Source organism: Anoplophora glabripennis, unplaced genomic scaffold, assembly GCF_000390285.2.
Source record: "Anoplophora glabripennis isolate ALB-LARVAE unplaced genomic scaffold, Agla_2.0 scaffold893, whole genome shotgun sequence".
Lineage (NCBI taxonomy): Eukaryota > Metazoa > Arthropoda > Insecta > Coleoptera > Cerambycidae > Anoplophora > Anoplophora glabripennis.
In genome coordinates, this window is record NW_019417053.1 from 34,135 (window position 1) to 106,223 (window position 72,089).

The 72,089-nt window shown below is 33.0% G+C and overlaps 3 protein-coding genes across 3 annotated transcripts; 1 reads left to right on the forward strand and 2 right to left on the reverse strand.

Moving 5' to 3' along the window:
* Positions 1-8,771: 8,771 nt before the first annotated feature.
* On the reverse strand, positions 8,772-10,940 carry LOC108914172. Its single transcript, XM_018719906.1, has 3 exons — positions 10,806-10,940; positions 9,843-10,113; positions 8,772-9,787 (listed from the first exon to the last, which is right to left on the reverse strand). The coding sequence occupies exons 1-3, from the start codon at positions 10,815-10,817 to the stop codon at positions 8,772-8,774; spliced, it is 1,299 nt and encodes a 432-aa protein (XP_018575422.1). The 5' UTR covers positions 10,818-10,940.
* Positions 10,941-25,140: 14,200 nt separating this feature from the next.
* On the forward strand, positions 25,141-37,274 carry LOC108914173 (D-glucuronyl C5-epimerase). Its single transcript, XM_018719907.1, has 5 exons — positions 25,141-25,373; positions 25,430-25,846; positions 26,021-26,461; positions 30,715-31,039; positions 34,207-37,274. The coding sequence occupies exons 1-5, from the start codon at positions 25,311-25,313 to the stop codon at positions 34,743-34,745; spliced, it is 1,785 nt and encodes a 594-aa protein (XP_018575423.1). The 5' UTR covers positions 25,141-25,310; the 3' UTR covers positions 34,746-37,274.
* Positions 37,275-62,057: 24,783 nt separating this feature from the next.
* LOC108914169 (post-GPI attachment to proteins factor 3) lies at positions 62,058-70,799 on the reverse strand. The gene is made up of 7 exons (XM_018719903.2): positions 70,634-70,799; positions 70,427-70,578; positions 70,193-70,345; positions 70,010-70,134; positions 64,937-65,076; positions 64,676-64,880; positions 62,058-62,339 (listed from the first exon to the last, which is right to left on the reverse strand). The coding sequence occupies exons 1-7, from the start codon at positions 70,758-70,760 to the stop codon at positions 62,267-62,269; spliced, it is 975 nt and encodes a 324-aa protein (XP_018575419.1). The 5' UTR covers positions 70,761-70,799; the 3' UTR covers positions 62,058-62,266.
* Between the last annotated feature and the right edge of the window lie 1,290 nt (positions 70,800-72,089).

The following is a 72,089-nucleotide window of genomic DNA, read 5'->3' on the forward strand; positions in this document are numbered from 1 at the left end:
AGTTGGTAAATAGAATTATTGAAACATATTACTGCCATAGCAAATTACTGTACTCAGTGATTCAAATATCTGCCACAAGTAAACATGTTGCTGTGATAAGCGAACTCTCTCTTTTTCTCCGCCTAATTGCGTCACGAACAAAGGCGAAGTGTTCCGATGTCATACATCGTAAACATAATTTTATGTCCGCGTCATAAATCATTCTGCTGATGTAGGGTGTATAGTCCATGATTTCCTTTGTGAATTAGTAGTTTTCTGTATTATGAAAAACAATGCTAATGCTGTGTATTCCTTACTAAGATATAATTATTAATCTTCTCTTTGTTGCATCGTCTATTTTTAGTAAAAAAAAATGATTGCAGTGTATTACCTAGCTTATTGGAATTCATTAATTAGGTAGTACATGATTTTTCATTTATCATAGTTGTGGTTTTATTTATTTATTTATTTATTTATTTATTTATTTATTTATTTATTTATTTATTTATTTAAGGACAAGGGACAAACACAGGCTTTATAGCCCAAAACAATGTCCACAAATTACTTAAAGCTAATTGAATATAAAAGTACAGAAAAGATTATTATATAATAGAAAATGTTAATTTACAATAATAGTTCCCTTTAAAAATCTTTTAAAACTAATTAGCGAAATATGAAAAATATCTAGAGTACTACAGTATAAGTTAAAATGTCTGCATATTCTGTTTATAGGAGAATTTTGACCAGAATTAGTTCGATAAAAAGTCTCATGAAACAGTGCATTTACTCTAAAATCATGTTGTGGTACATGTAAACTGATCAAAGCTAATAAATCTGGGGAATCGATAAAATCATTAAGAAGCTTATACAAAAATACTGTTTCGGCAATAATTCTTCGATTCTCCAATGATATAATATGATAATGATTTCGTAACATCGTGCTACAATGAAAAGAATACTCTCTCTCTACACTCTCCTTGTAGTGTAAATATCGCATAAATCTGTTCTGTATGGCCTCAAGTCGAGACTTATATATGGTATATTGAGGACTCCATACGATAGATGCAAAATTAATTATGCTGTGCACGTATGCAAAATATACAGACTTAATAGCAAAAATCGACCTAAAATTTTTGCAAACTCTGACGATGAAACCAAGCATTTTGTTGCTTTTTAAGGTTATATAATTAATATGTGAAGAAAAACTCAATTTCCTGTCAAATACAACCCCAAGATCTTTTATTTCTTCAACTTGATTTAAAATATTCTTATTAAAGTTATAATTATTAGAGTATATATTATGGTTACGGGTAAAACAAATATAGAAGCATTTACTTAAATTTAATTGAAGCTTGTTCGATTCACAGTATTCAAAGAAAGAGTTTAAATCTTCCTGGTAGGCAATACAATTATCGGAATTATTTATTTGAGAGTAAATTTTCAAATCGTCTGCGTAGAGTAAAAATTTACAAAATTTGAAACAATGACGGATATCGTTGATATATATTAAAAATAGTAAAGGTCCCAAATGTGACCCCTGAGGAACACCTGACATTGCAACGTAGGGGGGAGATTTGTAACCACTAATAGTTACCAATTGCGACCTGTTGAAAACATAAGAGGTAAGCCATCTCAGTAGGTTACCATGCACACCAATTTCAGACAATTTAGATATTATATTATGATTAATTTTATCGAATGCTTTGCTAAAATCGGTATACACGGCATCCACCTGAGTCTGGCTATCCATAGCACTTGTAATATATTGGGAGTATATTACTAAATTGGATTCGATAGATCTATGTGGAAAGAATCCATGTTGCTCAATAATTATAGACGATTTAACCGCGCTAAGTAAATGCTTATAACATATACGTTCAAAAATTTTACTAAGAATATTTAATTTACTAATTGGCCGATAGTTGGAAACTTCGTTTTTATCACCTTTTTTGTAAATAGGAATCACAAATCTCCTTCTTCAAGAGACTTGTTAAATAACAAAGTGAGAGGGTTACAAAGGGAATTTGCACATTTTTTACAAAAAATTGAGGGAATACCGTCAGGTCCGGCCCCTTTGTTTTCGTCCAGTTCAATTAAAGTATTTAATATTTCGTCTCTCGTTACAATTACATTGTTAATATTGTTGATATTATTGAAATTACTGATTTTAATAGGACACTGGTCATACGGTTCATAGACACTTTGAAAAAAATTGGCAAAATGCGTGCAAATGTCAACACACATTGGTTATAACAGATATATTTTAAACTTGTCCCAATAGTAAAATTTACCCTTGAAAATTCACTATTTGGCTGAAAACTGGCCCAAATATGAATCAAAACAGATTTTTTCCTAAATTTTATCAAAATATATAATTTTTGTAAGTAGTATTTTGAGGTGCTGAACACGATGCCATTAGTTAAATGATGCGCGGGTGGGCAGCCGCGCAGTAGTTTTTCGAAAGTTGCTCAACCGTTTTTGTATTCTGCGCACAATGGACTTGTTCCCCATTTTTTTTCATTTCATTTTATAAAATAATTGCATCTAAAAATGGCAAAAATCTAGATTTCACAAATCTTTTAAAAGATAATTTCTTCACTTCAAACATAGGCACAGGACCCCCTCCCACTTGCACACTTTTACATACATTTTTGCTTCCATATATACTTTTGTACCGCGCAGTCAGCAAAAAATTAGAGGGAACGTTACCCATATAGGTAACTCTATATTTCTCAGAAAACTGGTCAAAATATGGGTTAAACCTGATGTTTCCTAAGTTTAGGCAAAACATATTATTTTTGTAGTATTTTGAGGCACTGAATACAATTCCAATAGTAAAATTTACCCATGACCTCAATATTTCTCAGAAAACCCATTATTTGTGTGAAAATGGCCAAAATTCTACGAAAATTATACATTTGGCCAAGGAAGAAATCAATTTTGATCCATATTTGCGCCCAAATAGTAGAGAAATATCCAAGTCATGGATAAATTTTACTAATGGCATCGTGTTTTGCGCCTTAAAATACTACGAAAATGATATATTTGGAACAAAATAAGAAAAAAAATCAGTTTTTATACCAATATTTGGGCCAGTTTTCTGAGAAATATAGAGGTCATGGATAAATTTTACTAATGGCATAGTATTCAACGCCTCAAAATATTACTTAAATATTATATTTTGCCAAAAGGAGCCCGCACAAACCTTATGGGAAATGGTTCGCAGTTAAATTGATAGAATTTTTTATGTGCGCAAAGCCCAAAACTTCATGGGTTCCGAGATAAACCCACCTAACCCCTAGAAACCACCCTTCCAAACCACATAACCCTGGGAACAGCGAGTTTATCGCTTATTTTTCTTGAAATAATTAAATTCCACACCGCAACCGGCCTACTCCCTATCCCACCTAACCCCTAGAAACCATCCTTACCAAACCACAAGGCTAACCCACCTGCTCTCCTTTGCCCAAAAAATGCAAATATTCGACTAAACTCGCTGTTCTAGAGGTTAGGTGGGATTATCTTGGAACCCCTGGAGTTTTGGGCTTTGCGCCCACGAAGACATTTGTTCAGGACGCCAACAAATAAAAAATTTAGCCAATTTAACCAGGAGACATTTCCCATAAGATTTGTGTGGGGTCCTTTAGGAAAAAATCGGGTTTAACACATATTTGAGCCAGTTTTCACCCAGTTTTCTGAGAAGTATAGAAGTCATGGGTAAATTTTACTAATGGCATCGTGTTCAGCGCCTCAAAATATTACGAAAATGATTTAAATAATAATATTTGGGCCAGTTTTCAGTCAATTATAGTGAATTTTCTGAGAAATATGAAGGTCAGTGGTAAATTTTACTAATGGGATTTTTTTCAGCGATTCAAAATACTACGAAAATGATGTTATGTTTGGATATAATTTAGGAAAAAATTAATTTTGTTTTGACCCATGTTGGGACCAGTTTCACCCAAAAATTTCACTTTTCTCCGAAATTTGTCGGGAAGTCATTAATGTTAACTACAGGATCGTATTCAGCACATCGAATTACTTCGGAAACGATATGTGAATGTGACTCTCTTGGGTTTGATTTTTTTTGTGTGATTGTGTAATCAGTCATATGGTTAAAAAAAATGTATGGTGCTACTTTCAGAGCCAGAGTGAACTAGGTTTTAATGTGAGATTGTTTATTTTCTTCCTCCTCCTTCCTGATCTTTCGAGTGATGCAATATTCTACTCATATACTTTGCAACCATCATCAGCAGATCTGACTCAGACCGCTATAAGTAGGAAATAATTGATTTTCGGACCCAAGTACTGTAGATGCTTTTGGTCAGTAACACAAAAACCAACTTATCACAATTTCAGCCTTAAAGGCCTTGCGGGGTCTTTTAACAGCGAAAAACATACCCACGCAGGATCAGTAAATGAACCAAAATATTGCGCAAATTAACCAAAGCAAACATATGACATGTTTATATAATTAATTGTAAACAGAAAAAAGAGAGGAATCCATAAAATGACAAATATCAAGACTTTCCATTAAAGAAAATAACAAAATATTGATTTAAGCTTCCGAAATACAACATTCGATTGTTTGTTTATGTATACTTATTTCTTTGAGAAAATTTTCTAAAATTTTGGTCTGTATTTTTCCTATACTTATAGAAAGGCAACAAAAGACGATAAGGCGGCGGTTGAATATTATGTGAATAATATCTCAAATGAATTAAAAGAAATTCATTAAAATAAAATAGAGGCTAAGCAATAACTTTTATATTACAGCAATGTTATGAATGAATCTCTTATTGATTTGATTTTTACACGCAAAATATTGATTAAATACCTATGTAAATTACAAGAAATCCAATTAACGTACAAATTTCGACTAGTAGCAATTGTACTCTCTCATTAGTCTCAAATCAGCCAAGCCTGTATATACTACGAGAGTGAATTTGGTGTGATTAAGAAATATTAAGACAAGCATTATACTTGTTTAATAATTTATCGCCTTCGCATAATAGTAAAACACCCAAAAGTGCATTATCTCACGGGACGACGACATGAATTATAATGTTATCCACGAGCAGAGCACCCACGCCACAGCCCCGCCCACACGCCCACACTTTCATTCATGTAGCCCGGGCAAGGCACACTATATCTTCTACTGTCCTGGACGCCACGCCACAATCCTGCTGCCTGTGATCCTGCAGAGGCTGAGACACCCACGCGAGCGCACCGGTGATGTTCAAATATCGCTTTTATTTACAACGCCAAGAGTTCTGATATGCCTGTAGGTAGGCTTCCTACACGCTGTTATCATATCAAGTGGCATTAATTAATTAAAAACACTACAATACTTACTAAAAGCTAAATAATTTACCATACCTGGTATGAAATGAATTAAAAAAATAATACCAGAAAATTAAGAAATTCAGCATTTACTAAAAACGCAGAAATATGTATCTATACTTATGTCAAGAGGTTTGCATGTGATGATTCTATACTTACTGTAATTTTGAGTCTAATCACTTTTCTTCTCGTCATTTACTTCTCAGAAGACCTCAAACTGATAAAGCGAATCAAAATATCTATTTTGATTCGCTTTCATTTTTAAATAGGTACATTTGACTTGAACGTAAATTTATATCGTGGAAACTAAGACATAACAGTAAAAATAATCATTAAATCGAGTCAAAATATTTACTGTGATATCACTTTCTATGCTATATACTTTTTCTTTTCGTTAATTCATTTACAATACAATATTGTCTGTAGTTATTTATCTATTAGTTTTTTTTTTGTTTGAATATTTTGTCACCTGTGAAAAAAAATTGATGAAACAAACCTTTGCTCTAAATAGATCAAACAAGAGTTGTATTTATGAAACTATTTTTATCTAACTTAAAATATCACACTAAAAAAACTCTAGTAAAAAATAGGAAATATCTATCATTACATCAAAGCATTTACTTTTTGGAAAGGGTTTGCTTAATCAATCTTGAATTGTCTTTTCACATAGGAAAATGTTCAAAAAAACAGTAAGTAGGTAAGATCTTTAGTTATTATATTTCGGAGTAAAGTTGAAACTTACCTTTGTCAGCTTATCTACCACGATTCTCCAAGTCTGTTGCAGGAGGTACTTGTCCGATTTTAAGTATTTTTTTAAGGTAATTTGGTTTAGGTATTATTATCGAACAAACTGACTATGCTTCTTTTCTTCTTTTTTTTTAAGTTTAAATTTGATGGATATCTCTAACGATGTATGTAAGTACTAGATAGAAAAACTCAAAAGTAAATTTTGTTTTTTTAATATAATTTTATACTCACTTTTAACAGTAGTTTAACTGATTTCTATAAAACATGTTTTTTTATAATAATAATATACAATAAATTTTCATTTAAATTATTGTTATTAACATTATTTTCGTGTTTCTAACATTGTGAGACTCGGTGCCAATCAATAATGTTACGAGTTTTTAAATATTATTTTAATGTTTTTACTCATTTTCGATACAGTATTTACAGAGTATTGAAATGTACAATTAACATGAAATCCACAAAGATTTAGTTAAAAATATTTTGGAGTGACATTATGAACATTATGTATTTCCCAATTTCTCGCTTACAATTGTTTTAAGAATTTGTCATGTTATGACTTACAATATATGTATTATTATTAAATAATGTAAAAAAGTGTATTTTTTTAATACAATTTTTCATACAAATTTCCAATAGGATGTGTTTCATAATGAATTTGTTTACTCTATAAAATCAAATCAAAAAGTGTTGATTGTAATTTAGCGCTTTATTGTTAAAATTGAAACATACTAAATATATTTTTGTACCTTTATATTTTTCGACTTATAAATTTATATGTATATATAAATTACAGTTCGTTTTATAAATTGAAATTAAGAACATTATAAAATTGAATAATTCATTTCCTACTTTTTTATCACCGATTAATATATAAATTTATATAGGTGTATACAAAACGATAAATAAATAGATAATCTAGTAACATTGAATTTACTAATGAAAACAATGGAATATCTGGAAACAATGGGGGAAATGATTAAATATGTAATAATTCTGATTGAAAAAATTGCAGATGCAAAAAGAACATGTGTCTAGTGAGGGCTGGGGCCATGCTGCCAGCCACCTGTCCTAGCAGACCAGCATTCCCGAGTCTAATAACGATGAAATGATGTCGTATTGCATAATATCAGAGATTGAGTGATAGGGTCGCCCCTCCTGGTGGAACGCGCCGTGAAAATAGGGCAGTGTGTCGTAACAGGAGCAGAGCGCCTCTCCTCTCCCGCTGGAGTCAACGACCTCGGTCGCCGCCCCCCTCGCCCCGTGCCCGATCCTAATTTCGCAGTGCAGTTTCGGTGCATTTTCCAGTGTTTGTTGTCCGGTGGCGTCCCGGCACGTGGCGAGCGGGCCGGGCGGCCCGGCCCGACCCGGATGAGAGGCACGAAGGTGGCAGTAGTTATGTGTAGTAGTACGACAGCGTCAGGGGCGTAGTAGTACAACTTATAGGGCACTCGGTGTCTTCGCCCTCGCGGAAATGGGTCACTCGGACGGCCGGGCGACGGCCCCGCCCCGTCAGCTGATGAAAACAACACTTACACGAACACTTCATTTATACCCAATGTTTAAAACTGAATACTGGCAGTGGTTGTAGAGTTTAGAACATACGTGACGGGATGGAACATGCACCCATTTTTATGTTCTTCACCCCATTTGAAATCTCCTCCTCATCCTCTTTCTAAACTAAGTTCCGTTCTGCGGCACATCCTCGTCTCACTATGTCTCGCCCTCCGGTGCCGCTCTACAGTCGATTTAGGAAATGCTGCTCTGTACCTGAACAAATTCACAAAGCGGTGCAGGGAGTTTCTTAAAGCGATCGTAGACAAATGTCGCACCCGGTTATTTAATTAAATTGTATATAAATTATCTAATATAGACCTACAGTTCTTTCCATTCTCATGAAAAATTAGCTATAACCAGAATGATTTCATCCGTTCATTAAATATATCTATCATATCACAACATATCGGTCAAGAGAAATATATCAAACAAATTTAATTGAGCAATGTACAATCGTAACTCAATTGTAAATATTTTAATACCCTAAACAACTTTTTTTTATAAATATTTCGTGTCTATGAACTTGCTAGGAATGTCTTAAAAATAATTAATCTTATATCGGCTAAGTACTCGAGTACAATCCACATAATAATTATAAAAAGTACAAAGCAATTATAAACTAGTTGCCCCTCGTTCAGGGGGTAGATATTTGAAAATGTCCTGCGGCGACGAAGAGCGCGTTTTTATACAGTCGTCGTCGGGTATGAGATATCCCGCGCTGTTGCTGTTCGCCGGCGAAACCCGCACACAACAAACAACCATGAAGCGTTTAGTTACTTTTATTTATTATTATTTATAAATGATTTACATGATTTTTAACAGGATCAATACCTATACAAAACATTGTTTTCTGCCGTTATTTTCACCGACGATTAAAATCGAACGATCGTTGCGATTGTCTGTCTGTCCATTAGCTAGTTTAGTTATGAAGTTGATAAAAATTTTTTTATGGACAACACGGTCACGGTTTCGAACGTGGAAGTCGAGAAATCGCCCTGCACCTCCCCCGCAGCGCGCGATTCACCTTTTTAGACAGTCAGTACAGATACGAAGATTTCACATCCGATATGTGATATTGCACCTGCTTATTTTATTACTAGTCTGCTTTGTGCTTTTTGACGAGTGGCAGTCGGTAGCTTGTCGATTCACAGCCGATCTTCTTCTTCCTCCTCTTCTTCCGCCTCCTCCACGATACCTTCGTTCTCCTCCTTGTAGCCGGGATGCTCGGAGATGGCATAGTAGTTTCCGTTATAAATAACTCCCAGCTCACGTAGAACGTCTCCTCTGATCGTTGCTTTGATGGTCCAGTTGTAGCAGTCGTCGCTTTCGCTCTCTCGGTCTAGCCGCTCCACGTCCAAAATCTTGGAGCTGAGTCTCTCCAAGATGATGCCTATATCTTTGATGCTTAAATGACGCTTCTGATCTACGCTTAATTGATCGATCAGCAGCAGGAACTTCTCAGAGGTGACGGCCTCGTCCTCCATCACGGTATTCTCCGTTTCGCTTTCGGAGCTTTCGTGTTCGGACTGCCCGCCTCGGCCGCCACCTTCAATATCTAAAAAACGTACATGTCTGGATGAGGGAGGTTGAGGAGAAGTTTGCTGCGTGTCTTGGATGGGCGACGTCGCCACACTCTTGTGCACGGCAATCTTCCTACCCTCTTCGTGCAGAGCGCAGCAGTGGAAGTCGCACTCGATGGCTCCGTTGCTCTGCGGGCTGCCCGCACGCGGCATGTGGGCATGATGGGCGCATTCGGGTGTATGAATGTGAATGGTAGCACTCTCCAAGGAACTGCTGCCCTGCTTGGACAGTCGGTGAACAGGTTTCACGTCGTCATGATTTATCACAGTGATCTGGGGGCTGGAGTATCGCGGTTGGGGCTGAGCTGGAGCAGGAACGTACACGTCGTTAATTATCGTTTCCTTCTTGCCCCCGGGTCCGGTCTGAATCACGAGAGACGGTCGTTTGCTGGGCGAAAACTTGCCCGGGGCGGGTGATGGCGTTTCGGATGAAGCCCTGGAAGGACCCGAACGCTGGTCCCAGTGCAAGACGACGGTAACACGTCCCTTGTTATCCATAATTTTCCATGAGGGTGTCTCATCGTGCAGCTCCAGCGCATGAATTGTCTCGCATACGATTTTCGGAATGGCAGAGATTGCTACTAAAAGAAAATAATATAAGAGATATGAATTAGCGGTGAGGACGGGAGTACCTACCTGCTCGAATGACGTCCACACCCGCCGGTAACCATCTCTCTCCTGGTCTGAGCAGCAGAAGAATGGTATTGGCAGGTAGTGTACGAAAGTACTCGGCGTCTTCGACTTGGGTGCCGTCGCTTTCGAGGACGAGCCGCACCGGCTCCCCGACGGATACGCCAAGTTTATCCCTGCCGCGTTGCACCAGCTCCTCGAGACTCCCCACCACCAACCCCTTGCGCACGCTACGCCGCCCGTCCCATAACTTGAAGGGTCTCTTTCCGCGGGATTCCTGTAACACACCCATTATGTCTTAGTCTCAAATATTATCGCCACCGCCTACTCACAAGTCTACACCCGACCGCATCTCGCGGTGACCTGACCTACTCCACACCTACCACCCTGTCTGATGCCTGCACCTAGTTGCCGCTGTAGCCGCTTGACGCGCACCGCGCGCCACGCTGTGTGTAAACACTACCGATCGAGACTTACCGACTAGTAGTCATTTTGACTGTGCCGGTGCTTAAACCCCCGGTCCACAGTTAATCACATATAAGTCTCTCTGTCAATCACAAGTCATAAATATACGATTATTTCTATCATAATTATTAACTTCCCACTCATTATCAACCTATTATTTAATTAGTTTCCGTCTATACGAGCAATTTAATAAAATAATTTTTTGGTTTCTGAATATAACAGTGTTTGTAATAAATTTGTAACGACTTGTTTACATCTAGGGGTGCTTAATACCGCGCTATCAATTTAAATTAAGGTTATGATTTCAGGCCATTTTTCGACATAGATGGCGAGCAGTGCTGTCGGTAATTGATTGTCAATGTAGGTTGAAATCGGCACTGACAGAACAGACAGGGCAGCTTAACCGGAGTACGACAACACATTAACACAAAAGCTCAACACAGATGTAGCGACATAAAAAAAGTACCACCGTTCCATGCAAATTAGAAACGAATTTCCGTATACCTCTCTTGCCATCACGGCATTTCTTATAGGCGGCTGTCGTCCCGCCGCTGGCTCACACCTCCTTCCGTGGCACAAACACAACCACTAGACCACTGCACCGCATATCCCTTGGCCGGCCCGCCGCTTTTTCTCCATTCTGAGCCAAATTACTATCGGACTATCTGTGACCCTTACAAGCAGCAACCCTGCGAACTGCCCCGACAAACGCGCCCCCTAACGCCCGATCGATTACGTTGAAGGCGGCGGCCGTCGCGGCGCACCTTCAAGCGCGTTGTGGGTCGTTCTTCAGATCGAGCGCCTGCGTCCACCGCCACGTATCGCCACACGAAACTTTTAATATTTTGGAACATGTGGGTGTTCTTCACTTAACCGAAAGTTATGCTCTGTTGCGGAATCTATTTTTTTTTAAACTTTTATCTGTAAATATGGAACAGGTCTCATAATTTACAAATATAAATACTGATAAAAACATTTTTAAATGTTCAATAAGAACAAATTATAATAATTTTTATATTATATATCCATCAGTGTCGCGATATCCTCTTTATTTTTGTAGGTATTGCGTTTCCTTTAGTTATCCACCTATTATTATTAGAGCGTAACTGAAATACTTGGATAAAATTTTATGACGGATTTTATGCTAAAAATTAACAAAAAAAATATAAACATTTGCCCCAAAATACTTCATTTTCTAAATTAAAAACAATTAATTAAAAAAGTTAAGAGATTTCGTTCAAATTTCAGCTTTTCAGGTATGCAATTTTAACCTTTGATTATCCACAAACATGTCACATCTACATACATGAATTATTTCACTAGTGGACTTGGTAATTTTTGCTCGTAATTTTTTTTTCACAGACTGACTATTATGATGGAACATGTGTTCTTATTTCATTTCACTGGAATGTACCATTTTCCAAAATGTTATACCTACAATTTATAATCACATATTGATAAAAGTGTCATGACATCAAGTTATTTTTGAAATATGGATATTAATGATTCAAGTAGTAACATTATGATTGAAGTAAAATATTTACATCGCACCCTTTCATTATTTTGATCACTTTATCACTTTGTATTGTGAACACGAAACGTTTGCGTTCGCAAATTTCTAGAAACGTTGGTTACCTGTAAAACTTATCTACTTTATACTTTTACCTTATTTTATTGTATTATTATTTTTATATTTTTAACTTATTAGACATTTAAAAAATATATTTTTAAAGATATAAATAATGTTGTGACTTCTTCAGATCATATTACTTCGATGTTAATACAATATTACGCCCGATAAAATTATAAGAAATTCATAGTTAATAGAATAAACTCTAATTTGCCATATTGTTCTTAAATCAAAAACAATTTAATCAATATGACTATTCACTTACTTACTCATTTATGATTGCTTTTCCAATGTCCTTATACAGGGTGTTCTGAAATAAGAGCGTTCGTTGAAAAAGATGATAGAGGGTACAAAAATGAGCATTATTAAGCAACAGATTACGTCTTAAATTGAAAAAAAATCATATGAAGGTTTCCCTGATACCAGCTGTACCTTCGATATAGAAGATATCGATGTTGCTGCGCGTCGCAGTGCGCTGATGGATGGCGGTTTTGGCGGTTTAAATTTTGTGTAAAAAATGCTTAAATTTATTAAAATAGCGTTTAAAAGTAACACAAAAATTAAACGAATAAACAAATTATTTACCAATAGACGATATGCTCCACAAAAAATTGTTTAAAGTTGTTTCCATGTGTGTAAAGGGACGTCTTCCAACAAATCCGGTAAGGCGTTTGTTAAAAACTCTGTACCACCATTTAAACTTGCGGATAGCACGGACAATCGGACCGAGTAATCTGTCACCAAAAACATCACATCTCACATTCAGTGAAAACCGTAGCTGGAATTGAAATCTTTGTACAACGTAAGGATTTGCCGTCTCTAGTAAAACAACATTCATCCATGAAAAGCACCTTTTGCTTGTAAAATCCGGATCTTGTGCTATTTGATGTCGAAACCACTGAGAAAATTCCACATGGGGCTGAAAATAATTATTATTTAATGCCTGAACCCCATGATAGGGGTGTAATAATTGTTCCTGTAGTACACACCACACGGTACTATTAAAAACACAAACTTCTCGGCAATGTACTGCGCCTCGAATCTTCCTCAACGAGATTTAGGTGTGATGTTTTCTTCATTGTCGAAAACATGTTGCGGCCTTTCTTGTCCACGACTTTCATATGTCAGGTAGACATTCCCGGTATCCGTTAACCTTCGAACTGCCTTTTGCACTGTTCTACTGTTAAGTTGTCGTCTGTTACGGTAAAACGAACCGCATAGAAACGACAAGTCTCATTTAAATTGTACTGACATTCTCCGTACATTAACACCATATCTGTTAGTTCTTGATCAGAAAACATTTTATACGCCGGCTAAGTAATACTGCAACATACAAGTAAAGAACACAAGACATACCGACCTACCATAAGATTTGCTTGATTGTGGAAGTCACGTGGAATATCAGCCAATTAGAGAAGCGCTTCACGCATGTAGCGAGTCCGAAGTATTCTGGCCGTGCACATGCACAAGATGCACAGGGTTGATTAGTTGATTAATAAAAGTTGCTCAGTTTCGTGCCCTCTTCACCCATTTAAAGGAACACACTTATTTCAGAAACACCCTGTATACATATATTAATTTAAATACAAATCATTCTATAAAAAATTAAATTTATGTAGATACTGCCAAAATTGCGCTTTTTTCCTCTCGTCAGCACATAATTCTCTGTTATAAATTTTAATTTTTATAGAGAATAGAGCACCACAATTCACTCTTCTATTTCTTTTTTTATAGGATGTATATAAGTAAATGGGCCATATTTTAAGTGTAGTCGTGAAAATGAAAATAAAAAAAAAATAGGTCAAATTATCTTACAATTAGTAGGTACAATTTTGTTTTCTTACCTATTACATTAGTTAAAGGGAAGTTGTGAGTGTTTCCAAATATGAATATTTTTTACGCAAAACATAGGGATCGTTAAGAACATTAAACAGTTTTGTATTTTGTGACATGTCTTTTGTTGGTCGCAATTTCGTTTTCTCGAAATTACAGATGGTTTTTGAAACATTACTTCATTTTCCTTAAAAAATGTAAATTATTGTATATGTTGCTATTATGCATCATTCTAGAGAAAAATACCCATAATTCCATTAAACTTTAATTTTTGTTACTAAATTTGCTATCTATTTTTTTAAGTTTTAGACTAACCTACTTCAATTAAAAGGTCAGTGTCTACTGAAATCTCAGAAAATGGCCACATTATTCTAATTTACCTTTCTCACATTTCAACGGTAATAATCTTACAAGATAAATAATGCGTCAGTCAAATTTTGTGTGGCTCTTGTTATTTACATCTTGACCTAATGAAATCAGAAGATATCATGTGTTATTATTATATATTGCCATCTTTCTTTAATTATCTTGTTATTTTTTATGTATTTAACTTATACATATAAATATGTATATACGAGGGTGGTCTGAAAAGTTTCTGACCTCAACATGAAGATGGCAGCACTCGTAAATAAAAGCTAGTGAATTTCGTTGTCCATCTGTTGACAGTTACTCACCAAAGTTTCAGCCATTTTGGACGCGCAGTTGTTATGTAACAGTCGTTTGAGTGAGTTGATGTGAGTGTTTTTATGAAAATGGACAGAATCGAGTATCGAGCTGTCATTAAATATTTGTTTTTGAAAGCAATACGCCTACGCAAATCAAAGATGAGTTGGATTCTGTGTATGGGGACTCTGCACCATCATTTACCATAGTGAAATTTTGGGCAGCTGAATTTAAACATGGCCGTAAGAGCTTGGGAGACGATAAACGTTCAGGACGTCCAAAAACTGCAACTACCGACGAAAACATCCCAAAAGTTCACCAAATGGTGCTAGACGACCGCCGAATTAAAGTGAGAGAGATAGCAGAGGTTATGAACATGTCAAAAGAACGTGTTTGTCACATATTAAATCAACATTTAAACACAAGAAAGCTGTCCGCGCGTTGGGTGCCGCGTTTGCTCACGTTAGACAAAAACATGTTCGAATGAACATTTCCAACGCTCTGTTGGCGCAGTTTAGGCGCAATAAATCCGAGTTTTGGCGCCGATTAATTACTGTAGATGAAACTTGGATACACCATTATACGCCCGAAACAAAAGTACAGTCCAAACAGTGGACTGCAAAGGGGGAACCGGCTCCAAAATAAGCAAAAACTGTTTTTTCGGTTGGGAAAGTGATGGCGACTGTTTTTTGGAATAGTCATGGAGTTATTTTAATCGATTATCTTCAAAAAGGAAAAACCATTACAGGAGCATACTACGCATCATTACTTGACAAGCTGAAGGCAGAACTTGAGGAAAAACGGTCACATTTGCATAAATAGAAAATCCTGTTTCATCAAGACAACTCACCGTCTCACACCTCAGCGGTTGCCATGGCGAAAATCCATGAATTACGGTTTAAACTGCTTGACCATCCGCCTTACTCACCAGATCTAGCCCCAAGCGACTTCTTTTTGTTCCCTCATCTAAAAATTGCGCTCGGAGGACAGAGATTTTCGTCAAATGAAGAGGCAATCACCTTCGTGAACAATTATTTTGCAGAGAAAAACGCCGAGTACTATTTGGACGGGTTACAAAGATGGAAGCATCGCTGGGAGAAGTGTATAGAGTTACAAGGAGACTATGATGAAAAATAAAACAAAAAATCTGAAAAAATGTCTTGTATCTTTGTTTGATCGGAAACTTTTCAGACCACCCTCGTACATTTGGTTTTAATAAATAAATTAAACCAAATCGAAAATAGGGGACTCCAAATAATTTAATCTTTTGGTGGCAAGTGGCAAAAAACTTCTGCTAGTTTTCTATAGGAAATTATAACCAATCAGTGATGCATTATCCATTGTGCAATGTAGACATTTATGTGAGATCCCCGCCAGTAAAAAAAAAGTCAGTAGAAAAAGATTTACTTGTAATCCCTTTGGAGGGCATTTTCCGAGATACGTAAAGAAGATCAACTTCAAAAATATTTGTAATTTTGTTTGTCATAATTTACTGTGAAAACCATTTTTTTGTCGCGGCTAGGTTTAAAAAAGAACAGGAGATCTAAAGTGAAAAAAATTCTGATCGTGCCAGAACTTGACTTTATCTAGTTGGCCCGCCACTCCATTTAAAAATAAACTTTTTATCATTCTGGTTTGCCAGGTGAAAATAATTTATCCACCATGCGTTACTAAGAAAATAGAAATGGCTCGCTAACTGTGTAACTATACAGGGTGTCTTAAGTAAATATCTCGAAAGATATTTTGTCGTTGATTAATGACGTTTGGATAGTGAAACCGTTTAGTGAGATATCGTACTATTTCTCACTCAACGCTTAAACTAAAGTGAGAACCTGGTTTGTCACAAAGGGCAGTGATCTTTGCTCCTTGCAATTTTCCGATTTTCTTCCAAGAGAGAGAGAGAGAGGGCAACTGCCCGCTCTTGTGACAAATGTGACAAAAGGTCACAATTTCATAAATTTAATTGTGAGCGACCTTTAGAAAAATATATTTTTTATTTGGCTTTTGCTAAAATAATTTTGTGTAGCATAAAAAATAAATCGAAAATTCGTGTAGAAAAAACTGTTTCTATAGTCTTCTAGCGTGAGCGTGTCGACACACAATATGATATTTTAAGTGGTCGACACACAATATGATATTTTAAGTGGTACTTTCTTTAAAAAATTTGGTATTTGTTTCAAACTAATATCAAGACATTCAAATAATAGGGGAATAAGGGTGTAATTGCAATAAAGAAGGTACTCGATTCATCTATTGTTCTGATTAAGAGATACTGTTACTAAGATAAGGTTAAACTTAAGAGGTCAATAATATAGTTCCAACAAAAAAGTGTCTTACTATAGCCACAGACAAAATAGCTGGCGATAAGTTATATTGTCTGTGTTATAGCGTTGGATTTGCAGGTAGGTCTGATCGTGGTCTCTTCATCTTATCCGGTTAAATTTTTTTCTTTGGGAATATCTGAAAAGCGTCTACTGCCCAGTACCAGGAAGTAGTTGTATCATATCGCGCACATATCAGCGTTGCCAATTTTCACCATTTTTAAATTAACTGTTAGAGGGGGAAACTACAATGAAAAATAATTTAGTAAAATCAAACCGCTTCACCATATTTCAATATAAAATAGTTACTAATATGGTCGATATGAAATGTTTTTTTAAAATCGTTGAAGTTTTTAAAAAAAATAGACAGCGGCGCATTTATGAGAGTTAAAAAAGGTAGTATTAAAAAAGTATAAAATGCTAAACAAAATACGGTATGTTTTTATTCTTTTTTCTTATCAGTTTCATTTCATCCGTTGAATCGATGCCAGATATCTTAAATTAATCCAAACAAGTAAAATAACAACAAACTTGAAGCGTGAGTAATACGCACAAAATGAGAGTGCGACCAATAGTTTCGCAGTTACGTACTTGATCATTGTTTACACGATTGAAATGTGCCAATTATACGGGAGGATAGGCTAGTAAAAGACAAACTGCCAACGTTAATTTGGTTAAACAAGAGTGTCCAAATATGTCGTCACCGTTTCAATTTATTGCATTTATTTTAGTTGTCAGTTTATCTGTTTACGAGAAGGAGTTTGTAGGACGGTAAGCAATTTCGCTACTTTCTATGTAAATAAGTATTAGTTTGGAATCTAAATAGAATTTGTGTAGCACATTGTTGTGTTTTATTTTAATATAAAATTATATTGCAATTTAAACCATAGTACTACTTAGACAAGTGTTTTTGTGCAATTTAAGTGTATAATCACATAAAGATATTTATTTCAATGTTTAGTGACGCTGCCGTGTTTGTCTTCATTTTTATGTATGATATCAAGGAGAAGATATGTAAATAAATCAAGAAAGAGTCCATATAAAGCTTTTCCAAAAATATTCTGTACTATATATCCGTCCAAAGTCCTTAGATTTAGGAAACATTTAAGTACGCCAGAATTTTATGAAAGAGAATTTGTAATATAAACTTTGCAGAAAAAAACATACTGAGGCTGATACGAATTTTGATTTTTTGACTGTCCTAACTCCGAAACAAATAAAAAAAAATGTCTAGCCTAAAAATGACTCTCAAAAAAAGGCACCAATGTACGCAAAAACCGCAAAATGCCATTGAAAATATGTACACCAACTAAAGACATAAATTAATGATACAAAATATTGCTGGACTATTTATATTTTTGTCTACCAATTGCCCACATAACTGATTAACTTTTTGATTACTTCGGTCTCTAACTTTTTGCCCTCCACTTTTGAAATACTCTGATATATTCGTGAACTTGACTCATAGACCTTATCTTAGGACGGCCAATCGATCTGCTAGTCACTGAGACCTGCCTCATTATGGTCTTTATTGGCTCTAACAATAAGTCTATACGAAATCCATCCAGCGCAATAACTTTAACTAAGCCGTAGGTACTTTTTATTTATAGCTTGAAAGTTTCGCAATGTGCAACCGATTTTAAAATTATACGAGGTTTCCGATTTTTTTAGTCAATGATGAATAACATTAGAGAAAATCATCAGCAGTGGGGACGTGTTTAAAAAAATAGATTTGTTTGGTCAGTGCGTATACCTACAGACAAACATGTTGGAAATTGAAAGAATCGAAATAAGAAAGAGCCTTTAGGTCTAAAGCTTCTTCGTCACTGTTATTTCAAATATAAATTTACCGCCATAGTCTTTTGTGTCTTCAGTTTTTACAGAATTTAGTATTTAAATAAGTACTACCATAATGTCAGAGAAGGATTGCACCGTATTCATCAGTTTACATAAGGCATTTATGAAATTTTTCTGATTTATACTAAGGTTACAGTAAAATACATGAAGAAGTTTTATTCGCATACCTAGCATAAAAGTGATGGAAACTATTTGCAGTAACTTAAATTTGTTCACATTTTTGAAAAATGAGATTTCTGTAGATTACTAGTATAAAAAATATACACTGTCCGTTTGGTGCAAAAACCAAACTATTAGGATGGATTCTATTCTTGCACCACATATCTGTGTGCCATTTGTGTATCTTAAATATTATTTTTGTATAAAATAAGTATATATCTATAATTTTGTACATGCACACATTCTGTATACACATTTTCCACCTGGCGTAAATTTAAAAATAAAAAATAAATAACAATGAATATTTCACTCTAACTTAGATCCAAATGATGCATTTATTTAGTCAAATTATATGACAACAAAGAATAGGTATGTAGAGCAGTTTCAAAATCTCATGAGCTGCGAAATGCGCGAAAGGCGTGGCGTATCCACATAATTCTTCTAATAAGCACGTTGCGAAAACATTGACTCAGAATTAGACCACGTGCCTCATTACAAGTCAACTGGCGAACATTCGTTATATATTTTTTTATTGCTTAAATTAAAATAATAAAGAATAGGGCATTTTATTATGATGTTTGTAATCGGAGCAAAGGCTTGTTTACGCTACGAGAGCTCAAGATAGACTGTGAATAATGGATGTAATGTTTTTAGGACGTAGAATAATTTAGGCGACGGTCGGAATTATGTTTCTGCGCATATGAAGGTCAAAGCTCATAAGATTTTGAAACAACTCTACCTATTAACGTAAAACACTTCTTTTGCCTCTCCTGAACAATTTACGTATTTATTTAATTAATTAATTAATTTATTTATTTGAAAAACTAATTTGACTTTATTATATCCATTTCTAAAATCTGTTTTCGCAGCACTGCGAAACAAAAAGGTAAAATATATTTTTTTCGAAATGTTTTCTCATAGCGCAAATAGAGGCAAAAATTCAAATTGTCTGTAATTATTTAATACCTATTAACTATAAACTTATAAAATCAGTTTTTGTGTTAAATATGTAGCAAGAAATAAATCGAACATACAAAACAAATAAACAGTACCCACTGCCAACCCGTCGACAATGAACGTCGTTACATTTTCTTTAAGACGTTCATTACTAACAAGTTTTTTTCTGTAGGCGATGAAACATTTATTTGTGTTTTAATTATGTTATCATTTTCAATATAAAACTTTAAGGCAAAGGACGACGCTTGGCGTCACGACAACATACAGATAATAACTGCTTTCTTTCGGTTGCCGTTTTCGGATCTAAACGCGTTATGATCCCAAAATCATGTTCGTAGTCGTTTTCTTGTTTCCGGATCTTGTCAAATTATATGATCAGGATCGGTAATCCCCTTTCCCCTATGAATCAAACTTTTTCTGTGATTCGAACTTTTGATCACGATCACATATTTAATATAACCTTAAAATTGTAGTGGTTTCTTTTTTCTGTAAGAAGGCAGTTACTATTTTTATTTTAATTATGTACAGAAAAATAGGTATACCTAAACGATATTTAAAATCAAATCAAATGTCAACAGTAAACAAAATCCTGTTCTCTTCGAAATTGGATTCATGGATCTAGTTCGTGTTTGTCTGATCCTGATTCAGTAATCATGATTCAAAGCTGAGAGCGAAAGAAAACGGCTAATAGTTGCTTTCTTTCGGTTGCCGCTTTCGGATCTAAACGCGTTATGATCCCAAAATTATGTTCGTAGTTGTTTTCTTGTTTCTGGAACATATCAGATTTTATATGAGAGGATCGGTAATCCCCTTTCCCCTATGAATCAAATTTTTTTTGTGATACGAACTTTTGATCACGATCACATATTTAATATAACCTTAAAATTCTTTTTTCCTCGAAGGGAGTTACTATTTTTATTTTAATTGTACACAGAAGAATAGGGTATACCAAAACGATATGAAAATCAAATCGAATGTCGACAGTAAATAAAATCCCGTTCTCTTCGAAATTGGATTCATGGATCTAGTTCGTGTTTGTCTGATCCGGATTCAGTGATCATGATTCAAAGCTGTGAGCAAAAGAAAACGACTATTATATACAAGGCGGCAGGAAAGATCATTTTATTTGTTTAGAGGTTTACAGACGGCAAATAAAATTCAAAAAAATCATTTGTTATTTTATTAGAACTCTTATATACTTAATTTTTAATTACGATAGATATTTGACGGGGGTTAAGATTATGGTAGGTCTTACTGGGTGATTAGCTTATGAGTAAACATTATACGATATGGATATTTACAAATATATACAGGGTGTTTGCAAATAAGTGCGAAATATTTTAGGGGTGGTTGCCGAAGTTATTTTGTCATAATAAGTTCATATAAACGTAGGTCGAAATATGCTTCGTTTCCGAGATACAGTGTTTAAATTTTAATTTTTAATTTTTTTTATTAATTATTTCAAAGAGTTTTAAAGATATTGACTCAAAAATTGATGGTTGTATTTTATTTAGAAATATTGACAGCAACCTACTAGATAATGTATCAATATACAGAGATGGCCAGAAGTACGGAATAAAATTAATATCTTTTGAATGAGTTAATTTTTTTAAAACGCCGAAACACGTTAACTGATTTTGATTTTTTCCCATCTTTCGGTTATATAATAATTAATTTTTCTTCAACCCCCTAACCCCCAGCTACCCCTACTTTTTTTTCAAATGGAAACATAAGGCATGAGGGGGCTCGTTGAAAAGCTTATAGAAAACCGAATCCAGCCATACCAAATAAACAAGTTTTATTTTTTCAATAGCAAGGTTTTTAGGGTTGTATAAAACACCTACTTAACAAGTGAAATAAAATTTAATTATCTTCAGTGTTATCCTCCATGAATTTGCACAGAATAAAATAAAGAATTTGAAACTGTACCTATCACTGCTAACGCAAAAAAGATATATTTTTTATGTTGCGTTTTTTTGGCACCACTTACTTGCCAGGCTTTCTGGTTAATTTTTCGCTTTAGTTGTAAATTGGAGTTCGAAACGTTACTATTGTGTCAAAATCAAGTTATTTACTGAATTGCAATGGTATTGTCGGAAAGGCAACGCATCGAAATCTTGATATTGCTTGGATGTGGAGACAAAATAAGAAGTCAGGCTGAAGTGCGCGATTTATTTAATGCGAAATATCCCGAAAACCAAATCTCGCAAGGGACAGTTAGTAAAATATTTCACAAATTTGAGGAACACGGTACAGTACAGACTTTGCCCAAAACTGGACGGGCACGTGCTTTGAATGAAGAAAAGAAATTAGACATTGCATTAGAACTTGTTGAAAATCCTCATACTTCAACTGTTTCATTGGCCCGCAATCACGATGCTTCTCGAACTGCAATTCGAATGTTTCTGAAACAAGAGAAATACCACCCCTATAAGGTATGTCTTGTCCAAGAGCTTTTGGAAGACGATTATGATAGGCGATTACAATTTTGTGAGGAAATGATGAGACGGTGTGACGACAATAATGGTTTTCAACGAGACGTACTTTTTTCGGATGAAGCTACGTTTTATTTAAATGGAGTGGTTAACAGGCACAACTATCGCTTTTGGTCCCAGGAAAATCCACACTGGACATGCGAATCGCATACGCAGCATCCACAAAAAGTTAATGTATGGGCAGGTATCATCAACAACAGAATCTTGGGCCCATTCTTTTTTGAAGAAAATCTTACTGCCGCACGCTACCTGGATTTCCTAACATTTGACCTGATACCTGCTCTAGCTGTGATTTTCCCTCATGAAATTGATCCAGATATACCGAATGAAAGAATTTGGTTCCAACAAGATGGCGCTCCCCCACATTTTGGTATTGATGTTCGAAGATACTTAGATGAAATGTTTCCAAATCGCTGGATTGGTAGACGGGGTACAGTTGAATGGCCGCCAAGATCCCCCGACTTAACACCCCTGGATTATTTTCTTTGGGGATATTTGAAAGAAAGAGTCTACCAGGACAGACCGGATAATATTGAGAATTTAAAGAACAAGATTAGGGCGGAGATGCATAATTTACCAGCTGAAGTCATTCAGAATGCTGTGGACAGCTTTTACTATCGTCTTGGAGAATGCCAAATAGTGAATGGAGGACATTTTCAGCATTTGCGACATTGAGTTTATTTTTGTAAATTATCTAGTTGTTTCAATTTCTAAATGAAAAAAAACTTGTTATTGAAAAAATAAAACTTGTTTATTTGGTATGGCTGGATTCGGTTTTCTATAAGCTTTTCAACGAGCCCCCTCATGCCTTATGTTTCCATTTGAAAAAAAAAGTAGGGGTAGCTGGGGGTTAGGGGGTTGAAAAAAAAAATTATTATATAACCGAAAGATGGGAAAAAATCAAAATCAGTTAACGTGTTTCGGCGTTTTAAAAAAGAATAACTCATTCAAAAGATATGAATTTTATTCCGTACTTCTGGCCATCCCTGTAGAAATTAAAAATATACAACTTGCAATAAAATACGATTTATTTTTTTCCTCAAAAACGGTGCATCCTACGAAAAAAATTGAAGAGAGCAATTTCATTCAGAATTGATGGCGGATTTCTATAAAAATATCCAAACGGGAAAAAGTCAGTAGCGTATCATTTTCTTTTATTAAAAAAGTTATGGCAATCCTGCACGGACGCCACTGGTGCAAGTAGTAATATTCGGATCACATCAAAAAATGTACATTTATCCCTCCAAAGCGATTTTCAAATTTCGAGTCAATATCTTTAAAACTCTCTTGAAATAATTAATAAAAATAAATCAAAAATTAAAATTTAAACACTCTGTATCTCGGAAACGAAGCATATTTCGACCTACGTTTATATGAACTTTTTTCACAAAATAACTTCGGCAACCACCCACTTAAAATATTTCGCACTTATTTACAAACACCCTGTATAAGTAAGTACACAATATTTTTGTTCTTAGAGCAGTGCCGAATTTAGGCATAGGCAGACTAGGCACTGCCTATAGGCCCCCACCAATATGAAAACATTTTTCTGCTGATTTTGCTGACAAGAAAGCTCGAAAAGCATTATTGTAAATTATGTAATAATAAAGTGTTAAATAATTTGTAACCAAAATTTTACCAACTTATATAGATTAATTATAATTTAAATATAAATATAAAAACTTTTTTTAAGTATCAATTAATTAATCAAAAGTATTATTATTATTTTAGTACTAAAATTCATTATTATGCACTACACTTTATAATTGAATTAGTGGGAAAAATATTCACTAATCTTTGTTAATTTGTAAATTTTTATTCCTAGAGAAAATAATATTTTATTTTCTTTGCAATGTTTAAATTATTCCTTTGAAAACTAAACAGATTATTTATTTAACAAATTCGAGAGAAAATCTTGAAATAGACGCATAAAAAATAATGTTTTTTTCAATCCCTTAACTAAGCCCCCACCAAATTTCTGCCTATAGGCATCACAAGCGTAAATCCGGCGCTGTCCTAGAGCAATCCAAAACAATTTCCGACAGTCACAGGCATAAGCAATCTGATAAAATGCTTATATAAGGTTCTAAATCCACTGTTTCGAATCAAATATGCTATTGTGTTTGACTGTCGGAAACGTTTTTGGATTGCTCTAGGAACAATGCTAGGTACCTAATATTCACAGTCACACAGTCTAATATATCTGTGAATTTTGAGCTGATTTTCTAAGAAAATTTGAAACATTAGTAATTTTTTTGGGGATCTACAGCGGTCTTCAGCGATTGCTCTGCTAAAAGCGTCCTTCATGCGATACTACCTTAAAAACTGTTTTCTACGGTGGTAATGCATCGTTCGCTCCGAGCTCCCAACTCTGTTAAAATTTCTTGAAGAATATGAAACAAATTTTGGATATCTACATTTTTCGTATGTAATGCCTAGTTGTTGATAAAAGAAATTAATTTATATTGAAAAATATAAGTAAATAAATCTGTAAAACTTCCTGTTTATGGCACAATTAATAAAATATGTTATATTAGCATTTTATAGAATATGATAGTTTTGATTGTGCATAGTACACAGATCAAAGAACTCTTTAAACATACGCAGCGATATTCAGGCTAAAAATATATTGGTAATGCAGGGAATGAAAAAGGTATTAATTAATAAACTATTACAAGATAAACCATCAACGTTTCATTTCACAAATCGTATTTTCCGATATCTTCAGAAATAACAAAGTAATAATCGAATCCTTCAAAATTTCAGTTTGGCTTGATCACCCCGTACATTTTAGAGCAATAGTACATGCTCTAATCTGTACAAGGACCACTGACATGAACAAAGAACTGTGAACGCAGCTATTTTCAGAATTATTAGATAATTCGATAATTTGACAGTTCACTTCACTTGTTAGATATGTCATGTTTGATGTTTGTATTTGTGGTGTATTGACATTGTTGACCGACTGAAGACTGAAGTATTGCAAAATAGAATGTTTATATATGTCACGACAAATATCTAAATATAATCAATAATGTAAAGATCTTAATAAGGTTTCTTATAAAAAGAAGGTAAAAGAAAATGTGATAAACTAATGAATACTTTGCAAAAAAGGGCTGGCTCTTTACAAGGCCAAAAAATATACCACACTTATAAGGTAGGTGCAATGTAAGCATATTTCTGTACATCTTAACTGAAATATGTGTATTGCAGGGTCCCCCATTATTTTTTATAATGATGAGGTTAAACGTTAAAGTAGCATTACTGTTTTTACTCTCTATAGGGATATTAACTATAATAATTCTATATTCTTTTTGTGGTGATACAAATAAAGAATGGCAGAGACTTAATTACAACAACTTAAACAAAAAGGCTTTTGGTTTGCAAGTAGCTGAAGAAATAGAGTGTGATATTAATGGCGAAGATGTGATAGGATGTAGGAAAGAGGGCGATGAAGTATACATACCATTTTCATTTTTACATAGATATTTTGAAGTCTATGGTAAATTGGCAACTTATGATGGTCTAGAAAGATTTGAATGGTCACATAGTTACAGTAAAATATACCACCCAAAAGCAAAATATGATCCGAGAGGAGTTTTTATGTATTTCGAGAATTATAATGTTGAGGTAAGTCTCATCAAAAATTAAGATTTTTTTTAACTTTGCAGATGCCTCTTAACACCTCTAATTTAATATATTTCCTGTTATTAGTGAAAATAAACATTGCGAATTTGCAGCTATAAAAAAACGTTTGCATAAAAAATTAATAAAAATAAGTTTTACAGTACAATTACTTTTTAGGTAAGAGAAAGAGTGAAATGTATTAGTGCCACTGAAGGAGTGCCAATTTCAACCCAGTGGGAAAGTCAGGGTTATTACTACCCAACTCAAATTGCCCAGTTCGGTTTGTCGCATTATAGTAAAAATTTAACAGGACCGGAACCTCAAAGAAGAATGGTTGAAGATAGTGACAAAGAATTTGCGAACTGGATAGTGCCTAAAACTGCAAACCTGGAAAGACTATCTGATAGTCCACTAGGAAACAGAGTATTAAAATTTTACACAAGTGAAAATTATTTAGATGGTATACAATTAAAAATGGATCTTGTACTTTATTCCGTTATGAGTCTGAATATTATGCTTAGTGGTAATAGTAGCATTACTGTCACTTTACAAAACAGAGAGAGCAAGGAGATTTATAATTTGCACTACATTACATCGGATATTTGGATAACAGTTCAGGTAATGCTTAAAAGATTACAAAAATATATTTTAGTTGCCTAGACTAGCTTGTAATAATAATAATAATATTATGTAATATCCACTAAATATATGGACAACAGTAGTATCAATCTAATTGGTGGAGCCCAAGTAGCCCTATTCAAGTGGACTGTATAAAAAAAACTAAATGAACTCATCAAAATGTGATGCAATTGATATTTCCTCAGGTCGAGGGCAAAAGGAAAAGGGAAAAAGGGAATGCACTCAACTTCTACCTAGGGTTCACTCACAAAACTAATTATACACAATTATTAATTATTTCCAATGAAGCAAAATATACAACAAAATGCTATGCGTGCATGAATCGAACAAACTGCTTCTAATAAAAAAAAACTAAAAAATTTTCAACAAAAAAACAGTTTTAGGGGGAATTGGCCATGCTTTGTAATTTAAGATAAAAGTGATATATTAGTTAATAGTATATTAACTAATATATTATAATAGGCCCATTCGGTAGAATTTTTTTTTGCATATTCCAAAAGTTGACCCTTTAATTAGTTAGTGTGCCAAAAATCAATTTTTTGTTTCAACGAGAAATGTGTGAAATAAATTAATGAAAACAGAGCGTGGAAAAACGTTCAGCAACCATTGCCTGACGTCATAATACCGGTACGGGCGATTGGCAGAGCACTCCGCTCGCGCTCGCTTTCATCCCATTATGTGTTAATACATACGGTGTCCCCAGCCACGGTATGCAACTCAAAACCACCTTAGTTTTTCGTTGGTTGCACGTCTAGGGGGTTGTAAAATATTATTATTTGAACATTTAGAGCACAATTTTCAACTTTATGCCGGAAAACAAATTCTACCCCATCTAAATGTTCGTGTTCACAAAAAATTTGAAATACGTCGGCGAGAGGGACCTATAAGCAGTTAAGAACCACTCTCGTTTTTCTTTGGTTGCCCGTCTAGGGGGTTGCAAATATTATTATTTGAACGTTTAGAGCAGAAATTTAAAATTTATGCCGAAAAAAATTTCTACCCCATCTAAACGTGCCCGTTCACTAAAATTTCGAAATACGTCGGCGAGAGGAACCTATAAGCAACTCAGAACCACCCTCGTTTTTTTTTTGGTTGCCCGTCTAGGGGGTTATAAATATTATTTAAACATTTAGAGCAGAATTTTCAAATTTATGCGGAAAAAAAAATTTCTACCCCATCTAAAACATTCCCGTCCACAAAAAATTCGAAATACGTGGCGAGAGGGACCTATAAGCAATTTATTTAAATAATAATAGAATTTTACAACCCCCTAGACGGGCAACCAAAAAAAAACGAGGATGGTTCTGAGTTGCTTCAAATACTAGTCAAAGTACTGGCACATACACGTCGTCGCATACATCCTCAAGTACCAAGTCTAGTACGTTGGGTACATTTGTACAAAAATGGAATGCAAAAAAAATGTAGAAAAGTGAACCATTTATGTCATTGATAAAATCCGAAAATCTATTTAGGTATTCCAAGTCATTCTATGTTTATAATAAATATGTTGTGTGAAAAATGCATTTCAACAAGATTTTATGTATTTCTCTTATACACTCTCTATTTATATGCTTAAAAATATAGGTATATAATATGGGTAAAAGTATAGCAAATATCTACACATCTCTCCGACTGCTCGCGACTTGATCGCCGAGTGGCCAGTATTGCGACGTCATTACCTGTTCTCCCGCAGTATTGACCTTTTTAAGGGTCTTACAAATTCAGAATTAAATATATCACTTATTATTAATCCTATTGACCTAATTTTTTTAAGATATACTTATTTAGGTGGTTAAATACTATCAGAAAATGAAAGAAATAGTTTAAAATTATATATCACTGAATGGGCCTATTATCTAGAGTTAACTAACTTACCCATAAATATCCCAATTTTGTATTGTTTTATTATTTGTACAGAACCTACCTGTGTTCTTAGAATTAAAAGTTTCAAAATTCAATTTAAAAGAAGTAAAAATGTTCAATATTCAAGAAAAACGTAAAAAAAACTAGTTGCATAAGATATTGGCTGGAAAATAAAAAAAATATTTGTATAAGAATTTAAGAGGGCATTTATGGAAAAATTAACCTAATTCCTTAAAAACTTTTTTCTAACAATATAATTCACTGCACAAACAGCTTATAGAGCACCATCTACCTATAATCAACCATTGACTCTACTGAACTGTCATTACAATTTTAAAAAGTCCAGTTAAAATGCTTATGTCCAGGTAACATTTGATTCTGCATAATAATGTTTTTTTGTATAATTGTTTTCGTAAATAGTAAATAAGTAGGTAGATATTAGAAAATGTACAAAGCAAAAAGGGAGGATTCCAAAGTCTAATCGCTTACAGACCAAGTCGTTGGGTCTGGTATGTCGGAATTAGTCAGTCGACACTATCAAATTATTATGTCTCTGTGTATACATATTTATGAGTAAGGATTACCTAGTGTGTTTATAATAAACAATTTTATAAAATTGTGGTTCCGTATTAAAAATCTGGATCAGCTCTGGCAAATATCTGGAACATTACATATGTCTCCACAGTAGATTCCTTAAGTGATGCCCGCAATGGAGAAAAAATATTCTTATATAACTAAAACAATTGTTTGAAATCTAATGAGGCTATACCTAGGTGCATATCTGAAGTAATCTCTAAAAGCAGTTAATGGGGGAGGGCTATTGCTATGGAGGTGTCTTAATCTGGAGAAATCTGGATTTTTTTCTTAACACATTGTCATACTTGTCTCTGACGCAAACACTTTTCTTGTCACTTAAGGCATATAGCACTGTTTGTATGTCATCTACTATTTGCAGTGATTTATTTAATGATAATGCAGTATTTTGTAAGTTTTTTTATAGCATCCACAATTGGAATGTAATTGTTGTGAATATGTTCCAACTGTACTTCAACTCGACTATTTTGAAATTTTATTTGCTTCTTCCAAATAACAGCGGATTTTTTGGCATCAATCTGTAAAATTACTGATTTTATATTTTGAAAATGTTTAAAATAATAAAATTGATGCCTCTAACCATGTCCCCCATCCTGTAAGACAGGGTTCTATTCTGTTGTGGAGGTTCTTGAATGGTTGTGTTGATGGAATTGACGAATACGTTTCGGGGGATTTGAGAAACACTGCCGTGGTCTGTACTACTAATTCATCTACATCCGGATAACACCGACGAATTGTTTCTGCTACAAGATGTAATGCATGCAGAACACATGTATTACGTTAGTACAAACATTTTTAAAAGAATGACATGCAAGAAGCATAGTTGAGGCATCTTCCCTAACAACCATTAATTCATCTACATCCGGATAAAACTGCCGAATTGTTTCTGCTACAAGATGTAATGCATGCAGAACACATGTATTATGTTAGTACAAACATTTTTAAAAGAATGACATGCAAGAAGCATAGTTGAGGCATCTTCCCTAACAACCATTAGTAGCTGATCCCTGGAAATTTGATATTTGTTTATAGTGCTTAAAATCAGATTCCGAATAGCTTTGGCGTTACATTTTTGTAATCTTTTACTAGCTATTAAATATGGAGGTGATGGTCCCAGAAGATTTAATATACACACTAGAATGTTGACAACAGAATGTTTTTTACAGTTTGTAGTCTCATCCACTGGTAACCACAGTTTTTTTTTGACTTGTATTTGAGATTTGATGTTACTTTGAATTCTGCCACGTAAAGATAGTAAATACCTTTGCAACGTCGCTGAGGTTGGCAATTTCCACTTCGCATTATATTTTCTCCAAAAGCGACGAAAGGGTTCTTTCTCTATTACATTAAATGGTATATTACAAGCAGACAACATAAAAATTAAGTCAAAAAGAAACACTGTGTACGGTCTTTGGCCACTCTTTTTATATTTGTGGCTTTCACTGTTTATATGTTTTCTGTATAATTGTCTGTTCCAACACAGCAAGTCTTTCTTACACACTAAACAAATAATTTTACAGCCGTCATATTTTAAGTCTAGGAATTCCCATAGAAACCTCCTGATATGGTGAACAAACAATTGTTTGTTAGCACTTAATTTCGACATACCTATGAATTTTTTTGTTTAAGACACACAAAACACGTCAGTACATACCTTCCTAAAAGAAGTACTTTGAAGGTGATCACAGTGCTAATCAACAATAACTTATACATATATTGCGCTATTACTAAGATGAGTTCATAAACTTTATCATCAGATATTATATTCTTTTCAGGATAACAATATTTATCATGGCATTGGAATCACCCAGGATTGGAAAAAAATTACGAGAGATCTTACAATAGACTTACAAAAGGGTTTAAGCTACCTCGATAAAGACAAATCTAAGCACAAAATTCCTAGATCTAAGTTAAAGATAATTAACATTACCCTCAGGGGTGCAGGGGCCATTGATAATTTCACATTGTCAACATCAGAACATATCCAACAATTTTATGATGCTGCAGAGTGGTTTGTTCGGCATCAGGATAAGGAGACTGGTGGTTGGGCAATCCCCGTAAAACGAAAATTAGCATCTGGATTTCATGACTTACAACCAGGTAAATTTAACAGTTGTTAATATTAGGCAAAGCCATCAAATAAGGGCAATTGTTTCCAATTTTTACAATGATCGTTACAAGGTTGCTTATAGAAATTGTTTCTTGTTTTTTTTTTGACAGTGCTCTGCTTCATAATACACATACAACTTGGCTAGCTAACTATACAATTATTGTGAATGTTTTTTACAAAAACTTTTTGGTACAGTGTTTAACGAGCTTTATAAACTGTAAACCTTCTAAATAATTCTGTAACCTTCTAACTCTGCACATGTTTGAAATATTCAATTCGGACAATACAACGGATATTGGAAAATATACAGAACTTTTGACTAAATTCTAAAAGTATTAATTAATTTTTACTAAATGATAAATTACTAATACAGAAACAAAATCAATATTGGAAATAATCCAAATAGTATAATTTTTCTATTTAGTCAATTTATTTATACATAGTGTAACTTTGAGTAGGGGTCATATTTTTACAGAGGCTTCCTTTGATCTTTAGAAATATGAGTTCTCTTGATTCACAGTTGTTCAAAGAAAAAATATCTTCCATTTATTTAAGTTATTTTTTTTCCTTTTATCGGTATTCCATCGGGGATTTTGTATCATTATTTTCACTAAATAATTCACTTCAAATTTTCAGTTCTTATTTGTTTTCTTTTGACTTTTTCTTATTTATTAAAATTATATTAACATAAGCATACTGAAATTCGCCTTATACGTATACTGAAACTCCAAACTTTCTAGAACAACTCGAAAATGACTTGATTTTTTAATAAAATGTTAGAAATGTTTTATTTTTTTTTATTGATATACAATTGTGAATCACATGAACTTATAGGAGTTCTAAAATATTCAGCCGCATCGAAATTCTGTGATTCTTAGTGTGGAGGTCACCAGTATCTCTGCCACTGGTTAATATAATTCTATACAAATAAGTGAGTGATCTATATACAGGGTGTTTAGTAAGTCGATACATTCCTTGCAGGAGGTTATAGTACAAGCAATTTGTGATATATTTCCTTAATATACCATATTCCGAAAACGCTTAGTTTCTGATCTACAGGATGTTACAATTTAAATAAAAAAATACAAATTTATAAATATTGCGGAAACCGCTCCTAATATTTTAATGAAATTTTACAGGCTTTGACAGTTATACATGTTTTATGATAAAAATATTGTTTTTAGTTTCACCAGTGGTGAAATATTTTTTAAGAAAAAAATTATACGCCACTAATTTTTCTTAAAGTAAAAATTATTTTTAAATTCCTTGTTCAATTTGGAAGAGAATAGGAATCTACTGTTTTTCTTATGACACACCGTTTTCGAGTAAAAAAATTAAAAATCGATTTATTGCCTGGCATAATCTGGTTTCAATAATTTGAAAAATAGCAGAAATTATGCACTTAGTTTTTTTTTGTACCAATTTTATTACAACACCTTATTACTACCCGCAGTTCACATCAGTCTAAAAGCTTCTCCATTTAATTAGAGATTAGATTAAGTTATCTGTAATTTAAAATTCGTTTAACTAATCATCAGTATTAAATGAGTACAAAGCTCATTAAAAAATGAAAAAAATTACTAATATAATAATTATTATTAATTATTCTAATTAGTAATTACTTAAGATCTTGCTCAAAATGAAGTCCCGTTCTTCTAACGCACGCACGTGCCCGCTTTCTTATTTCTGTCCGGGTTACCCTGGTCGAAAACGTCTGACCAAGTGTAATAATGGCATCGGTAATGCGCTGTATTAATTCCTCCCTCGTACGTACTGCTCGCGCATAAACCAACTCTTTCATCCTATCCTACATGAAAGTCTAACGGAGTTAGATCTGGGCTCCTACCAGACCATTGTATGGGGCCTCTTCTTCTGATCCACCGATTTGGAAAATGCTGATCAAGGTACTCCCTTACAGTTTACCAATATTGTGCAGGACGTCCATCATGCTGGAATATCATGTTCTGGCGAATATTCAGCAGCACATTTTCCAGTAGTAGTGGCAGGTGATTAATAAGGAAGTCTTTGTATCTTTCTCCATTTAAAATATCTGGGGCAGAAAATGTGGCCTGATTAACTGGTCGTTTATTATTATTACACCACATCAAACATTAATATTGAACCGTGTTTGGTAATTACGGTTTGACGTTAGACGTGGATGTTCCTCGGCCCAGTAATGAGCATTATGGTAGTTGTCAATCCCTTCTCGATTAAAATTGGATTCATCGGTCCACAACATTCTTCTTAGAAAAGTTGCATCTTCATATCGGCGTTTAACATAAATCTGGGGAAGTTCATTCTCCTTAAAGGATCCTCTTCAAGCAAGTCTTGAACCGATGTATAATGATATGGATGTTATTCCTCTTTGTTCAGTGTCGCACAAATTTTCCACTGCGACACCCTAAGACGCCTAGCATTGTCGCGTACGCTCCCCGTCGGATCTTCCTAAAAAGCCCTTCGTCATTAAGGCCGTAACGTGCAGGAGCTCCTACGTGAATTTGCCTGTGGTGTACAGTTCCTGATTCACTGACCATTCAATAGGTGTTTGCAAAGACACGGATATTTGGAAGTCGCCTGTTTGGAAAGCGACGCCGATATATTAATAAAATTGGTATATAAAAAAAAAGAATTCATAATTTCTGCTATGCAATAAATTGAGTTTAATTTTTTTACTCGAAAACGGTGCGTCACAAGAAAAACAGTCTTGATACCTTTTCTCGTCCAAATTGAACAAGGAATTGAAAAATAATTTTTATTTTAAGAAAAATCAGTGGCGTATCATTTTTTTCTTTAAAAATATCCAAAGACATGGCTATGCGCACGCCACTGATGAAACTGAAAACAATATTATTATTGTAAAACATGTATTGTTGTTAACTGTCAAAGCTTGTAAAATTTCATTAAAATATTCTGGCGGTTTCCGCAATATTTATAAATTTGCATCTTTTTATTAAAAATTTAACACCCTGTAGATCGGAAACTAAGCACTTTCGGAATATGGCATATTAAAGAAATATATCACAAATCACTTGTACTATAACCTCCTGCAAGGAATGCATCGACTTACCAAACACCCTGTATAGTTAAGTCGATACCCCAAGTTACATCTATATCGTATTAATCTTCATGTAAATACACTATCTATATGTACTTTTAGGATGGTACTCATCAATGGGCCAAGGCCATGCATTGTCTGTACTTTCTAGAGCCTATTATCATTCTGGAGGTAATACACAGTACTTAACGGCGGCATTAAATGGGTTAAAACCATTTAAAGTTTCAAGTGCAGAAGGCGGCGTGTTGGCTACTTTTCTCAACAGATATCATTGGTATGAGGAGTATCCGACAGAACCAGCATCCTTTGTTTTAAATGGCTTTATATACTCTCTCCTCGGCCTATACGACTTAATGGTTATCGCTCCGCCTGGTCAAGCGCAAGAAGCTGAGTTCCTGTACAACGAAGGAATGAACTCATTAAAAAACATGTTAATGTTGTTTGATATGGGGAGTGTAACTTCATATGATTTGCGACATTTTACTATACACATAGCCCCAAATTTGGCCAGGTGGGACTACCATGCTACACATATCAATCAGCTGCTGTTGTTATGTACTATAGAGAACGAACCTTTATTTAAGCAAACCGCAGAGAGGTGGATAGGATATATGAATGGTAAGAGAGCCGGTCATAATTGATATGTTATGGTTTGTAACCAGGTGATATTGACTTAGTTTGAGGTACTTATAAGCTTCCAATGTAATATTTCTAGTCACACGAAAGTGGAATAACTTTTATTTTCTGATATCGTCCCTTAAAGAAGATATGTAAAAGCTCTTCATTAATATTTACAATGTTAGAGAAAATCTCGAAATATGTAGTTAAGTAAATGCAATCATATTTCTGTTTAATACACAAAAATGTGTAATAGCCAATATCTGCTTAAGTGGATCCTTAGTCTATGTATCTTCCAATACTTAATGAAGGGGTTATACAGTCCCATATTTTTTTAGCATTATTTTGATGAAGTTACTTTATCCAAATATTTTATAAATAATTTCGTTTACGTTAAATTTACGTTATGTTTGAATTTATATGATCATTTCTTTTGGGGTGTAGACTAGGTAACAAATATACAAGCATTTAAAAAATACAGTAGAACTTTGGTCCGTGCCTCATGGAACCGGACTTTCACAGGATAAGGGTGATTGTCTCAAAAAAAAAACAATAATCAAGTGTCACTTGCTAAAATTACCAGAAAACAGGTTATATAAAAAATAGTAAATAAGAAATATTCTCTATAAAAAAGGATCGTCTTAACCCATTGGGCAAGTCAATCTGTATTGTTGGTCCTCTCTCCACTCTCTCCACATCATCCGCACTTCCCCCCAAGCTTTGCAACACGTTGGCCCATGCCTACATCTTCAGTTGACCTTTGAGGTTCAGGTTGTGAATGTTGTTTCTGTGTTGGCTGTCTCTTAAACCCTTGTCGCCTTATTCTGTTCATTGTAATTTTTTTTGGTAAAGTTCACATGTTGCTGAAAATTTTTACTTACTTAACATGATTTAAGGGGAGTAAAACGTAAACTCATTTTGGCAACGTTCGAATCGCCATCTCCGAGTTCTTCCTTGTCACTCCCATCACCTTTGTTTTCCGACATTCTTTATCATCCAGTGAGTTTTATTATCAATTAGATTTTCCGACGGAGAAAGTCACTTTTATTTTCTAATAACACAAACAATGTACACTAAGTAATTTGGTTTGGTTATAAAGTGTATTATTTTTACAGGTTAAGGTTTGATATCTTACTTGTTGAGTTATGGGGAAGAAAATAATAAAATATAAACTGAGTAAATAGTTTTTAATGAGATTTTTATATAGCTTTTATAGCGTCACTCGTAAGTAGACTGCATACAGACTAATACTTAATAGGAAAAGATACTTTGGTTTTTATATAAGCATTTCTGCTGATCAGCGTATTTAGCCACAGCGTCGGCTTCGCTGGAGTAAGTTTAACTTAGGACTATAAACACCATTAACACGAGCTTAATATACAGAGTGTTCGACTTATTTTATTTTGCGTTTATCCAATACGCCCACTCAAAAAAAATTGGTCGACACTGTCGTAAGTGTTCTTGTCCACACGTGAACGTAAAATATGTACGTGGAACTCGGGGGAGAGGTGCCTAAGTTCTGGTCCAACATTTGTTGCATGGATTGGGGAAAACCCCCTCAAAAACCCAATCAGACCAGGGACTCCAAAACTTGTTCCAAGCCCATTTGAGTTCGAAATTCAAGGAACTTTGTTGTTTTGTAAAGGTATCTGCCAATTGCTGACCTGTAGGAACATAAACAAGTTTTACTTTCTTTTGTTCAATCTACTCTCTAGCAAAATGATATTTAATATCAATGTGTTTTGAACGCTTATGACATGTTGGATTGTTAGCAATAGATATACAACCATTATTATCTTCATAAATGGTTATAGGCTCTAAGAGGTTTACATTGGTACTGATCTTTGTTGATTAGCATATGATATTCAATGTTTTCCGTACAGTTTGTCCATTAGGTGAACCTAAAGTCTGTCTGTTTGTAGGAAAGTGTTCTCTAATTTGTCGGGGTTGGATGGAAATAGATTCGTGTATTACCATTAAGTTGAGGCGTCATGTTTTTATAAAAATTTTGAAATCTTGGGCCTTGAGTAAAATAACGATTAATTTGTTTATCAACTGGTACTATCGGTTTGTTATTTACTATTTGTGCTTCATTTTATTGCAAAATTTGATATTCTTTTTCCTCCAGTACTCTAATACAAAGTTTAGAGCTTCCTCTAGCATTCCTGGATTTTTAATTCTTACTATTGTTTGATAATTTATCAGTAGATTTGTTATAAACATGGTGTTAGCAATATATCCGATTTGTAAATCTGTAATTTGTGGATTTGGAGAAACGTCAATTATTTTTGTTATAACAATTATAACTCATCTCGTAATCATATTTTTGTTCGTTTCTCATGCGTGTCAGTTGATGTGTTAAATATTCAAGACCGCGTTTACCACTAATAGTTAATTTTTTAAATTGCGAGAGATCTGTGCCTTATTCTCTCGATATGGAAAAAAAGGGAAGTCAAAAGATAACGTGTACATTCGAAAGTTTCAGAATGATTGGTATTTGGAGTATAAGTGGTTGGAAGTGTTCATTTAAAAAAAACTTATCTGTATGCCGTGTTTACTTGTGGGTGTAAAGTCAGGCGTGTGGAATAAGAAGGGATTTAACAATTTTGGGTCACGCAAGGCTGTCATAACCACAAAGCTTCTTTGGAACATACATGTACGGTGTGCGTTAATGTTTGCAGAAGTCCACAAGACGAACTAATATTTCTATTTTTTATAAAATCTAAATGAAAATCCTTCTCACAAACGTCAGTTTTTCGGTAATATTGCAAATGCAACTAAAAATTTCCAGTTTCATTTAAAGCCGTTTGACCTAGAAAATTTGAAAATTTTCGCCAGCGCAAGCTACACTTTTTTTTTCTTTTTAGTCAATCAATGAATATGCTTCACCTATTCTCAATGCCACGAACCCCCACTGTGGTTACATCTCCATACTTAACACTTCCACTTCTACCACAGATAATCCACATACTGGATAAGGTTCTACTGTATATAGAAAAAATTGTGAATTGTTTGTAAAATGGTCTACACCTTGATTTTTATTCGTGAACAGTGCATCCCATTTTCGATGTAATGTCTATTTTGTCATACTTATCTCAGAAAATAAAAAATTACAACATACAACATTGGCACCAGTTGTTTAGTAGCACATTTGTTTTTAATCATGGACAGCTTCTTTTTTTTTCATTTATAAAATCACAAATAGCTACAACTGTTTTTTTTACATTTTGAGATAAATATGACAAACTGATATATTTTTGGAATATCCTCTTTTTAAGTAGTCCATGGCCGACTGTGGTTTGCATGTATAACTTAGACCTCTAAGTCAAAAACTGTTGGAGTTATTTAAAAATTAAGAAGTACCCCACTGGAATCTATTAAAAAAAACCCTGAAAAATAGAGTGCATGAGTGCCGTTACCCAGGATTGCAATGATGAATTTAAAATATCAGAATACATAATCTCCATCTAGTTCTAAGGTCCTCGAGTAAATCATACATTACATAAAAACTAGGGATTAGTGTGAGACAATGCACTGACATATGTGTATTGTTCATGTAAATTATTGATAAATTTTTACACTGCAACATACAATAGTATTTTACGTTACAAGTCCGGTAGGTGACTTATTACATTACGAGTTGTTTTACGGACGAGGCGACGTAGGAGCCGAGTCCGGAATAAAAACGAGTACTGTAATAACACCTAACGGCCGTGTATCGTATATTTTATTTCATACTGTCTCTATTTTTAACGAGCAGAAATTTATATTTTTTCCTTAAAATTATCAAATTTTTGTTTGACATCGCTTGATCTGTCATTTTATAATATTGTTTGTGACATGTCTAATATCACATTGCTAGGCAACATTTACCGGCTCTGATACTGTAATAGCTCACTTACCGGCCGCAAATGAATTTACCGGCACTGATACTGTAATAGCTCACTTACGCAAAATGAATCCGGGAAATAGCAATATACCGGACAGTATGAAATAAAAGTAATATACACAACTTTTTTTGGCCCTCTTCCCCTGCCAAATTATGGAAATTTTTATTTTTTGGCAATAATCCAAAATCCAAAAGATATATCGAAAATCTAATGTGACTTGATTCCTCTCAAATCAAATGGCTAGCAATTGTGAAAAACCCATCTTTCTTAGTAATGGAGATACACAAGCATGACATCAAAAATGAGTTGCACTGTACATATAAGGCCTATTTTCATCAAAGGGAAAGGTATCGGTAAGACATAGTTCAGCCAAAATTCATTATGATCTGCCTGCACTGATTTTCCGATAACTAATTCATATCTGTCCATAAAACATACAAGACAACAGCAGGAAGTCGAACATTAATTTAGAACAATATTTTCCCATTCGATCCTTCCCAAAACTTTCTGAGATCAAACAGACAGCTATAGTGCGAATGTCGCCCCAGATTTGCGAAGAGCAGGCAACAAGATATTTACACATGAAGTTGATGAGAGTTTATTTGAATGTATTGTGTGTTCATTAATGCTGAATAGGCAACTTGTATGAAAATTTCATTTCTTTTAGAACTGCATAAATTTTAGAACTGACAACAACTAATAGTGGTAAACAAATTAATAATAGATGTTTAAAATTATATAAAATTTAAATTTTGCCACTTGACATATTGTGATGTCATTTAGTGCAACCGTGAACATAATCTGGTTCTCAGCCTTTTTCCATCTACGATTAATATGCCGACAAGACGAAACTTAATATAAAGAAATGCCAATGTGGCGAGCCACAAAGTGAATATGGCTCCTTCTAGACCCTTGTTACTTATACTCGTGTCCCTGTCATTTATCTTCTCAGTTATCGATTGCACTAAATGACGTCACGTATCAGCGCGGCAACATTTATTTTGCACTTTAATTAATTATTAATTAACAACCTCTAAGTTGTAATAGTTTGATTAAAAGATTATATGAGGTTATAGATTATTTCAAGATATTTAAAAATATATGTGTTAGTGCAAGTTGCCCATTGTATGATTTTTTGCACAGGAAATACTTTATGCTTCTATTAACCAATGCTTCTTTACATCTAAATCAAAATAATTTTAATTAATGAAGACGTTGAAAACATGTTTTAGGTTGAAGTATGTCTCTGTATAAGTATGTATGTATATATTTTTTACGAATATATTTGTTATTTCCATCAATAGAACAATAGTTGCCCGTTGAAGGATCATGTGTGTGTGTGAATAATATTCTAGAAAGCGTTTTATATGCTAATCTGTTGCCCGTCTCATACCTTGCCCATCTAAAGAGAACAGACCTTTAATTATTTTTGGATTTGAAGTACATAACTGGTTATGTTCTCTGTTTGATCTAATTTTTTTCAATACTCATTTTAATTAAACTTCCAAGGAACACAGTAAAATAAAATCCATATAAAAATATAATATGGGCACCCACAGAAAATTCTCAGTGGATCCAAAATTGAAAATGTGTATATGTATATCATGTGAAAAAACTTTGCAGGCTATAACTCTGCGATTTTTTATCCAAGATATTCATTTGAGTGCTCCAACAAAATAATTATTAAATATGCCAAATCAATCAAATTATAAATCAATCATTTAATGTAAATTTTATTTAAGATAAGAAATGCATTATATCACATAACGTGACAGTACTTGATGTGCCAAGTTTAAATTTCTACAAGGTGTTACAGAATGATGTTTTAAAAATTTGGCAGATTGTAGAGGATAAAATTCAGAACATTTTGCAATAAGGCCAGAAATGATAAATAAAATTTTCTATAGCTCTATGCACTTTCTGCATATTCGGCAGGTTAAATAAAACACCAGAATACTGTAGTTTGTAGGTTAGTTCAAAATCAGGCTGTCCAATACTTGAACTTGTTGATCATGGAGTGGATGTAGTTGCTCACAGTGCAAAGTCTGCCAAAGACTCGCGTGATCTACGTAATGCACATGTGGACAATTTCACGTGTGTTTGTTCTTGGATTGGCAGCTACATGTTCCATAACGCTCTTTTCAAATTTGGGAGTTCGTGTCCTTCTTGCACCTGCCTGATGTGTATCAGCTGACACGATTCCTCTTCCTTTTCAATTTTCAAGGGCCTCTTGGTATATTTGAGAAAAACATCCTTATTGCAAAATGTTTTGAATTTCAACTAATCTCTAGAATTTTTAAAACGTTATTCTGTAACACCCTGTATATGAAATTTAATATATCAACAAAAAACCTTATGCATTGCATAAACATGATTTTTTTATTGATTTCATAACTCGTTTCTCTGTAATGGGGCTAAAAATTGCCGAGTTGCGACGTTTTTTCACAAGACACACAGTATATATATTTGTTGAATGATGTTTTGAGAACATATTAAGTATTAAACAATCTTAAAAATGATAAAGGCAATGTTAATGTGTCAAAAATACATTTTAAACAGTATAGCTATGGAGAGATTTTACTGTTTTAAAGCCTGCGGCATTCAGGTCTTCTGACCCATTGTTGACTGTAAGAATCACCTTAATGTCCTAAGGTGACTGAAATACTGGGTGTGTCTTTTCACCGTCAGGTAAGCACAGTGACAGAGGATATGTATGGAATCATCATCATTGTGTCCTTACAATCTGCAGGCATTTGTGCTCAATTGTGTAGACACTCATGACTTCTAAAAATCCTGTGACGATCCTAATATTGATTCCACTTAGAACTTAACTTCCTGAATTACTTCAGCCCATGGGCCCTTTATAAATTTAAATACATTTCTGTTGATCGTTTTTTTTTATCGCAAGTGTCAATGGAGCTTATTACATAATATTGTGGTAGCCTGAATACAGATTCTGGCCCCATCTCTTTGAGCCTTGTCTGGCCGCGCTATTTAATTGCCAGACACATTGCTGAAAACAGGGACTCAGTTCATCGTAACATGATTTTCCCATCCCATCAGGGAAAACACATTTTCATGTTCACCCATAGAGGCAAATGCTTTAAGAGTATGGCATACTTCTCCAGAGGTTAAAATAAGTTCACCTTCGGTCTTACACCACAGATACCCACCCCTGAGCCCTTTTGAAACCTGAGTGTCAGGGTTAGCGAGGTTAAAATGTCTGAAGGATACCTTCTTCTCATTTTTATTGGCAAAAACATGCGAATACCTTAAAAGTGGTTTTGTTTGTAAGCTTCCATGGTTGTCATTAATGGCTGTATGATTTCCGGGCTGGTTGCCACGTTGCCGATTTACAACTCTTGACTTTTCGAGAGACATATCGCTCTCTTCAGAAGTTACTCTAAAATTGAGTCAATCAGTCAGTTTCAGAGTAACTTCTGAAGAAGAGAGCGATATGTCTCTTGAAACGTCAAGAGTTGTAAATTGACGGCGTGACAACCAACCCGGAAATCATATCTTAGAAGTGGTTGCAGTGCTTCCGATCCTTCCTCTCTAATCTTCACGCATAACTAAGGTAATTAAGTTAACTCGAAGTAAGTTATCTTCATCTAAGAAAGCTAACTATGAAGAATGAACCATCTACTCCCTGCATTTGGTTTTGAATTGATTTGAAGTAATTTGTAGTAGTGTTATCAATTTTTTTTTATGACTATTGTTCGGAAAATAATTTTCTGATGCTTTGACTGTAGATATAAAAAACATTGCTTTATTGAAATCTGCTGAGACTAAAAAAAAATTTTATTTTGGAATAAAGTTTGTATGCTTTGTAAACTAAGAAATCTTGGTTAAGTTCTTTAAGATGGGTTTATGATAAAAAAACTAGGTATTCAAAAGTATTTTAAATATAACAACTACTACACAAGTGTTACTATACAAATTTTGGGATGCTGTAGGAAATTTTATGCTGAAACAAAGTTGTTAAAAGCGTAAGGTCTTTCAGAAATAAATATAAAATATTTCTAAAGTTTTTCAAACTATTTTCCTATATTACGTCAAGACAATCCATTTCTTTTTTTTATTTCCAAGTATATTTTGTGGACAACTAACTAATAAAATGAAATCAGTCATCAGAATTGATTGAAAAACCGATTTTTGGGAAGTTTTCAAATACTTTAACATCTTAAGTAAGGAAGTAATTATTTTATAATTGTGTTTACACCAATCACAAATAGTACTTTTTCGTACATTGCATTTTTTGTATCTTTATCAATAACATTTGAAAATGCAAACTCATAAAAATTGAATCTTCACTGGACAGGACGGATTTTGATCTCATTCAGCACAAAATTAAATTGTTTAGATGTTTTTCAAAAAAAAAAAGGAAAATAGGTTAAAATACGTAGATTTTCTATATTTATCCCAGTAAGGAAGCTTTTTTATACAGTATAAAATTTTTTATAGGCTCCCAAAGTTTGTACATTCCGTGGATGCACAGCCCCTATATTATTCCTAATAACTTGATTAAAAAAATATTTTGTCAAAAAACTTACCATTAGTAGGTAACAAGAATAAATCACTAGAACAAAAATATGTTGCAATTGGGTTTTGTTGCTATAAAATCATTCTCAAAAAAAAGAGAATATGATGAAACATCTTATGACAACCATATTCCAGATTTATAAATAAAATATGATTTATGGTTAGACAAAAGTAAGGTTATATAAAAACATCTATTGGTGCAAATATTGTTTTAATTTTTTTCCAGAAATTCTAAAATAACTATATTTTTAGACAATACATTTTTCTTCATCGACTAATGTGCAGGAAATGCAATTTTTCAAAAAGAAATAGACATATTTCTTTATCAATATATGAGGTTTCCACTGTATAGATTATAGATTTGTACAACTTTGGAAAAGTTTTTCTTATTCGAAGAGTATTTTTTTTTTTTAATTTTAGAGATTAAATGACTTACTTTGTCTACCAAGTTATTTTTCATTTTATTACTAGCATGTGATATTTGTTATTTTGTTTTTTAAAATGCATATTATGTAAAAATTATTTTGTAAGATTACTTCTGATAGAAAATTTTACTGTAGTTTTTTATAAAAAAATCTTGTTAAGTTATAATAACTGTAAAAATTTAAATTGGATCCAAGAATAAGTGACTGTGACAATAAATTTAGAGAAATACATATCCTTTTTTATTACCTACCCTTTAATTTTTAATTATTTAAAGAATAGTGAAAACTGTTACTTCCAAGAAAATATAAACATTTATTTAGTTTTCTCATTACTGAAACTTTCACAAAAGAAAAACATGATGTACAGTGTTATAAATTACATAGGCCACAAAAGTTATACGTTTTCAAGTAAAAACCTAAAATTATTCATGTTCAGTTATAGCAATTCGAACTTTGTCATTTTGTTGAACATTCTAAACTGTATATTCCTGAAATATAGTGTGTATGTGGATCACTATACTATCTACGGTGAACACCACACCGCCAATGTCTTTTTACCTCGGGTATCGAATGCGGTTAACTCCAATAAAGTGATGCAGGGGTCTTGTTGTAATTCTATCTCAACAAATATCGTACAGACTGTAAGTTCATTTATGTTCACTGGACTAAGGACATGATAAGTTACATGCCACATACCATTCTTGCACTTGAAAAAAAGATAAAATCCACTTAATTGCAAATTCCTGGACCACACAAGAAACTTGGGGAAAAGTTTCTATTGGAAATTATAATTTTTTTATAATTTCTTATTAATAACATGAGATATCTAAATAACATAAAGTACAAATAACCCTGCCAAATTACAACAAAATTGGGTAAAGGGTTTTTAAGATATTTACGAAATAGCAATTTTTTTACAAAAGTAACACCCTATATCTCGAAAATTAAGCATCTGCGGACCAATGCTTATATAAACTTTTTGTGTCAAAATCACTGTATAGGTTGAGATTCATTGTTGAACACATTTTAAATACTGTTACGACACAAGCACAAGTTCTAGGTTCTGCATTTTTAACTTCAATCAATGAATGTAAAACGTTATGTTTACAGGCAGGGTTTACAGGTTATAATAACGGTTTTGAATGGCATCCTCATGAACATTGCAAATTTTATTAAATTGTAGTATTTAGATTAGAACGGGACGCGCATATACTACAATTAAGCTTCTACCACTTTCATGTGCATATTTTACTTTGTATATCTATGGCTGACTAAAGTACGTCCAAGAAATGGAAGTACACAGTTAACTAAATTATACTGGCTAATAACCCATTAGAGTAAAGATATGCCCTTCCAAGTACAAATAGGTAGTTTCAAGTTTATCGAGGAAGAATTTCAACAGCTAGTTCAACACGAAATTCAACATAACATTCCTCTTACCTATTGAGCTACATATACTTCCAAAAATTCTGGATAGCACCGTTGCTGTAAATGTAATAAGGAATCGCTAGGGTAGTATAAATACTTCCTTGGAATAAAGCTCTTCAACAAAGATTATTTCTTTAATTTAAACACTTATACCATAAATTTAATCATTGTGAATGTTATAGTTTTGTTCCATTTCATTATATGTATTGTTACTTATAAAAACAAACAAAATAAAAATTAATAAATTCCTGCCAGTCGGAATAAAGATCCATCTTACATTACTATTATAATAGTTGAAAAAGTAAGATACAAATTATTTAAAATGTCAAATTTATGTCTACTTCAAAATTGTTATTAACAGTGTCAACAGCTGAAAAATACAAAAAAATAAGATGTTAAATTATTGTGCGTGAGAACGAAATGAAGATTTACCATTTTCAAGAGTTTTGGGTGTAATAAAAAATAATATAATATTAAATAAAATCAGTCAAAATGATGAATATTCTGTCAAAGCAGTTTTAGAAAATGCAGCTAGGAATGAATAAAATGTGTTCTAAACAAATAGTGAATAATCAATCTTCGAGAAATCGACAAGGTAAAATATACAGAGAAAAATCGTGTTTGTGCAAACCGGCGAAATACTTCTGGAATATAAAAAACAATGGAAAAAGCTCCCCTTTGACATTAATGTATAAAAATAGTTTATGCTTTAATAGTGACTTTTATTTAAATTCTCTAAATATGAAGGAAATACATTACAATGGAATTCAAACAAAACTTATTCAAGAAAAAAACAAAAATTTCATTGGCATAAAGAAATATTATTCTCAAGCCCATGTAGCTAATTTCAAAGAAGCCTTCACACAGACTACGGAAATTGTGCAAAATAATGTATATTGCAGATATATGAAACATGTGAGAGAATTGAAAATTATTAAAAGAATAACTGAAATTAAAAGGAAATTGTTAAAGTAAATATTTGTTGCTAGATCTATGTATATTTTTTTCTGTATGAATTATCAGAATGCAAATGTTAATTCATGTATTAAACAAGTACATACATATTGTTATACTGACTTATTTTTTAATTGTATTCTTATACTATATCCTTTATTTTTCTCCTTTATATTTTATAAAAACATATGGTATTGTATAGTTGCCTATAGTTAATACAAAATAAATAAGAAAAATAAAGTTGTTATTCTGGGGAAAAAAAATGGAAAATTTGTTTCTAAAGTTTCTATTAATAAATAATCATGAGAAATAAATTACAGGGTGTCCCAAACTCGACGCCCCAATGGTAATGAAGGGTAATGAAAATTGTTACTGAAAATTTGAAGTATGGAGTTCAAGCGGTATGGATTGAAGTGCATTTTGCACCAAAAATTAAAGTTTTAGATATTTCAAAAACTATGTTGATGACATCATGAAATATTTTTTCCAGGAACATACCTGTATTTTTCCATATTTAAAAAGAGCATATTTTTTCGATAAACTTTTATTTAAAACATTTTTCTCTATGTATTTTCATTAAAAATGTATGATTAGAAGTAGAAACAATAATTATAATGTAAAAGTTACATTACTCATAACTTGATCAAAGATTCTCTGGAAAACAATTGATCGAGCTACATTATTATAATGTTTACTTGTCACCAAAGTATCAAACGAGTATTGCTTAGCGCCAAGTGGTTACAGACAGGGTAGTTAGCAGTTTTCAGTGTTTTTTCGACACGCAGAAAAAGTTGATATGCTATTAATTTATGAAAAATTTTTTCTGGACATCACGTCCCTGACCACAAAATGTTTGTCAAGCTAGAAAGAACCTAACCACAAAATGAAAATGCATTTTCCATTCGAAGGGGAAAATCAATAAGAAAAAGGGTTCAAGATGACTATACTACTGCACAAATGGTACAATATTTTGAGAACCACCTGCAAAACTCAATAAAGCAAGCTAGTCACGAGTTAAATTTGAAAACATCTTCGATTCACTGGATATTAAAAGTTAATGGTTAACACGATTTTAAAATGCATAACTTGAAATATTTATCTGAAATTCATCTCAAAAGAAAATAGAGCTTCCTTGCACAAATCACCGTAGCTGTTGAAATTTCTGATCGACAAATATTTCACCTAATTCTTTGGACGGATGAAAACCGTTTTTAAGTAATGGTTTACCAAATGAAAAAAAATAGCATTATTGGTCCATTGAGAATCCACACTTTGTTCTACCTATACAAAATTTCCTAAGGACATTTTAGTGTGAATGTGGTGTGGTGTTATTGAATGTCATCTGATAGAACCATACTTTCAAGAAGAACTCCCAGCACTTCTCGTAAACATCCCTTTGCAGTTGCGAAGGAGTTTGTGGTTCCAGCCCATAAAGCATTTATTGTGCAGAATTATTTAAATATTGTGAATGACCCTGTATATGTAAAACACTTCGTGTTTTTTTTGTTCTACTTTTATTGTTTTTGTTTTTGTGATTAATTAAGCACATGTTTAGTATTTAAATATGTATCTGATATTACTATTTCAAGGACTTCTGGCAACTTACACCATTAACGCAGTGTCATAGCAAGCATTGTATGAAAGCTTTCAACGGCCTCCTACTATTAACGAAGCAGTAAATTCTAAAATAATTACTATAAATCATTTGTAATTATTATTTTTACTTCTGATCATAACTTTTTAATGAAAATAGATAGAGAATTTATTTTTAAATAAGTTCATTGGAAAAATATGTTCTTTTTAAATATGGAAAAATCAGAAATGTTTCTGGAAAAAAATATTTCATGAAATCAACACAATTTTCGAAATATCTAAAACTTCAATTTTTGGTGCGAAATGCACTTCAATCCATGCCACTTGAACAACATACTTCAAATTTTCAGCAACATTTTTAATTACTCTGTAATATGGGGTGTAGAGTTCGGGACACCCTATACAATTCAAGCTTCAAGTTTAGTTACAGCAGGTGTAATTCGATTTAAATTAGTTTTTATACAGGGTGGTCCGAATTTTATGCAGGAAACTTCGAGGACAGATAGATCTCTTTAAAATAATAGGTGTTTGAATTATAAACATAGGTCTGGAACGGCCTCGTTTTAGAGATACAGTGTTGAAGTTGTTAAAATAAAAGATTTTTTTATTTATATCTCCGGAATCTAGTAACCGATCTCAATAAAATTTGGTACAGATAATGTATGATAGTAAGCCTTGCATTCCTTAGAATATGAGCTCTAAGGGTTCAATGGACAGGGGTCGCCCTCTTTTTATAAAAAAATTACGCCACTGTATTTTTTACAAGTTATTATAACGGATTTATATTCTAATGCACTAAATATGTAAAAAAGGTAACTTGAGTTTTTTTCCTAAGATTCGTTGTTCTCAAGTTATTCATACCAATACAATCCCCTTGTGGGAGACACTTCAAACCATAATATTACAAGAATTTTTATGTTTGTATGTACTTAAAAGTAAGTGCAATTTGTAAGCAGATCAACCAAATTATTTTTAGTCCAGGAGAATTACACATTGACATGGCTGTTGCTTGACGTAACTTGGATATTAGTAAAAATCGGTCGAAAATAATATATACAATGAAAATATAAGGTTGCGCCAAGAAAAAAAGTTGTGCTATTTGCAGAAAAAATTAAAAACTGCAAAAATACTCAAAAATGACGTGTTTTTTCTAACATTTTCCAACATAACTTCTTAAATATGCAGTTTACAGAAAAAACTATTACTGGTGAAATTGTTTGTTATGAAATTTGCTACAAGATAGAATTGTTTTGATACCTGCGCATATCATATTTTTGTTGCTAAATAGCCAAAACAACGTAAGAAAGTGATGAAAATCGAGGTAATTTGGAAGTGTCAAACTGACAGGCAAGAAATTGTCCAATTCTACTATAAATGTAGATGTAAGTACTTTAAACGATTATAAAACGAAATTCCAAAACCCGATCCAAATCGGTCTGATAGTATTGGTATGAGACAATTTGTTACTAAATTTCAGCGCGAAATGTCGTTATTTTTTTACGTGAGTGCTGGGGTTAAAGTTAGGCATTTTAATTGGCGCTGATTTTTTTACACATACTTAGACCCCGTAACAATCATATAGAATCGTTAGAATATCAATTTTCTTTTTTTGAATAATTTTTGGAGCGAATTTAAAAGTTAGAAAAATTTTGACTTTATAAACAAATACTTTCGTGAAGCGGTTTTGCGGGTTGGAAAATATACCAAAGTACTAAAAAACAGTTCTCGGAAAGACGCTTAACTTGAAAAAAAGAACGTTCAAATCGGTCCTATAAGTTCCGAGATATAGAGTGTCAAAGTCAACAAGCGCTTGCTGCAAAACTATGTATAATGTAACAACAATAAAAATTGAATTTGGTAGGTTTTTTCAAGAACTTTCCGTATGTGTTTTTATAAATATGATCGCACGTGTGCTTTTTTATGAAAATTCAATGAATATTGTCAAGCCGACCATTTGTGCCGCAAAACCGAGGGGAGGGGATGAATTATAGAAATTGAAATCGCGCGTTCTAAAAAAAAGCGCGCGCGCTTCGGCGTTCAATATCTCGGCTTCTATGGCTCCGATTTTGATGATTTTTTTTTAATCGATAAAGCAAAATGAGAGGAATTCAATTATCAAGATTATTATAAAGCCCTTTTCTGTCTATTACGACTACTTAAAATTTCTCACATTTGTTATACTGTATATTCATGTAAATAGTAATATCGATGGTAGGATATAGGAACATAATCCACTGTTAAAAGGTATTAGTTTTAATAATTGGTAATAATGTTTAAATAAAATCTTGAAATTTTTATTTAATATGTAATTTATTTATTGTATGCATAGAATATAGAAAAAGATATAGATACAAATAATTATTTATTTATGTTTATAAAACGTGTTTATTATATTTTCATTATCATCGTATTATTAAAGTTTTTCACTTTTTTACAACATCATTGCTGTTTTCAGTTATAATATCAGCATTTGAATAAGTACCGTTTTCCATTATTTTCAAATCAGTGTTTAACTAATTGTAAGTAGGTACCACTGTCACATTAACAGCAAATGATGACTTATGGTTGGTTATGGTTGGTTAATTTGATTTTTTAAATTTGCTAGCAATTTCATAGCCATCCTCGCAAGAAAATGGATCATTTTATTTATCACAAAAACCGTCAAAACAGAAAAATTAAAAGATAGGTATATGGAGATGTAATATAGATAGATATAGAGTAAATTTTTACAACAGATTTTGATTAAATATACGGGGTGTATAATTTAGAAAAACCAAGTTTTGGCGGTTCGGTCAATCAAATGCGACAATAAATATGAAATTGAAATAGGTCGAAGACCATTAGACCATTAGAGATGAATATAGGGAAGCTTTATAAAATTCCCCTAAAATTACGCGTAGAATCCAAATATGCAAAAATATATAGGATGTTCCATTTATAATAAGCAAATAGGTGGCGACTACCGGTATAACCGGAAGTACTACAACAATGGCATTATTTTATTTAAACTCTTTTTAAATAAAACTTCCAAAACCACCAGGTCCCAAATTTTCAAAATTCAAATCGAAGTAGTCTCCGAAATATTCTATTGAGCGGTCACCGTATGACAGCTTGTAGAAGAAAATTTTGAGAGCGAAAACAGCAACTATGCTGTAAAAAAACGGAATACTTTAATAATGCAATGATATACGTTTTATAAATATCAAATAAATACATTACATATTAAATAAAAATGTCAAGCTTTTAAACATTATTACGAATTATTAAAACTAATAACTATTAACAATGGACTATGTATTATCTACTATCGATATTATTATTTACATGAATATACAGCAACAATGAAATGTGTGAAATTTTAAGTAGTCGTAATAGGCTGATAGGGCTTTATAATATTTTAATGAAATCTTGATAATTGAATTCCTCTCATTATGATATATTGATTTTAAAAAAATCATCAAAATCGGAGCCGTAGAAGCCGAGATATTGAACGCCGAAGAGGGCACGCTCGTTTTGAACGCGCAATTTCAATTTCTATCATTCATCCCCTCCCCCCGGTTTTGCGGCTCAAATGGTCGGCTTGGCGATATTCATTGAATTTTCATAAAAAAGGCACACGTGTGATAATATTTATAAAAGCACATACGAAAAGTTCTTAAAAAACCTACCAAATTTATATTTTGTTGTTGTTACATTATGCATAGTTTTGCAGCTAACGCTTGTTGACTTTGACACTCGATATCTCGGAACTTTTAGGACCGATTTGAACGTTCTTTTTTTCAAGTTAAGCGTCTTTCCGAGAACTGTTTTTTAGTACTTTGGTATATTTTCCAACCCGCAAAACCGCTTCACGAAAGTAATTGTTTATAAAGTCAAAATTTTTCTAACTTTTAAATTCGCTCCAAAAATTATTCAAAAAAAGAAAATTGATATTCTAACGATTCTATATGATTGTTAAGGGGTCCAAGTAAGTGTAAAAAAATTAGCGCAGATTAAAATGTCTAACTTTAACCCCAGCACTCACGTAAAAAAATAACGACATTTCGCGCTGAAATTTAGTAACAAATTGTCTTTTACCAATACTATGAAACCGATTTGGATCGGGTTTTGGAATTTCGTTTTATAATCGTTTAAAGTACTTACATCTACATTTATAGTAGAATTGGACAATTTCTTGCCTGTCAGTTTGACACTTCCAAATTACCTCGATTTTCATCAATTTCTTACGTCGTTTTGGCTATTTAGCAACAAAAATATGATATGCGCAGGTATCAAAACAATTCTATCTTATAGCAAATTTCATAACAAACAATTTTACCAGTAATAGTTTTTTCTGTAAACTGCATATTTAAGAAGTTATGTTGGAAAATGTTAGAAAAAACACGTCATTTTTGAGTATTTTTGCAGTTTTTATTTTTTTCTGCAAATAGCACAACTTTTTTTCTTGGCGCAACCTTATACTTTCATTGTATATATTATTTTCGACCGATTTTTACTAATATCTAAGTTACGTCAAGCAACAGCCATATCTCGAAGGTTTTGAGCTTAATTCTCTTGGACTATTTTACATCACCTGTGAAGATAGTATTCCTAGTGTGTTTTAGTTTCCCCTGGAGGAAGCATCCACTATCTTTACAAATAAAAACAATTTAAATCAAAATAATAATAAAAATACATTTACCAAGCAACAACAATTAAACAAGAAACGAAATTAACGTTACGTATTTACAGCAATTGTTCAAAATGTGAACCATCCACATCGATACATTTCTATTTATTAATGATTAATGGAATTACCTAACTAATATCATGTGATGGTTTTCTTTTAATTCATTACACCTGTCTTCTATTCGCAGCAGTAGTTGTAGTCTTGTATTTATTGGAGTAGAGTAAACTTTTCAGATAGGCAACCCCAAACATAGAAGTCCAGGGGGTTTAGATCTGGCGATCTGGCTGGCCAACACACTGGATTCTCTGCAACATTATCGTTAACATTGGCATCATTTGGTCTTCAACCTATCTATCGTCCCATATAATTTTTAAGACATTCTTGATTATTCTCCTAAAATGTGCAGGAGCGTCATCCATTTGTATCCACCTATTTTGTGGTATATTTAATGGAACATCCTCTAACAATTCAAGTAGATGGTTTTCTAGAAAGTTTACAAATGACTGGGAATTTAGATGGGGTGACAAGAAGAAAGATCCGAATTATTCCGAGCCACACTTTCACAGAAAATTTGTGTCAAAAAGATCTTATCCTATTTTCATGAGGATTTTCTTGTGACTAAATATTGTGAAAATTCGCTACCCCTCGCCTTGTGAACGTAGCCTCATCGGTGCAAAGTATTTCCAGTAAGAATTCTGGATTATGTTGTGACTTTAAAACAACCACTAACAAAAAATCAGGTGTCTCTACATCTCCCAGAAGTAAATTTTGCATATGTTGTAAATGGTCCGGATTTCTACCATCTTTATGTAGAACTTTTCAAATTTTCATTTACTCACCCCAAGTTGCCGGGACATTCCTCATGTACTTAGACGAGGATCGTCGTCAAATGTTCTTAAAATCTCATTTCTGTGCCTTTCAATGTCGTGATTTTCCAAATATCGTTTTAATCCAAAAAGATAAAAGCGATGAGTGTAAAGAATTTTGTTGATGTGCTTACAAATTGCACTTACTTTTAAGCATAAACATAAATATTCTTGTAATAATTATTATGCTTAGAAGTATCTGCCACAAGGGGATTGTATTAGTATGAATAACTTGAGAACGGTGAACTTTAGGGAAAAAATTCAAGGTACCTTTTTTACGTATTTAGTGCATTAGAATATAAATCCGTTACAATAACTTGTAAAAAATACAGAGGCGTAGGTTTTTTCTATAAAAAAGGGGGTGACCCTGTCCAGTTGTACACCACTGGTCGATCCTTTAGAGCTCATATTTTAGGGAATGCAAGGCCTATTGTCATACATTGTCTGTACCAAATTTTATTGATAGATTCCGGAGATATAAACAAAAAATGATTTTTTTTAACAACAACAACACCCTGTATCTCTAAAACGAGGCCGTTCTGGAACTATGTTTATAAGATAAACACATATTATTTTAAAGAGATCTATCTGCCCTCGAAGTTTCCTGCATAAAATTAGGACCACCCAGTAGAAAAAGGGGTTCTGTATTCGAGGATACATTATCATTTTCCAATAACAGTCACTAATGACAACATAATTTCATACTATAATATAAAGTTGCAAATGGTTAAAAGCATTGTATGCTAGCTCAAGACGCTCTTGTTTTCTTTCAATTCAAAGCTGATATAAACTGTTGGAAGGACAATTCTTATTTTAACATTAACCCATTAGCGCCGATAAAAAGAAACTAAAAAAATTATGCAAATTTTTAATACAAATAAGTAGTAAACATCTTTATTTAACATATTTAGTCAACTTAAAATATTTTTTCTCTAAATTAACCGAAAAACAAGGTGTTCCCATATGGAACCTTTAGGCGCAACGTCACTAGAAATAAGCAACAATGAAAAAAGTAAAAAGCAACTTGTTCTTAAAATAATGAGTAAATGTTATTACTGAGTATGAAACTTACGAAGAGTCAACGTATAAGCCGATATTACGTTTGCAGGACATTGTTCTTCCTCGGCTGCTACAGTTTTCACCACCACATCGTCTTCTTTTACCTTCAGGAATAGTGGTTACATAATGATGCACGCCATCATACCTTATATCGTTACTGACTCGAAAATCACTTGCTGCTGCCCGAGGTATTCGTCCTGTAGCACAAGCTGGTACTTTATATCTCGTTAGATATGTCAAAATATGATTCCTCTACAAATTGTTAGTTTTACTCTACCAGCAATATATTTCTCCTAAAGTCAAGTTGACAAACGCTTTCTGAAGGATAATTCCACTAAAAGAAGATTTACAGCTAAAGATATTAGTTCAACCGAGCTACTGCCTAACGGGTCCATATGGGAACATCAATGTTTACAACAATATTATACATAAACAAATAATCAATTAAATTATTCTCGAATAGGAATGTTTTTAGATATAATAGTATAATAAAACACTAAAAGCAACTAGTATAGAATAAAATATCTAATAACTATTATACTTACACGAAGTTGATGTCCATGTTTTCAACAAACTCGTACAAACAAGTTTTTCATTCGACACAAAAAAATGTCAAATGTAAACAAAGCGCCGCATGAACTCTCCTAACGGCTTCATAAATCATACTGAAGATGTGCAAATAAGCAGATTGACGAAAGCTAGCAAAAAATCACTCTCAAACCCCACTTTTTATCTTGACGTTTACTGGCTCCATATGGTACCTTTAGGCGCTAATGGGTTAAATTAAAAAATATATAAAAAATCTGTAATTTAGTTGGAATTTACCCGAAGTTCAAGAAGTTTATTAAAAACATATTTGTTCGATTTAGTTAATCTTAAGTATTACATTATTGTATTACATACTTGTAAAATATCTCCAATGTAATGCTATAATTTCAGAGTCCAATTTATTAAAATTGTCAGTAAAAATGAGCTGATTGATTTAAATTAAAAAAATCAGTCAATTACAATATATCATAATGACTTTAATTATGATTTAAATCAGTTGATAAAATTACCTCAACCCTGAGTTCTAAAAAAGATAATTGTATTTCCATAGAAACTATGACAACTAAATAAGACAGATTTTGAAATTAAAATGTTAAATTCTTGTAACAGATTTGTTCTAGTTCAAATTAAATGCATAGAAATCATGTTAATGTAAGCATTACCTCATACCATTCTCTCAGTCCATTTCTTAGCAAGCAATGGTTACAACACAGCAAAATATTCAAGAAAAAGATATCACAAATGGGTGACTTATTAAATTGGCAAGACAACAAAAAACAATGTAATATTTATGAAAACTGTGCTTGTAATGTGGCCAGAAATGTTTCAAGTATCGAATTGGAAAAGTTATTACATCCAGACAATTTAATCATTTGCCCGAAGAAGAAAGATAAGGATTTCGATAATTGTTTGCAACCTTGTCCACACATTTTACAATACAGTAAAGTAGTTTTGCAAACCTGTCAAAATAAGGGATGTATGTGCAAACCTGTTATTCATGGAACACCAAAATGTCAAATCAATGATGAAATACAGACAAATCTTGAGAGTGAAGTACATCATACAACCATCACAAAAAATGCAAAAAATCAAACTTCTCATCTGAATACTGAAGAATATGGTCAAAAACACACAACAGGGCACAGAAAAAGTCAAATCAGTCACAGTGAAAACTCCGAACCAAAAACATCTAGTCCTAGTGAATTATCAGAAGAAAATAAATCAAACACTAGTCAAATTGAAACTTCTGACCATAGTAAAACACACATCAACAAGACTGAATTATTGCCACCACATGCAAGTCACAGACAAAGTCAAATGATTCATGGAAGTGAGCTACATCATTCAAGAAGAGGAAGTTTTAGACAGTCAAGCAATACCAAAGAAAAAAGAATGTCAATTCAGTATGAAATGTGTAAAAAAAATCCATGTGATCCATGTCCAGAATACATGAGATATTGTATGCCTTCCAATTTTGAACAATTGTTACAAGAAGATGGTGTGAAAGATACTAAATTTATGTACTGTAAAAATAGAGATCTTTGTACTTGCGATATGCTTGATACAGAAGTTTTGAAAAAAGACATTAAATTACCAGGAAAGTATGTATGTATACAGAGACCAGCAGTGCCAAAAATAGCAGAAAGAACATCTGTAGAAGAAGAAACACTGTTGGAAGAAGAAATTTCGAAGGAGGAACAAGAATCAAAGGAAGAAGAGATCATATTATTGCCGAGAACTGCATCCTCAAGTACAGGTTGCTGCTGTTTTAAAAAGAAAACGGGTAAAAAGGATTCTGACAAATATATACAAACTTGTGGTGTGTGCTGTTCTAATAAAACTTGCCAAAAAGAAAGTTTTACTTCTTGCTGCCATGCCAATAATAGACTGAATGTTTGTCAGATTAATGAACCCACCACATGTGATAAGGTTAAAAATATATGGATATGCTCTAAATGTGGTAAAATAAACAATAGAAGTAATACTTGTAGGGATAGATCTTCTTGTCCTGGAAATACAATTATATTGCCACAGACTTCTGGACCAGGTTTTTGTACTGATCAAGCAGACATTTTAAAAACTTTGATTAAATTGGAAGCCAAACATAATTTTAGGCAAATTGACAACATTTTACAAGAACTGAACCAACAGAGAAATGAAATAAAAAAATTAAATGATATGTTTCAATCTATTGTTGATACGAAATCAAGAAACAGTGTAATAAACCATGAAGATTCTGAAAATAGTGGACTGCAGAATACTCAGATATATATCTGTGAAGGCTGCGAGTTAGATGTAAACAGAAACATTTTGAGGACAATAATGACAAGTGATATAAATCAAAATTTTGATGAAGATGAAATGGAATGGGAAGCCGGTTACCAAACAGCTGATAATAATAAGTAAGTGTTGTACAAGAAATTAATTATGCTCTGGAATAACACAAAACGTTTAGCTATAAGAATATTTGTAACCTTTGAAATAAAAAAGTACCTGATAGAATCATTACTGACAGTCCCTACTTAAAAAAAAGGTCTGTCAACTCAGCATGTTTTAAATTGAATCAGCAGCATTGCTAACTTATTACTGGAGATCACTTAAATTACCAAAGTTTTAAAAATTTATGTGTTGATTAAAATACATTTAAATGAAATATATTTTGTATCTCCAATAATGACAAAATTAGCAGTAGCTCCAACTTATTTTGGAATAGCTTATAAACATACAATGGAAGATAAAATAATATTGAAATTATAGGAATGAATTCCTTATTGAACAGTAAATGTACTTTGTTCTATAAACTTTACTCAGGAGGCTTAATATCCGAAATATAGGTATTAAAATATTGAGAAACTTTTGATATCACAAAGGACGCTGCACAATCCTTATGGAAAGTGGCTTTCGAAACTTTGCAATGTGATAGTTCTGACTGTGTAGATCAAGTCTCAATGGGCACAAAGTCTGAAAATCTTTTGTTTTGAACCTCCGACCCCTGAAAGTTGAATTTTTTCTTCCTTACGCTGCATAATAAGAATACAGCAATTATTTTTTTTGTAAAATTACATTACATTCATAGTAAATGAACCTTGCCCGTTTGATTAGATAGTTTTCAACTTCAGTTCCGACCGGAAGTAGCCTATTCGGACCGAAAGTCAGTTTTTTCAAATAAAATGGTATATTTTTTACTACAATTCAACATCAAAAAATGTGAAACTTTTGTTTAAAACATTTTTTTCTAAACCTTAAATGACCTTTAAAGTTGACCTCGTTCCGATTCCCATGAAAGGCTACTTCCGGTCGGAACCGGAAGTTGAAAACATCTCTAATCGATCGGGCAAGGTCCATTTACTATTAATGTAATGTAATTTTACAAAAAAATATCAATCATTGCCGTATTCTTATTATGCAGCGTAAAGGGAAAAAAATTCAACTTTTAGGGGCCTTAGGTCCAAAACAAAGGACTTTCACACTTTGTGCCCATTGAAACTTTTGATCCACACGATCAGAAGTATCACATTGCAAAGTTTAAAAAAATTTGCCGATAGCCACTTTCCACGGTTTTGAATGACATTTGGTGGAATTTGCAAATGAAGTTCCAACACTATGACCAATGCGGGCAGAGTTAGGAGTTCATCTTTTTTATGTAATATTAGTATGACACTAGCATTTCTACGAGCTGTCATACGGTTTCCTATTTATACAGGTTGCTGTGGAAACTGTTCGTCAATTGTTGCGCATTCTAAGTGGAAAGATCAAAAAAATCTGCATTCTCATAAGACTTCGTACTAAATCGTGAAAAATTATTTTATTAATATCACATCTCTTAGGTACCCAAACTGTCATAATTTTTTTTAAGGATTTTCTTCATTATTATTAAGCTTATATTAATTTTTTGATGAATATTTGTTTGTCAATTCTGTATCAGATAAACCTCCTTAAATTCTTCTAATATAAACAGTAACAAATTCAATAAGCAGCACTGTAAATTTTTTTGATTTCTTTGCTTTGATTCATCTTGAATTCACATTGATATAATAAATCTTATCTTTCACAGCTCCCTAGACAAATTCAATACACTTAAGTTGGGTGAATGAGATGGCTGACATATCGAATGTTGTGCATAATTTTCTTCTAACCACTTATGAATTCGTTAAATTAAACTTTCCACAGAAAAAAACAAGTAGCTCATAAGCACTGCATAATTCCCAGAAAATAGTAAGAGACGAATTCTGACAAATTTTGGATAGTACTTACTACTTAAAACTTAAAAACTTTTATTTAAAGAGAATAGATCTTTTCCAAAACTTGCTTTGTTATCTCGAAATCACCTGTATTTATCTTGGAGGACAAGGGAAAAATTATAAAATAAAACAACAAATGCTCATATATAATACCAATTAACGTAATTTAAATAAGGGAGTGTGATTTATAAAAATTATTTCTTTTGCAGGTATATAAAAAATATAATAAACAAAGAAAAGTGTACACCAACCAAAACTGGAAAAGAAATCCAAAGAAAAAATTTTGATGATAAATATATTCAAAATGGTGATATTAAACACAATTTACCTATTAGACAACAGGATTTTACAGAATTGAAAGAAAAAAAGCAAAAAATTAATAGCCCTACCGTCAATACCAATGGAGTGAAAAGTCAACCAAAATATGACGACAGATTACATATGAAAGTACAAACTCAAAAAGTTGATCATTTAATGAAAGATGAAATAGAAACAGAAAAACCATATGTAGAGCAATTTAATAAAAAAAATTCAGAAAGGCAACCCAATGAGTGTGCCTTTATTAGTTGGTGGAAAAAATCACTCACAAATCTAAAACAGAATCGAAGCAGAGAAATATTAAAACGCAAATACCGGTCCCTACAAAAAAAGATTAGTGAATGTAAGAGATCATTTACAGATTCCAATGTGGAAGAGAGTGAAGAAAACTTAAAATGCAATTACAAATATATTCAAAATAAAGCAAATACATGTAAAACATCCCTTACTAATTTTAAGAAAACACAAAATCAAGATACAACAAAATGCAATTATCAGTACCCGCAACAAAAATTAAATGACTGCAAAGAATCACTTAAAAATCTAAAGCAAAGGTGCAATACAAACACAGAAAAAATTGACTTTGGTGACCGTCTACAAAATAAGATGACTCTATGTAAAATTAAGGAAAACAAATCAAAGAAGGGCATTAAAAACTACTGTAAGTAATATACATCATTAATTTTCCATTCAAAATTACACACATTTTTATTTTTGTCTTTATCCTTAGAAGCATCATGAAACTGAATAAGTATAAAGAATTTTTCTTCTTACAAGTGGATTATTTAAGAGGGATATTTTTTTCATTTATAGAAAAATGTCAGATTTGATTAAAAATTCTGCTTACTTTTAAATTAACATTCTCATTTTAAGAATTTTAAGTTTATATATACGCAGTTTTCATGAAATAAGAACATCTGAAAATTATGTAAGAATAAACAGTCATCGACAGGAATAAATGCTAATAAAGTAAATTATTTAGAATTAAAAGTTAAATCAGAAAATCACAGCATTCTACTGATAACTTCCTGGGAGAGATAAATGGGACTGGAACAGGACTGACCTTTTTAAGGCATATTATTGGTACTTATGACCAGCAAATGAATAACAACAGAGTAACTTTGGTTTGGATGTCCTTTTGACATAGACACAAAAAAAACATTTGCATGCTGGAAAAATATTTGACAAAATTAGCTCACTTGAAGGTATTTATAACAGACACATCGAAAAAGAATTGGGCACCTTATTGTTGTCCAATATTTCTGGACATGTTAACATTATTTTTTTTATCTCTGGGTACTGAATAAAGTACACTATACTTGCTATGTTGCTAAATTTAGAAAGTTATATTTTATAAGATATCTAGCCAAAAATTATGTTTATTTTAAAAAATTCCAATGACATCATCGGCAGGAGGATACATGGAATACATGATGCATACTACACGCTAGTAAAGAATCTTTGTCTCGCAACCTATCCGCCATCTCGTTGTTTTTTAAATCTTGAGTAGATCAAAGTGTCATATGAAATATGCTATAAATGGATATTAATAAGAAATTATTAAATAAATAGAAAAAAAAAACAATCGAGATGTAAGTGGTGTGATGTTAATTGTGAAAATATAGAGGTGAAAATCCTGAATTACAATGTTACCGTTGACCTGGACATTCTTATGAATGTCAACCTCAATTGGAGCAGTATCGACTTTTATAAGTGCAATTTTTTCCCGTTGTGCTTTCAATCTCTCACCTCGCAAATGTGCGTTAAAATTTTGTTTTTTTCTATACCGGGTGGGGCATTTACCTCGAGACAAAATAATATCCCAGTATTCTTTCAAAAAAAGTTTTAGACAAAAACTTGTAGGGCACCGAGCGGACCATTGAAAGGTCCATTTTACTACTTCCGATCTAGACCAAAAGTGGTGTTTTTAGATCGGATCTTGATTTATTTAAATGGAAACACCCATTTTTTTACAACGGATTTCGATTGAAAAACGAAAAAAAATTTCTTAGTATTCTTTCGATATAACCCATATTTTGGCCATAAAAAAACAAAAAAAATAATAATAATCTTGAAACAGCGGAGTACCTTGTTGAGATCACTTAAAAAAAAATGTTTCATGCAAAAGTTGTAGGGTGAAAAGGGGGTTATCTTGACCTTGACTTCAAAGTCGTTTGAAGATCAAATCACAAAATTTCTTCACCAAATCATAAAAATCTTCAGAAATCTGAAAAATTCTTCATTTCACAGAAAACAAGCACCCCAAAGGGAATAAAAAATTACTACGTCAACGTCGTTATTCCTGGGTAGTGCTAAAAATAGTTAATAATTATAAAGTTTTTCGACCTTAAAATGACCTTGATATCTGATCTTGTTATTGAGGTTAAGTTCATATCTTATTGTAAAACTTCCCCCTTTTGTAATTTCTGAGGTCAAAAAAGGTCCCATTTGAAATTTTGAATATGATCTTCAAATGACCTTGAAGTCAAGGTCAAGGTCATGTCCCTCTTTTCATTCTATACCCTTTTGTATAAAAAGAGTTATTCCAACAACATACTCCATTGTCTCAAGATTCTTGTCTTTTTTTTTTGTTGATGACCATGTCATGGCCAAAATATGGGTTACATTGGCATATGACACTGAGGCTTCGACCTACTGAAGATTAAAAAAAAGCACGAAATGGCGCAAAAATTGAGCACCAAAGATACTTTCATTAGCATATAGTCTATGTATAATTGACATGATTGAGGTAATATCACAAAACTCCATCGTTTCAGAAATAATGAATATATTTTGTACTTTTCTGTCACACTGTATATTAAGCTATTATTGTAAATTGTACCAGCAATGCTGATAAATTAATGTTATATAAAAAGAAATAATTTCATCAACTATCAGTACAATAATAAATACAGTATTATTTTTAGAACGAAATACCTTAATTTCTATTATGGCAAGTTATTTTAAACTTGTTTTTGGTCTTCTTATTTGTGATACATTTCCTTATATTTCAAGGTTCCTTCTTGTTTGCAATATTTTCAACTTCTTTTTTCCTCAAATACTTACAATCGTCGATTGCAAAACTAGAACAAAAAGTTTGTAATTTAAATAATTGGCTTTGCCAAATCAACTTGATATTTCTTTAAGTTATAGATAAATATGTATGAACACTATTTTCATTAATTTGTAACATACAGGGTAAGTAATTTAAATTATTTAAATTAGTAGAATGGCATTCCTAAGAAACACCTTGTATTTCCATATTTTAGGTATTTTATTCATATAGTTGTGTCCTGTGATGTACCGAAGAGAGAAAATCTTTCTATTTGTAAATTTACGAGAAATTGTCAATCTTTTGTCAAACTCTTTTAAACCATTAAAAATATTACTATTTTCTTGATTTTATACACAATTTTAAAGTGGCGGACAAGGTTTTGAAGAAAAATTAATTACACGAAATACTGCTTAATAATTAACTCCAGTGAATTAAGTTGGAACCTTCTAGAAAGGCTTAAAATTTTACTATATTTCCTTGTACTGTTATTGAATTACGGATGAATTTTGAGTGTGGAAGTCCTCTCGTGACATTGTAACATTATAATCGATTATTTCCAAAATTAAACGCTAAGAAATATCAATACCATTTCCAAAATTGTAATACCAAGTAGAATTTCAAAATTCAAAATAACTCTACGCCAATATTCTAATATTTTAATAATAGGACAGGGAAATACAATAAAATCCGGTGACCTCTTAGAAGCATTGATCTAAAACCAATCAATTTAAATTTATTGTCAGTTGTTATATAACTTATGACAAAATTGTAAATTGTTGATTAAAAGTGTGGTGTTTGTAGAACTAAATTTAAACGTTGAGAATTGGTTTCTGATAGTCAGAATAATTGCCAATTTTTTTTATTTAAATCATGTGCAATGCGTATTATCCATTTTATGATATTTATCATTCTCAAACTTATGTAAATAACATTTTATTATGTATTAGAAATAAGGATATCTTTAACGAGGTTTATCGGGTATGGAGGTACATCTAAAGTCTAACGAGAGTTTCTGCAGATTCGCTAGTGACTAAAGTAGTAAGCTTTTAGATTTGGCAATGTTGCACTTGGTTGGCTTCGTTTGGATGCCTAAACTTGAAATATACATCATATGTCACACCTGCGAATTTCAAATAATACGCTACTTCGAGAGCCGCGGCGTTGCTGCTATCACGCATATGGAGGTTAAGTTAGTCAACAACGGCAGTTTGAAGGAGAATTATTATAAATTATGTATCTGATAAGTACCCAATCGATTTCTATGAGCTGTCATATAATTCCTTAGATATCGGTTTCCTATTTATACAAGTTGCTGTGGAAACTGTTCGTTAATTGTTGCGCATTCTAAGTGGAAAGACCAAAAAAATCTGCATTCTCATAAGACTACTAAATCGTGAAAAATTATTTTATTAATATCTCGTCTATTAGGTATCCAAACTAGTCATAATTTTTTTTGAGGATTTTCTTCATATTAATAAGCTTATATTAATTTTTTTATGAATATTTGTTCGTCAATTCTAAATCAGATTAACCTTCTTAAGAGGAACAGATAGAAAATAGAAAATGAAATACAATTGGCAATCAGCTTATTCCCAGAGCATAAAATCATTTGCAAATTAATCTGAAACTGTGCAGATAAAAATTTGCGATCTGTGGGAAATTGTCTTATGTGAACAAAGCTAGTAAGTATGCATAATGCAATCCAACACATGAAATAATCATTTTTTTTTAATTGAAATTTTATATTTTCGACCAATTTGTAATATTTCTAAGTGACATTTTTCAAAGAAAATTGGGTCATTTGTTGATAGTCAATTTTAAATTTCTTAAAAAATTGAACATCATGTAAACAAAGTCAAGAAAATAGTAATATTTCTAAGCATGCAAGTAGCGCCTGATTTACCTATAGGCTGGTGTAGGCTGCAGCCTACAGGCCCCCACTAACTAGGGGCCCTCTCCATGTTAACAAAATTTTTTTAACATTTTTTTAAGACGTCGCGATCATGAACAAGAAAGAAAAATTATCCTGAAAAATATAATTTTTTATTAAAATTTCAATTCTATCCATTAAGATATGATTCTAAGAGCTGCCAAGAGGAAGCGTATACAATAAGAATACCTGCAATTTACTAATGCTCTCTACTTTATCTTTATTGGATAGAACATAATCTACCAAAAAGGATTTTCTTTTCTAGAATAGGCCCACCAATATTCAGCACTGTAAATCAGGCACTGCATGCAAGGATTTTATGGCAGTTTCACAATTTTTCATAAATATACAAATGAAAATGTTTTACCTATTCAGGACATAATTTATGAGATACATTTTCATTTTAGTCAATGCGAAGGAAAAGAAATAAATACCTGTAAAGGAGAATTACCAGTGGAGCTGTAGTTAAATGCCACAAGGAATGGCTGTCAAATACATAAAAAAGTGGGGGCTTATCTATTACTTCCAGTAACATAACTATTCCAGTTAATGCCACGAATAATGCACATTTCCAGACATATGGTTGTCTTATACGATTATATGTGCACCAACCAAACCAACATATTGCAGTAAATGTTCCTGAAAATATATTTTTTTATTTTTTTGTCTTTGTAAATAGATAATAAAGGAATTACCTATTAATATATTTAATTCCATATTATATCCATAATCTATTCTTCCCATACTAAGATACATTACATAATTTGCAAAAAACGTGAAGAAGAAAGTAGTTATAGCAAGCAGAGCAAATCGGGGAATTTTGTATTTCAGTAATCTAAAACCCAGCATGTACGAAACTGTATTAATGGAGTTTAGGAAAGTAACATATGAAAATTTAGTGCCTTCTAAAAATTTTAAATAACGTAATTGAATAATGGTATAAACTGAACATCTACCCCTAAGTTTGGTTTTATATTAAAAATACAGGGTGTTCCAGAACAAAGTGTACAATGGAAGACCACAGATTCGTGGGCTCAAAATAGGCAGATTTAGACTAATTCACCTATATCCAAAATCGCTTCGTTTGGCCGCTAGATGGCCTCAAAGTTTGTGAAAATTTTTTGAATTTTGTTAATAACTCAAATACGTATTATTCGATTTTGATTATTTTTCGAGTGTGGACTTTTGCTTTCAATCTACACATTTTGGTGTTATACGGAGTGTTTTTTTAAACCTACAACTTCTACAAAATTGATATATGGTGATAATATCCGTTCATAACTTTTTCCTCTTTCAGGCAATAATGGCAACTATTTTTTATCTGATAGGTGCTACCATTTGGAAGTTTTTGTAGAATTTTGATTAAATGAGCGGTTTGGGTACAAAAAAATTTTGCTAGTAGGCACTGATTTTGTAGATTGATTGTAATTTCATTATGATCCTTAAGTCATTGTGCCTGACAATTCTTAATGAGTGTTTACAACCATAAGATATACCACCTGTTAGTTCATTTTTGGATATGGATACACACATATGACGAATTAATTATTTATAATGTGCCTTTATTCAAAAAATTAGAAAAACCAATCAAATACAACCAATTGATTGGTTATTATTATTGGTCCTGTTATTCTACTCAATGGACTGAATGAATTTTTACAAAACATTACCTGAGTTTTGGAAGTTGCGCCGTTATTACTCAGAGCTAACAAGTGGTTTATGCATGATGGAGCTCCTCTACATTTCACTGTAAATGTCCAGCAGTATCTGAACCAAAGATTTCCTCGTCGTTAACTGACCTGTATGTTCACTAGATTAACACCTTGCGACTATTATCTTTGGGGCACTCTGAAAGCAAGTGTATGCTTCCACATCTGAACACTGAAGAAGAGTTGTGTAGGCAGATCCAAACTGCCATAAATGTTTTAAAAAATTGCCATCAAAAACTGCAAAGTTGTCGAGGAAATAAAGCACTGAACCTCTGAAATCCGTGCAGTAAGATGGATTGTCATGCGTTTTTTTGCATTCGATTCGTTAGAGCATCCAGAAAGTTTGTGACCCTATGTGATCAATGAGAAATGAAAATTGCATTGGTCATAAGAAAAATGCATTTTTAAAATTGCGTTTCGAAGAGTTAAAATATGAAAAATTTATAACTCGGAAAATATTGACAGAAATGAGTTCAATTTTGCTACTAGGGGGTTTTTGGGGTCGCTGAACACGAATATCACGACGGCAACGGCCACCGAGGTACCTAGTGCCCAGGGTGGCTGGTTTCCACGACGTCTCCTGGAGTTTTGTGGAAATTCGTTATAAACTTAGCCGAAACTCGTTACCTTGGGGTTTTTGAGGTCGCTCAACACGAATATCACGACGGCAACGGTCTCCGAGGTACCTAGTGCCCCAGGGTGGCCGGTTTCAACGTCGTCTCCTGGAGTTTTGTGGAAATTCGTTATAAACTTAACCAAAACTCGTTACATCGGGGTTTTTGGGGTCGCTCAACACGAATATCACGACGGCAACGGTCTCCGAGGTACCTAGTGCCCTAGGGTGGCCGGTTTCCACGTCGTCTCCTGGAGTTTTGTGGAAATTCGTTATAAACTTAGCCGAAACTCGTTACCTCGGGGTTTTTGAAGTCACTCAACACGAATATCACGACAGCAACGGTCTCCGAGGTACCTAGTACCCAGGATGGCTAGTTTCTGTGACAACTATTTTATTCTTAATTATTTTTTATTATAAAAATACATTTATTCATTACAAAAAATACATGTTTTCAAAAAATATTATACTATCTTTACAATTTTAATTTTTCTTATTTCACGTGTGTGCTATAACTTGGAGCGTATCCGTATACAGTTCGAAAAGTCCCCATGGTACATCGGCCGTTACGTGAGAGCGATAAAGTAAGTTATAGAAATCCGTGCATTGAAGACGTTTCATAATCTGAATAGTCACCGCCCGTTTCGGGTTAGAAGTGGGAGTGACTATTCAGATTATGAAACGTCTTCATTGTAACCATCCTTGTCTATCGCACGGATTTCTATGACTTACTTTATCGCTCTCACGTAACGGCCGATGTACTACGGGGACTTTCCGAACCTGTATACTAGTATGTGTAAGAGTATATAATAGTAGGTATATATGTAAGAGTAAAACGTGGAAGCAGCGGCTAGCGGTCTCAGTCCTTACCTAAAATTTCATCAATGCTACCAACTGTATTAAAAGAGCAAAATTAAAAAAAAATGTTTTGGATAATTTATTTAGATATTCGATAAAGTTTATGAAGATGACATCAGTACCTCGGATACCATTACCGTTGTAATATTCGTGTTGATCGACCCCAAAAACCCCGAGGTAATGAGTTTCGACTAAGTTTATAACGAATTTCCACAAAACTCCAGGAGACGACGTGGATACTGGCCACCTTGGGGCACTAGGTACCTCCGAGACTGTTGCCGTCGTGATATTCGTGTTGATCAACCCCAAAAACCCCGAGGTAACGAGTTTCGCCCAAGTTTATAACGAATTTCCACAAAACTCCAGGAGACGAAGTGGAAACCAGCCACCCTGGGGTACTAGGTACCTCAGAGACCGTTGCCGTCGTGATATTCGTGTTCAGCGACCCCAAGTACCTATGAGTAGTAAAATTGAACTCATTTCCGTAAATTTTTCATATTTTAACTCTTCAAAAATGCATTGTTCTTATGCACCGATGCAATTTTCATTTCTCATTGATCCCATAGAGTCACAAACCTTTTGGACGCTCTAACGAATCGAATGCAAAAAACCGCATCACAATCCATCTTACCGCACAGATTTCAGAGGTAAGGCTGTTTTTAGTGCTTTATTTCCTCGACTAAAGGGCGTCCTTTAACTTTCTTCACTGAATTAACCTTTATTGTAGAAACAACCTTATAAGTTGTACTAAATTTAATAACATCAACTTTGTTACTTTTATCTCCAGCATTTTTTATTGTATTTGATTGTTTTTACTAGTTATATCAATAAAATTAGGCATGTTGTAAATAACTCTAATTCGTCATATGTGTGTATCGTATCCATATCGAAAAATGAAGTAACGTGGTATATCTTATCGTCCTAAATACTCATTAAGAATTGGCAGGTACAATGACTTAAAGATCAAACTGAAATTACAGTCAACCTACAAAATCAGTGCCTCCTAGCACTTTGTTAAGTATTGTAATATGGGTAGCAAGATAATGTAGACATTTAAAAAATATTTTTTGTACCCAAACTGTTCATTTAATCAAAATTCTAAAAGGGTCTCAAAAACTTCCAAATGGTATCACCTATCAAATAAAAAATAGTTGTCATTATTGCCTGAAAGAGGAAAAAGTTATGAACGGATATTATCAGTATCACCATACATCAATTTTGTAGTTGTAAGTTTTAAAAAACACTCTGTATGACACCAAAATGTGTAGATCGAAAGTAATAGTTCACATCCCACAAAAAAAACAAAAAGATAAAAACTATTATGTATACATTATATATTTTTGAACAGCCCAACTTGTCTGGCATTTTTAATTTGAGTTTGTAAGTGTATTTTTTATTAAAAAACGAATTGCCAGACACCGAAGTTTTCATAAATTCTTTTACAATTATTTATTTTAATTTAATTTTTTTTTTAATTTTCGAACAACCCAACTTGGCATTTTAACCTGAAGTATTTTCAATAGTAATGCAAAATGCCAGACAAAAATAAATTGTTTAAATTAGAAAAAAAAGAAAACCAAGTTTTCATAAATTTTTTTGTAACTTTTCAATTCATTTATACATTTTCGAACAGCTCAACTTGTCTGGCATTTGTACTTATATTGTTTGTACGTGTATTTCTAATTGAAATTCATAATGTCAGACAAAAATAAATAATTTAAACTTTAATATATTTTTTACGAATTTTCTTTTGTCTGGCACAATTTTTCGATTTCCAATTTGTCTGGCAAATTTTTTGTGACAAAAAATATGGGTATTAATTTTAAGTACCCGAGATACCAGACAAATAGTGATCACTGAAAAATGTTAAAAATTTTCACATAATTTTCCACAGAGAAACTCGACTCCGAACATTAAATCTGGCAATTTATTTTTATCATTTTCATAATAAAAATTTTCATTGTTTCGATTGCCAGACAAAAAGTAAACAATGAATTTTTTTTCTTGCAAGTTCACCCCTATGAACCACCCTTTCGGCTATTTAAAACCGTCTGACATTTGAAAATTGTTAGGTACTTATTAATGTCTATTTTTGCATCAACTGCCAGACACTTTAAGATGAGTGCAAAACTAATTATTTTATGCAAAAGGAAATAATTTTTTCAAATTTTCGAACACGGGCCGGCCCTTAAAACCACCCTTATTTTCATTAACTAGGTAACTTATCTTTTTCAGACCTAAAAATGCCAGACATTTTTCGATGACGCTACACTCATGTGCACTAGCTCACGGTCTATTAATGATGTGATGATGTGTAGAGAGAAATAAATGCATATGCGCTGGGTTCTGAAAATTTCAGGGAGGGACTCAGCTGATAAATTCAATGCTACATAGTCATACTTCTTTGGAAATATTTCTATGAAGCCTATGAAGCTGTTTCTCTTAACATACCTAAATATTTGGGATCAATGTACTTCACTTAATGAAAATTAAATAAATTTTTAAGAATTTCTATTAATAATTTAATAAGTACATAAGTTAAATTTCAATAACCATTAACTCTAAAACTCCATGATTTTGTTACTTACCGAATCAACATCACATAGCAACTCATAAGAACCATAGAAAATGCACAAGCATAATCGAATAATTCAGTAAGTGGAAAATCTCTGGCATGGAAGACAGCCGACCAAAACCACGCATGCAAAGAGACCTAATTATAAAATCTAGTTAAATAAATATGCTTCTTTCCAAAAAAATAGATATCGTACAATACAAAAGGCATGCCAGAGCCAGTAAAATGGGCTATCAGGTCTTACATCTTTTCGGAATCTTTTTATCATCTTGAAATGGGCATATCCGTTTAAAACTGAGAATAATACTGAAGCTGGTTCCTGAAGTCCAAAACATCTTATAAATGGCCACTAAAAGGTGGAAGTGTGTAATTATACATTTTACAAATGCATAAAAATATAATATAACTAACTACATATAATAATATATACTTTTCCATAAAATTGTGGGGTTTGCCAATTTCGTTCATGGAAACCCTCAACTGTTTTCCACATACAGTCATATTTACATTCATCAATGCAAGACCACCAGGTAATATATAAAATTAAAGGTTGCTGGAAATTATTTATAAAATTTTGACCACCTAAAAAGTAATGGGACTTGTTTATATCAAAAATAATGTTTATATACATACTAACCTTCACTACAATTTAGTTTTGAACAGTTTTCAAGACATTTCTGATAATATGTGGAACGGTCACCTGCTGAGCAGAAGCAATAATTTATTAATATTATAATGGTTAAACATATTAACAAAAAATCCATTTTCCATTTCTCCGACTGAAATTTTCTGTACTGTTTAAAATATAAATATTAGGCATAGGCAACCACCAATTCAAGGCATTTAAAACAACTGGATAAAGGCGTATTCGTCATGGTTACTCAGTGAATACGCATGAATACGTACTTTTTAATATATATGTCACTACACTTCTCAAATGCTAAAAGGAACCTTTTATTAATAATGGACTACTACTGTCAGTTCAGGTCTGTCTAGTTGGTCCCAACCTAAAAAATAGTACATGTACAATTCTAGTTTAGGCCGACTGTTATTAATGACTATTACTTCGGTTATTTCGGATTTTGCCTTTTTTTATGGAGACGTTGCGGTAGTGTCCTATTACCACGCCCTCAAATACTATCCTGGCCCCAGACGATTACCATCGGGGACTTCAGCGCTAAGTCCCCCATATGACATAGCAGGACCACGACCGCAACAGGTCGGGCCCTGCTAAAATGCCAAAATGCACGCGACAACATAACAATACTCGGACACACAGAAGTCACGTACTACCCTGATAGCATAATCGTGTGCAATTCTAATACAAGTTGTTTCAAGGTTACTTGAAATAGCCAAATTGTGTCAGATTGGTTTTGTGTCTATTGCTGAAATTTATATCGTTTCTTATACAAGATACTTTTACAAGTATCTAACTTAATACTTGCACCAGACTTAACCAAAAGTATTCGAGTCCAAAGGGGTGAACTATTATAAGTCAACGTGTTGCAGACATAGTGAAAGCTTTGATCAAGATAATTGCACAATGAATCTTGCAGTAAACCTGATGCTGATTTCAGCAGTAGGTACACATAGTAGTCTTGTATAAGTGTCTTGTGCAAGATTTTTGCTACCAGGGTATGTACCCATTTTGACTTCCTCGACGTACCAGACATAGCAACAGTGGACACCATAAACGGCTTGTCACCCGAACCCGCTTTCCCCAACACAGTCATGACTAAAACATATTAAATAGACGGGTGAAAGCAGCCGTGGGTGAGCTGGATCAGAAAAGCTCTGTTAAACACTTTCGCAAGACAATAGTCTCTGGAAAACACAGAGGGTGCTGCGACTGCCCGTCCGACGCAGAATTCCCCCAATCCACGGCAGCAGGAGGGTGGTGTACACGAACCAGGAAACGGACAAGGCTTTTGCCGACTGCCTCGAACTCAGACATTTCCCTACACGCTGGAAAACAGCAAACGTAATAGGTTACTTATCCCCAAACTCAACAAATACCACACCTTCCCATCTAACTACCGGCCTTTCAGCCTATGAGTGGTACAAAAAAATATTCTTACTCGCCTAAAATCCCA

Coding starts and splice junctions, on each gene's coding strand:
- LOC108914172 (XM_018719906.1), bottom strand. Junction 9,788..9,842: donor TGTGGACGTCATTCGAGCAG/GTAGGTACTCCC, acceptor ATTTTCTTTTAG/TAGCAATCTCTGCCATTCCG.
- LOC108914173 (XM_018719907.1), top strand. CDS start 25,311: ATGAATACTTTGCAAAAAAGGGCTGGCTCTTTACAAGGCCAAAAAATA. Junction 25,847..26,020: donor TCGAGAATTATAATGTTGAG/GTAAGTCTCATC, acceptor ATTACTTTTTAG/GTAAGAGAAAGAGTGAAATG. Junction 26,462..30,714: donor ATATTTGGATAACAGTTCAG/GTAATGCTTAAA, acceptor TATTCTTTTCAG/GATAACAATATTTATCATGG.
- LOC108914169 (XM_018719903.2), bottom strand. CDS start 70,760: ATGGATTTTTTGTTAATATGTTTAACCATTATAATATTAATAAATTAT. Junction 70,135..70,192: donor TCTGGCATGCCTTTTGTATT/GTACGATATCTA, acceptor TTTTATAATTAG/GTCTCTTTGCATGCGTGGTT. Junction 65,077..70,009: donor TGCTATGTGATGTTGATTCG/GTAAGTAACAAA, acceptor GCTGGGTTTTAG/ATTACTGAAATACAAAATTC.